Source organism: Watersipora subatra, chromosome 10, assembly GCF_963576615.1.
Source record: "Watersipora subatra chromosome 10, tzWatSuba1.1, whole genome shotgun sequence".
Lineage (NCBI taxonomy): Eukaryota > Metazoa > Bryozoa > Gymnolaemata > Cheilostomatida > Watersiporidae > Watersipora > Watersipora subatra.
Window position 1 is genome coordinate 35,850,093 of NC_088717.1, and position 72,089 is coordinate 35,922,181.

General features: G+C 37.1%; 2 protein-coding genes and 1 long non-coding RNA gene across 3 annotated transcripts; all 3 read right to left on the reverse strand.

Annotated features, from left to right (window-relative positions):
• Window positions 1-32,551: 32,551 nt before the first annotated feature.
• Window positions 32,552-35,338, reverse strand: LOC137406468 (uncharacterized). The gene is made up of 3 exons (XR_010979877.1): window positions 35,091-35,338; window positions 34,798-34,916; window positions 32,552-32,920 (listed from the first exon to the last, which is right to left on the reverse strand). It is a non-coding gene; the product is annotated as an uncharacterized lncRNA (long non-coding RNA).
• An 11,412-nt stretch (window positions 35,339-46,750) lies between these two features.
• On the reverse strand, window positions 46,751-47,062 carry LOC137407005 (piggyBac transposable element-derived protein 2-like). The gene has a single exon (XM_068093607.1). The coding sequence runs from the start codon at window positions 47,060-47,062 to the stop codon at window positions 46,751-46,753; it is 312 nt and encodes a 103-aa protein (XP_067949708.1).
• Window positions 47,063-54,930: 7,868 nt separating this feature from the next.
• On the reverse strand, window positions 54,931-56,739 carry LOC137407006 (general transcription factor II-I repeat domain-containing protein 2-like). The gene has a single exon (XM_068093608.1). It carries the CDS (start codon window positions 56,737-56,739, stop codon window positions 54,931-54,933), a length of 1,809 nt encoding a protein of 602 aa, XP_067949709.1.
• Window positions 56,740-72,089: the final 15,350 nt, after the last annotated feature.

Here is a 72,089-nt window from a genome sequence, read left to right on the forward strand (position 1 = left end):
GCGTTGAAGGCGATCTGTTCCCCTTCCGTTCATCTCCAGGGCTTTTTTGTTCAGTCAGTCGGTGCAAGGGATGCGCTATAGTGGCAAACTCCGGGATATATTGTCGGTAGTAGCCGACCGTCCCGAGGACTCCTTGAAGTTTTTTCACTCCTCGCGAACTCGGCCATTCCGTGAGTGCCTTCACATTCTCGGGGTCTGTAGAGACTTCGTCCTGGCTTACTATGTGGTCCAGGTAGCGAACCTGGGATTGCCATAGTTTGCACTTAGACAGCTTTAGCTTCAGTCCGGCCTTGCATAGTCTCTGGAAGACTTCCTCCAGCCGATGCAGATGCGTATCAAAGTACGGGGCGATGACTATAATATCATCCAGATATAGTAGCAGCGTTCTTCAGTGGAGGCCATGTAGCACACGTTCCATGAGTCTTTGGAAGGTGGCGGGGGCGGACGTCAGTCTGAAAGGCAAAACTTTCCATTTCCATAATCCGGACCGTGTCGAGAAGGCCGACTTCTCCTGCGCCTCTGCATCCAGGGGTACCTGCCAGTACCCGCTCACCAGGTCGAGCGTGCTGAAATAGCGGCTGCCGGACAAGGCGTCCAGGCTGTCGTCGATTCTGGGTAGAGAGTAGGCGTCCTGCTCAGGGATGGTGTTTAGACGCCGGTAGTCGATGCAGAAGCGCCACTTTCCATCCTTCTTCCGGACCAACACCACGGGGAGCTCGTGGGACCTCGATAAGTCCTTGCTTGAGCAGTTCCTGGACTTGTCTTTCGGCCTCAGCCTCCTTCTCTGGTTCAAGTCTGTGGGGGGTTGCCTGATTAGCCAGGTGCCCTCCTTAAGTGGAATGGAATGTTTCACCTCGTTGGTCCTTCCTACGTCGTCGTCACCCGTACTGAACACGGTGGCATATCGACTCAGCAAGGAAGCCAACCTCGCCGTTTGACCCGTCTCCTCACAGTTCGGCCGGGCTGCCTGGAACAATTCCTCAAGGTGAGCCAGCACTCCATTGATTGAAGTTGGACCGGTGTCACACAGTAAGGGATCGTCCTCTTCGACCTGCGGGGTCTCCGCTCCCGTGTAAGTGCCGATAGTGACTCTGGACTGGAATGCCAATGGCCGCTCCGTAGCATTCATGCAGCGGGTGATGACCTGTTCTTTGGGTCCCGGCTGATTCAGGCTACTTGCTACCGGAGGTCCATCAGGAAATCCTTCGATCAGTCCCATGGGGCAGTAATTTTGTGTGGTGATGCGACAGTGTATTGCCATCTCTGGCTGGGCGGGAACCACTACCCCCCTTATCACCTGTACCTTGCTCTGTAGCAGCCGCCTATGTCAATCCGTGCAGACTAGCTGTCTGTCATCCACTCGGACCACCGGCTGCTCAAATTCGAGATAGCACTGATGGGCCATGAAGAATGGCATTTCGAGTATGGCATCCTCACTCAGACAGCTAACCACAAAGACTTCCTCTGTCTTTACATCCCTCAGGCGGATGGCCAGACGAATTATCCCGTAGAAGGGGAGCCGTGTTCCATCAGCCAATAGTCCATGGCTGTCACTCTCCTCGAGTTGGTCCCGTACGGCTCCTGGTAATTGGTCAAAGACCTGCTTATTGCTCAGGTTTGTGGTGCATCCTGTGTCTAAAAGAAACTGGATGGGCCGCTCCTCCACTCTTCCTGGAAGGAAGTAGCTGGTGGAGTGAGGTCGGCTGAGGGCTTGCACCTTAGTGGTGTCTTCCAAGACATCTTTTGGGAGCCTTCCTTTTTGCAGTGGGGCGGGGTCGCTCTTTCGGGCCGTCCCCCATCCGAGGTAGACCCGCGGCTGCTGTTATTGCCATCCCCAAGGCAGAGAAGGGGGTCGGCCTTGCCGCCTTTAAGGCAGACTACCAACCATCCGGTCCAGTGGGGGTGGTTTTTGCTGTCTGGTGTAGAGGGGACTTAGGAATCACCCTCCTTCATTTCGGGCTATGTCCTTGCCATTCGCACGGAAGGGCATAGGCGGTATCCGGGACAGTGGGAATGTCCAGATTGGCCTCATTCAAAGACTGGTAGTAGTTTCGTGTCTCCACAGGCCTTTCCTGTGCACGAGTTTTCCTCGGCCTAGTCCTTGCTAGTTGAGACTAACAGCCGGCTGTCACTGAATCCCGTGTAGTCCTATTGTGTTTTTGGAGTTGTTTGGCCTTGGTACAGCCAGTACTCGGAACTACTGCTGTGGCTGTTTTTCGTTTCCTGAAGCCGGTTTGTGTAGCGAAGGCAATTTTTCCGTACATGCCCTGGTTGCCCACATCCTCAGCAACAGGTAGCTGGCTGGCTCCTCCTCTCGGTTGGAGTGTGAACCTGCGCCTGGAGCCGTTCCACCTTGTTCGTGAGAGTTTGGACCAGCCAGGCTAGTCATCCTATAACATCGGTTTCGGCCGAGTTCACCTGGTCGGAGCTTCCTCCTTTCAGGGTTTGTACCAAAGATCCAGGGATTTACACTCACCTCCTTGGATCTGGAGGTAGTCGTTTCCGGCCCGTACAGCGTCAACCAGCGTGGGCATATGTAGAGCCAACATATGTCACTGCAGGGCAGGGTCCCTTAGTGAGCTGCAGAAGGTCTCCATAGCCATACTATTTTGGTGTCGATTCGGCAGGTCCCCGTACGCAATGCGTACCAACCTCTCGACCTCCATAGCATGCTCCTGAAGTGTTGTCTTTTCTTCTCGCCTAAGGGCGTTGAGCTGGCTTCGCGCCTGCCTGGCGGATAGCTCGAATCTTGCCCGGAGGGCATTGAAAGTAGCCTCCCGGTCCTCGGCTCGTCCGCAGTCCTCAACCTGTTCGCCCAGTGCTTCCTGGTGGTGCAATAGGGTTGCGTCTTCCGTCCACTGGTTGGCGTCGGCTACCTCCGTGAAGAGAGTAATGAAGTACTCCACATCTCCCTTTCCAGTGTACTGGGGAGTCCTAAAATGTGGTGCTGGTTCCTTAGCCCTTGGCGTCAGTAATACCCATTCTAGTGCCTCGACTAGTTGGTCGGGTTCCGGGTCAGCACTTCTTGCTCTCCTATTGGCAATGTCTGGCTTTCAGTAGGTTTCTGCTCTCTTCCCAGAGCAGTGCCTCTACTGTGTCTGTGGCTGTCGGCTCCTTTCCGGGTTTTTTCCTGTAGGAAGTTCTTCCGGTAGGAGCTCGCTGCCTCCTCAGGCAAGTCCTGTCAGAGCCTTTAGTGGATGTACTGCTCCCGGAGCAGTACATCCACTGGGTTCGATACCGCAGGGATTTCTGCAGCTCTCTCTGGGTTTCTTCCTGTTGTCAGGAAGTTCTTCCAGTAGAAGCAGTGTCGCCGTTTTTTAGGCAGCCCAGTTCATCCAGAGTCCAGTAATCCTCCCAGTGTCCAGTGATCCTGATGCGAGTCTTGTGGTTCTTGGGATCGTCAGCGATTCCACTGCTGCCACCAGTGTAAAGGTTTTGTGCGACCTTCACTTTCCTCCACTAGTACAAGACTCGGTGCATAAGGTTAGACATATATTTTTTGCTTAGTTCATAATTTATACAAGAATGCTCAAGTAACAGGCAATGATTAGGCCCAGAACAGCTCTGCTCTTCTACACAAGTGTTCGAGCTTATATAGCTAGTAAGCTCCGCCTCCGTTCTACTTGGCTGGACCCGGCACGGCTTGGCTCGGTCTTGACCCGGCTCTGGCTTAGCTTGGCTCAGGTCGGTGTGGCTTGGCTTGGCTAAACTCTGACATCATTATTCTGCCTGACTGAGCACGGCCCGGCTCGGCTTAGCTCAGCCCTAGGCTCAGCTCTCAGTGGATCACATTCCACAACAATACCACAATTATGATCAAGACAACTTTAATTATTATTAAACACTTTATGAATATAAAGGTTATCTTACCACTGTTGTCGTAATTACCAAACATCATTAAGAAAATTAGTTAATATAAATAGAAGTTACCGAGTCACCGTAAAAAGTGAAATTGCATGTCCTGTCAAATAGAAAATTTTTTCTCAACTGACAAGCTCTTCATAAATATAATTCAATCCTAATAATAACAAATCAGGCCTAGGTTTTTCGAGACTCTCAGAAAGCTAGTCTTAGTGTAACAGCAGACTATTGCGGGGACAGGGTAACCAACCAGTAGTTGAAGGTTCACGACCAGCAAGCTACAAACTGAATCTCATTGACTCCCTAAATCCAGAAATCCATAACAATACAATACATCCAGTTATCCTACTAAAATCCCTATTAATAAATATTCGAACAAGTAAAATGTAAATCCTTTTATTATTTGCCCTCATGGTAACAATGAACTATTACAATCATGAGAGAGCAGAGATTTAACAGATCTGCTGACATTCGCTGACCTCAATGCAGTAGCTGTACTATACCTGGTAGTGTGTAGCAGTATGGCTGAGTGTAGCAAGAGCATGGGTCAAGGCACGTCTTTCTCGGTCGCTAGCAGTAGAGATGCCCCGATTCTAATTTCACCAGCCGATTCAGATACCGATTCGATATACCGATTCTCGTTGACAAATAATCCGATTCAGATACCGGTTCAGATCTTTTGGGGTGCATAGATAATTGTTAATTTTATTATGTAAATATAATGCAAAGAAAATATAAATATTGATGTATTATTTGTTTGTATTTATGGAAAAAAAGACATACATGTATATACATATCACATACTGCCATACCGTGAATCCAGTAACAAAACAGTCCATGGTTCTTGAAATCTGTTATTAATAATGGTAATTACTGTAAGTGGTACAGCTTTATCTGTGATAATTAAGTCTTTCTTCTACTGCTGAATGAACTGCTGCGCCTGTACTGTTTAGAGCAAATAAATGTTTCGTTTAATTACCATTAGTGATTCAATTATCTCAGTGAGACGTCTTTATCTTCTATCACTATCGATGTAGCCAGTAGTACTGAAGAAGGACTCACTTGCCACAGATGATGGAGGACAGGCTAAATACCGATAAGCCACTGAGGTTATTTTATGCGATACAAATGATACATCATATAGTTAGAATTAAGAGAGAGATAAATAACTTTATGCATCAGCTGCTCAAATTACTTTTGTAATGCTAGTAAATAGAAACATTACACCGCATTCTTGTTTCTCATGATTGTTCTTTTGCTCGTGATTGGCTGCAATAAATCATATCGCTGTAATTGGGAAATACCGCACTTTGTGATTACGTCCTGACTAAAGCCAAAATATTCCTCAGCTGTGTGGATGTTTATTAGGCTATAGACATGAAATAGATTGTGTGACAGGCTCGGAATTCATTAGGTAAAAAGAAGGAACTTGCAGCTGATGATTTGTTATTAGTGTAGCAGGCTAAAATACGGTTTTCTGCTAAATAGTTGACCTGTAAAAAGTATCTGAAGTTTCCGATTTTTTAAGAAAAGATCGGCCGATACCGATTCAGATACGTAACACCCATATCGGCACCGATACCGATTCCGAAATTAGCATCGGGGCAACTCTAGCTAGCAGATTAAAGAGAGCGAGCTTGAGTGTCTTAAATCATCTTGTCTCGCTGTGTCACACTTCTGGGACTACCACAGCAGCTATCAGTTTCTTTGGCTGTTTCTGACAGCTGTATGCTACCATTAGCACTGATACCATCTTCTACTACAGACTGCAATAGCAAAAAGGTACTACATTTGTCTGTGAAACGTACACAGCGTGCAAGTGGGTTTAAGCCTTTTTCAGCCATGCCACTGTTTTGTTCTTGTGGTATAGTCTGTCGAAATCATTGTCAATAGCTTCGTGTTAATGTTTAGCTCTGTTCTTAACCGAAACTTTATAGTCATTTTGTGACGGTGAAACAGTATTATATTCTGTCTAGGACAACTGCATGTGTGTGGAATCTATGTTAGCGACTGAACTTAACATAATGAGCACATAGCCAAGCGCTTATATTGTTTGCAGGTGACCTGTCTGTGTGGCCTGCAAGCCAAGTCATTAGTGGTAATTCTCTTGTTGGCGGAAACTCGCTCTGTTTCAATGAAGTGGATAATCCACATTTGGAGTTGTGCACGTGTTACGTTATCGTGTGATGAGTGTTTAAATGAACATTGGCTTATTACAGATTAATGCAGGCGTCTTTTAAAAAAGATAATGATTTTATGCCACGTCATAGCGGCTCACTCATAACTAATCAAATTATGACAACTGACAACTATGACTAAAGATCTGATGATTCACTTGAATCAGACACACTATCCTCTAGTTGATAGGAATTCTGGATAACGATTTTACTCAAAAGCATAAGTGTAATAAAGTAGAGTTGGGTCTCAGTGAAATGTTAAGCTTATGGGTGTACCTTTGCATGGCTCTAACATATAACAAAATAGACTTAGATATTGAAAAAAGTGAAGATGTTGACGAGCATTACCGTAATGATAATCTTACAGCATAGTCTGTCTGTCTGTCGGACTATCGGTCTAGCACTCAGTCTCATGGTAGAAAGTATTGTTATCATTTTATGTCATCACCTTTTATTAACGTTTAGTACTTACTTGAGAGTAAGTCTTATAACATCTGCTCCTGACACTTACCTAGAGCTCCTTGAACTAGTGGTGAGGTGAGAAAGTTGTGGAGTTGTAATATTATATCGGAATCATTGCAACATTTCTGAGAACTTACGCTGCAAGTTTTGTCAAGATGGCTGGTTTTGTTTAGACTGACTGATATGATACGAGTAGAATAACTCATATCCATTTATTCATTACTATTCCCAGCAGTGCCGGGTTGCTTATCACATAATTAGTGAGATTCGGAGTTGCCGCTCCATGATTATATTGTTGGCCTAGTGACAGACAACTCACCCTTGACAAGACAGTATAATAACAAGTGCATTTCTTTTCCTTGGGCAGTCTATACCGAGCTACTGAACAGACTACCCCTCAGAAAACATTATACCTTTACTTACTGTTAACGACAACCAGGAACATGTAATTCTATAGTATACTAACCTAATATTAGCACTTACCCTAGTTATATAGAGGGAAGTGTTAAGGAGCGGAGAGTGAGATATCTAGTGGTGAGCTAGAAGATAGTTTCCAAGAAAGACAGACACTTGGCCACATGAAACCACAACTATTATAGAAAAGGACATTAACTATATGCAGTAGTAGTCTTCCAAGCCACACAGACACTCGCCACAGAGAGAGACATATATTCGTCAAACCATATTCACGGCAAGGACAAAGGACATCGCTGGGTCGTGTTCTACACATAATACAAGAGGTATGACTATTAGTTAAATAGAAACTGAACATTTGAGTTATATCATGACTTCAGAAAAAAGCCTCACTGCCTGTATTATGGGCTTAAACTTATAGTAAAATGGTGGTCATTTGATAACTTACAGTGTATTTTCAGAATATTGCTACAGAATTATGATATAGCAAGCATCATTTGCACAAATTTTATACAAAATCATTCCTGGATACTCCAAGAATGGGGCCAAAGAATAACAACTTCAACTCAAATGATCCAAAGATAGGCCTAAAAAAGTTCATTAATGCACATTTTTGTATTACTAACAGCAATATATTTATACTGCACTTACTCATTATCCTCTCATTCAAAAACAAACTACGATACCCTAGCACAATGGCTCCTTCGAACAATGTAAAAGAGGCATTCAATAAAGTGTGGTGCTGTATTTTGGAACCTACAGTAGCGCTCTATTAGAGGTGGCATTCAAAGAGAGGAGGCATTCAAGTAGAGGCGGGGTTCATGTACAGGTTTTACGGTGTGTTCGTTCATCAATTGTATTATCTACTATATAAACGGCAATCGTTGTCTGTCTGTGTGCGTGTTTGATTGAGTGTTTGCCTTATAGAGTACCGTACTTTTCGAACTATTACCCGTGACTAGGTATCTAGAGCGCATTAACGGGAATCTCCGGTAGTACGCGCCATAGAGTTATCTCCCCCTAGAGTGATAAATGTGCATTCAACAACACGAGCGTTTCCGGTGCCAACAAGGAGCGTTTAGGCCACGCCCCTTTTTTGTGCTAGTCACTCGTAGTGATTGACAGAACAATAACATCAGCCATGAGAATGATCATGAATTTGCACAGTTAAGATAGTAATTATTGCTCATATTAAAGAAATGATGATTATCCCACGACCACACGAGCGGAAGTGTGGGAGTTTTTATGATAAATGCATGTGCACACAACTTACGAAAATTATTCATCAACAATGAGACGAACCCTCGTCAAGAAATTTCATCAAAAAATTTAAGCATCGGAATTTAAAGTCGTTAAAGTATAATAACGATACAAAACACATTTAAACCTATTTAAATATGTTACCAAGTCTTTGTAAACCTACGATAATATCTTAAAACTTACCCATCTGATCGGATTATACACAAATAGACAGATTAATTTGAACGAAAATTGCCACAAAAAGCTTGAAAAGCTCGGTTTAATAAAAGTTAAGACCGAAAATTGAAACGCCAATAAAGCCGTGCGACCGATTGTAGAACTATTTAGCAGTGCGCATTTCACGAGTATACCGTGCTCATTTCATCAGTCTATGGCATTTTTTACTTGTAATCAAATTTATTCGAAGGTTTCTGTAATAAACGTAGACCGTTTGAGGGGTAGACCGATTTACAGGTACGAAATTGTGGTACACAGTTTATCAGCCAGTGTTTTTTGTCCAATCACCGAAGGTTTCATTATTTGAAACGTTAGCCGAAATTCTTTACAACTTATGTACAAGCTAGGGCCGAACTACAATGCCTCTTCATGACGAGAACATTTTTTATTTTGCTACAGTTTTATACGCGTGAATGCTCTTATTCGCTTTCTGTTAAAGATCGCTTATCAAAACCATTCTACATTCAACGCAACCAACTTTCAAACTGTGTATAGTACACAGTAGCTTGCCATTTTACTTCTAATTTTGCATTTCAGAGTTATAATAAACATATTTCTTTATTGTTGTTGAATTACATACATTACAGTAAATTAGGCCTACAGCTTTATAACACTTTTATAACAGCTTTTATTTTGCTGCAGTTTGCAGAAATCTTCGAGACGCATGAATGCTCATAGGTTTTCTATTATTGCTGTATTACTATATTAACAATATTGGTTATTTTAATAATATCAGTGCATTTTACTTATAATATTGGCCAAAATTGCATTTCTCCTATTGCAAGGGAGAGATATAAACGTGTAATTTTTTTTTTTCATTGTTGTTGTTTGTCATGACCAAACACTTTTTAAATAAATTTTCTGAAAACCTATATAAATACCACAACTTCTCGATATTGCTACCTATTACGTTTTGAATTGTAAACAAAATTGTGTATTGTTTTTCTATTATTACTATATTAATAAAATTGATTATTCTAAGAATATCAGTGCATTTTACTTCTAATATTGGCCAATATTGCATTTCTCCTATTGCAGGGGGAAAATATAAACATCTTTTCCATTCATTATTGCTTATTGTTGTATATAATAACACCCACACCCAGTACATTACAGCTACCATTGCAGTTATCCTATTGCACTGCAGAGCCATTTGATTGCTAATATTGCATTTCTCAACCATCAGTACCCTTTATTTTTTTGCCAATATCTCTGGCCATCTCTTTGGTCGTGGGCTGTATGACACTGGAATTTCTAGTAGTTTATTACTCTAATATATGCTTATTATTCAAAGCAATTCAATACCTACATGCCTTGCAAAGACACTGAATAGACAGTGTTAAGTAAGTGAGTTAATGCAATCAGTAGATAGATACTCAGATACTGCATCCCAATACATATATATATACATTTATATATATATATATATATATATTACTGGTGTTTATAAATTATCAGTCGTGAGAGAACTGATCTTTCCTTTCCCTTCCCCCCTCTACAATCAGCCTGTTGTGCTTTGTGATGTAGTGCTTTATCCTGATGTCAAGATATTTGCTGGCTACCATTCTCACAAGCTGGAGCCTATGTTCCAACTCCATCTCAACCAGCTCACATTGATGTGTAAAAAGCCTGGCTGGTTGATCCTCCATCAGGCTTTTGAACACCAATGCTTCTAGCTTAGCGACTACACACTTTTGAGTCAAAAACATAGGGTCCAGGAATGTGAGAATGACCTGCTCTAATATTTCACATATATAAAGATGTTGAAAGAGATACAGAATCAGTTATGAAATATTTGTGTCATCGACGCGTTGACAGAACTAGAGCTATTGCAATAAATAAGTAATAGCTCTTGTTCTGTCAATGTCCTTTACAGAAACCTGTAGTGTCATGAGTTTTATATTGGTCGTTGAATAAAGAAAACGTTTTGCCTACTATGAACCATAAACAATATATTTATATAGATTTTGATGCTTACAATTGATTGCCTTGATGCATACTTTGAGGGTTGTTGATGCTTAAAAGGTCTAGAGCTTCGGGGCGCTACCCCGAACCCCGTTGGGGCTGCCACCGCCCCCCAAGCCCCCAGGTGTTCATAACGAGTTGCCTAACATTTACAGTTCCAATTTGCAACCAGGGAATACAGTTTAAAAGTTAGAATGGTAAATGTTGTATACAGTATGTTATAATATGTAAAAATAAATTTTCTGTCCAAAGACTTCTTTATTACTTGGGCAACGCCGGGTAGTACAGCTCATGGTTGATAGCAGTCAATTAGCTTTCCATCACACTAATGTAATACAACCCCAGTATGACCATCTATCTTATCTATGAGTAACTGATTGCATTAACTCACTTACTTAACACTGTCTATTCAGTGTCTTTGCAAGTCATGTAAGTATTGAATTGCTTTAAATAATAAGCATATATTAGGGTAATAAACTATAATCATCATTTCTTTAATATGAGCAATAATTACTATCTTAACTGTGCAAATTCATGATCATTCTCATGGCTGATGTTATTGGCCGTTATGGTTCTGTCAATCACTACGAGTGACTAGCACAAAAAATGGGCATGGCCTAAACGCTCCTTGATGGCACCGGAAACTCTAGGGTAGTTATTACTCTAGGGGGAGATCACTCTATGGTACGCGCCTCTATACATAACCTATTCATCGTTTGCCCACAAAAATGACATAATAACTAGAAATTCCAGTGTCATACAGCCCACGACCAAAGAGATGGCCAGAGATATTGGCAAAAAAATAAAGGGTACTGATGGTTGAGAAATGCAATATTAGCAATCAAATGGCTCTGCAGTGCAATAGGATAACTGCAATGGTAGCTGTAATGTACTGGGTGTGGGTGTTATTATATACAACAATAAGCAATAATGAATGAAAAAGATGTTTATATTTTCCCCCTGCAATAGGAGAAATGCAATATTGGCCAATATTAGAAGTAAAATGCACTGATATTCTTAGAATAATCAATTTTATTAATATAGTAATAATAGAAAAACGATACACAATTTTGTTTACAATTCAAAACGTAATAGGTAGCAATATCGAGAAGTTGTGGTATTTATATAGGTTTTTAGAAAATTTATTTAAAAAGTGTTTGGTCATGACAAACAACAACAATGAAAGGAAAATATTACACGTTTATATCTCTCCCTTGCAATAGGAGAAATGCAATTTTGACCAATATTATAAGTAAAATGCACTGATATTATTAAAATAACCAATATTGTTAATATAGTAATACAGCAATAATAGAAAACCTATGAGCGTTCATGCGTCTCGAAGATTTCTGCAAACTGCAGCAAAATAAAAGCTGTTATAAAAGTGTTATAAAGCTGTAGGCCTAATTTACTGTAATGTATGTAATTCAACAACAATAAAGAAATATGTTTATTATAACTCTGAAATGCAAAATTAGAAGTAAAATGGCAAGCTACTGTGTACTATACACAGTTTGAAAGTTGGTTGCGTTTAATGTAGAATGGTTTTGATCAGAGCCGTATAGTTTCACAGAGTCCCGCGACTAACAGAAGCGTATACGGGATCTCGCTCGATTCCAAACAAACAGGCCACGCCTACTATTTTTATATAAGATATAATGGAGAGGTCGCAACATTAATCAACAAAAACTACTCCCATTAGCAGTCACTTTGAAATTGATTGTTGTATCATGAACCATTTGAAAGAAAACAAAATTTCCTACAAAAAGGTGCTAATAACGTTTTTGTAAAAACGTAAAGTAAATGCAAAAAAGAGCGGTATTGAGAGCGAGGTATGAATATTCCATTATATATCAGTATGTCGATCGGGTTTGTTTGGAATCAGACGTTTTTGTTTCCGGTTTTGGTGGCGAGACTTTTTAAAGCTATATAACTCTGACAGTGCAGAGCTGTATAACTTCACAGAGTTTTGCTGCTAACGGATGCGCATATCGAAGCTCGCACGGCTCCAAGCAAACAAGCCGCGCCCACTATTGTTTTATATAAATTATAATGGAGATGCCGCAACACTAACCAACAAAAATTACTCCCATTGGCAGTCCCTTTGAAATTGATTATTGTATCATACACCATTTGAAAAAGGACAAAATTCTATACAAGAAACGACCAATGATTTTTTGTAATAAAGTAAAGTAAATGCAAAAGAGTGAGATGTTGAGAGCGAGGTAAGAATATTCCATTAGAGATCAGTATGTGAGTTATATAAGGTAACCATTTTTGTGCTGATCCTTGGTAAGATCCTTCTAGAGTTATCTCGATGTACGCGGTTTCGAATTATAGATATATATATATATATATATATATATAACTCTAGCACAATAATAAAACTCAATTCGATTTCTTAATGAACAAAGTAGTAAACTTATAATTAAAATTTATATTGATTAAAAAAGAACTAAATATTTTACTGATTTCTTCTCAAAAACAGTACTTTTTACCCAAAAACAAAAACCGTTTACTACCCGTTGCCTAGCAACATCTGTACAGCGACTCAAAGTAAAATTATTTATTTGCATTTTGTGCATGCACGGATTTTGAGCATTTTTTTTTTATTAATTTCGTATCTTTTCTTTCATCACTGTGATTTTCCACACTTGTGATTCCTTGCTTTTAGTAAATTTTTACTTTGCCAATTAACACAGATGATTATTAGTTGGCAGCCGGAACGGCCACGGTCGGGGTATGCTTGTCAGTCCGACCGTTGGCGTTCCGGCTGCCAACTAATAACCCTCTGTGCCAATTAGCAAATTGTTTTATGATAACATTGTTCTATTATATGGCCATATATGACATGAGTCATGCAATTGGAAACATTGTGAAAAATATACGTTTTTAAATTTAGAATTTTATTATCGGTTTAACATTATAATATTGCCAGGATATTCTCGCTAGTTTGGTATCCAGCAGTTCTTGAAATGGAATGGGTATTCTCCTAGACACGGGCACTCAATAGTTACTCCTTCTCTTGCCGGGGATAACTGCCGGATGCCCGTGGTTATAGCATAATAATGGTCTAGTAACTAACAAGGTAAGCCTACTACGTAGCTAGACACTCAGGATCCACTCCCTTGGTCCAAGCAGTTGTCGCACAGCAGTTGTTGGTACCACAGTCAACTAAGCGCAACAACTAGTAGTAATTAGGGCTCTCAAATAATTAGTTGCGCTTAGGTGTCAGTGGCTAGCTGTTACCTTCGTCTCATCGTAAGGGCCGTAGGCCTGTTGTTATGTTATCATATCAGTCTTGTTCTCGGGTTGTTAGGCCTACGTTTTAGTGTTTAACTTTTCCTCAATATGGAGCTTATACTCTCATCTCAGGATTTTAGCACTTATTTGGTTCTGTTTTAGTGTTTAAATCCTTCTCTATATGGCGCTTATACTCATCAGGATCTTGGGACATATTTGGTACTTTTCTGGTTGGCAGAGTCTTTCGCTATGTGCAGTTTATGTTTTTTAGGATTTTAGCACTTATTTGGTTCAGTTTTAGTGTTTAAATCCTTTTCCAAATGGAGATTATACTCATCAGGATCTTGGGACATATTTGGTACTTTTCTAGTTGTAAAGTCCTTGGCTATGTGCAGTTAATATTTATAAGGATTTTAGCACTTATTTGGTTCAGTTTTAGTGTTTAAATCCTTTTCCATATGGAGATTATAATCATCAGGATCTTGGGACATATTTGGTACTTTTCTGGTTGTAAAGTCCTTGGCTATGTGCAGTTAATATTTATAAGGATTTTAGCACATATTTGGTTCAGTTGTAGTGTTTAAATCCTTTTCCATATGGAGATTATAATCATCAGGATCTTGGGACATATTTGGTACCTTTCTGGTTGTAAAGTCCTTGGCTGTGTGCAGTTAATATTTATAAGGATTTTAGCACTTATTTGGTTCTGTTTTAGTGTTTAAATCCTTTTCCATATGGAGATTATAATCATCAGGATCTTGGGACATATTTGGTACTTTTCTGGTTGTATGGTCTTTGGCTGTGTGCAGTTAATATTTATAAGGATTTTAGCACTTATTTGGTTCAGTTGTAGTGTTTAAATCCTTTTCCATATGGAGATTATAATCATCAGGATCTTGGGACATATTTGGTACTTTTCTGGTTGTAAAGTCCTTGGCTATGTGCAATTAATATTTATAAGGATTTTAGCACTTATTTGGTTCAGTTTTAGCGTTTAAATCCTTTTTCATATGGAGATTATAATCATCAGGATCTTGGGACATATTTGGTACTTTTCTGGTTGTATGGTCTTTGGCTGTGTGCAGTTAATATTTATAATGATTTTAACACTTATTTGGTTCAGTTTTAGTGTTTAAATCCTTCTCTATATGGCGCTTATACTCATCAGGATCTTGGGACATATTTGGTACTTTTCTGGTTGTAAAGTCCTTGGCTATGTGCAATTAATATTTATAAGGATTTTAGCACTTATTTGGTTCAGTTTTAGTGTTTAAATCCTTTTTCATATGGAGATTATAATCATCAGGATCTTGGGACATATTTGGTACTTTTCTGGTTGTATGGTCTTTGGCTGTGTGCAGTTAATATTTATAATGATTTTAACACTTATTTGGTTCAGTTTTAGTGTTTAAATCCTTCTCTATATGGCGCTTATACTCATCAGGATCTTGGGACATATTTGGTACTTTTCTGGTTGTAAAGTCCTTTGCTATGTGCAATTAATATTTATAAGGATTTTAGCACTTATTTGGTTCAGTTTTAGTGTTTAAATCCTTCTCTATATGGCGCTTATACTCATCAGGATCTTGGGACATATTTGGTACTTTTCTGGTTGTAAAGTCCTTGGCTATGTGCAATTAATATTTATAAGGATTTTAGCACTTATTTGGTTCAGTTTTAGTGTTTAAATCCTTTTCCATATGGAGATTATAATCATCAGGATCTTGGGACATATTTGGTACTTTTCTGGTTGTATGGTCTTTGGCTGTGTGCAGTTAATATTTATAAGGATTTTAACACTTATTTGGTTCAGTTTTAGTGTTTTAATCCTTCTCTATATGGCGCTTATACTCATCAGGATCTTGGGACATATTTGGTACTTTTCTGGTTGTAAAGACATTGGCTATGTGCAATTAATATTTATAAGGATTTTAGCACTTATTTGGTTCAGTTTTAGTGTTTAAATCCTTTTCCATATGGAGATTATAATCATCAGGATCTTGGGACATATTTGGTACTTTTCTGGTTGTATGGTCTTTGGCTGTGTGCAGTTAATATTTATAAGGATTTTAACACTTATTTGGTTCAGTTTTAGTGTTTTAATCCTTCTCTATATGGCGCTTATACTCATCAGGATCTTGGGAAATATTTGGTACTTTTCTGGTTGTAAAGTCCTTTGCTATGTGCAATTAATATTTATAAGGATTTTAGCACTTATTTGGTTCAGTTTTAGTGTTTAAATCCTTCTCTATATGGCGCTTATACTCATCAGGATCTTGGGACATATTTGGTACTTTTCTGGTTGTAAAGTCCTTGGCTATGTGCAATTAATATTTATAAGGATTTTAGCACTTATTTGGTTCAGTTTTAGTGTTTAAATCCTTTTTCATATGGAGATTATAATCATCAGGATCTTGGGACATATTTGGTACTTTTCTGGTTGTATGGTCTTTGGCTGTGTGCAGTTAATATTTATAATGATTTTAACACTTATTTGGTTCAGTTTTAGTGTTTAAATCCTTTTCCATATGGAGATTATAATCATCAGGATCTTGGGACATATTTGGTACTTTTCTGGTTGTAAAGACCTTGGCTATGTGCAGTTAATATTTATAAGGATTTTAGCACTTAGTTGGTTCAGTTTTAGTGTTTAAATCCTTTTCCATATGGAGATTATAATCATCAGGATCTTGGGACATATTTGGTACTTTTCTGGTTGTAAAGACATTGGCTATGTGCAGTTAATATTTATAAGGATTTTAGCACTTATTTGGTTCAGTTTTAGTGTTTAAATCCTTTTCCATATGTGAAATCCTTTTTTATTGTTAACTGTGGCAAACTTTTTTTGACAGAAATATGGCTACTGAAAATAGGTACCGCAAGAGATTGGCTGCCTCTTCTGCATCTATTGGCACCCAGGTATGTTAACAGTATATTGACCTCACTGTTAATCTTCTTTGTTTATTACAAATAAATATGAATATAGCTGGAAGCATTGCTAGTTTGTGATGTATATTTGTAGTCACGAGGTTATTATATTAAAAGACTAATATTTTGACCAACACCCTGCTGGTCAAAATATAGGTCATTTGATATAACATTTTTCACAGTAACATAATCGAATAAATGGAAATCTTACAAGTATGTATTTCTTTTTTTTCATGGTAGAACAAGCAGTCAAAGAAAGAAAAACGGACATTGAAAGCTGTTTTAGAGCGGGTATGTATGGAAATGCAATTATCTTGACCTTCTTTCTAGGACTATGTTTCTCACAGGCCGGAACATGCCCAGTTAGGAGCATAAACCAGAATGCTATATAGACATGTTTCCACCATTCCGGAATGGTCTCCGGAATATTCGCCCCAATTTTTTATTCTGCGTAAAAAGTGAAGATAGTTTTCGGAGGCTACGGTATGTGCATTGGAAACAGCATAGTAACGGTCTAACATTTGGTCTTAACATGGTTCAAGTGGAAAAATTGAAGTTAATAAAGTGATTAGTGTAAGTTTTTTGTAACTATGTGGTTTTCCAATGACGATTTTCACTTTGGAGCACACCACTTGCAGCAATGATCTCCTAGAAAATGTTTCATATTCATTGAAAACTGCACAGGTAATAATAATAATAGAAAAGTTCATTCTGCGCACCATTAATCATCAATCATTAATCATATTACAAAAATATGGCAAGCCACATAACGTCTTTTTGCTGTATAAAATGGCAAAATGAAATTATATATTCAGCTTTTCCATGGGCAGCAGAAGATTAGAACTGTCAGTGGTATTTCACAGTACTTTGCCCTGGTGGGCTATTCGTTACACCATTGGTGCCATCTAATGGAAACCTATTATACATGTATTTTTGTTTCAGATTTTATAGGCCCCTATTAGGGCTGCAACAATTCACCAAATTTGAAAATGATTCAATCTGATTCGATAAAGAGAAAATTTTATTGATTCGATTCAAAAACCAATTTGATTTTATAACAAAAATTGCATTATGTATGTCATGTGTGGCAGTTTGTTGTAGATAACATAAAATATATAGCCCATTTTTCAATAACTATACAAAAACAGTTGTGTTATTGAGGTTTGTTAATTCGATTCGGTTCTCTATTTCTAGTGGACAAATATCGAATTGAATCGTATCGAATCAGAGCTGTTTGTCAAAAAATCGTTGCAGGCCTAGCCCTTATAGGCTACGCCATTATGATTTTAACGATAACTATGTATGATAAATTTGCTGTACAATTTAGTAACAGGTAATATTTTTCATATGCATGTAAATGTTATTGTAACTGTTCATTTCTCCCCTGTAGAGAGTTGAAAAGTAAAATACATTTCTTGATCTTATTGCTATTATAGTTTCAGGTGCTAGGGAGGAACTTGCCTTGTCTAGCTATTGTCAGAATAGGCGGCCAAATTATGATGTCTGGTAAGAGTTTATCTATTAGATATTAGATTATCTTCTGAAGATTATTCAAGGCTATTTTCTTATTAAACTACGGTTACTCTTTGAGAAGCAGTTTTGGTACCTCAAGCATTTTTGTTGCTTTATATCTGCCTAACCACTTAGAAAGAATACTGACACAAATACAACATTGTAGCTAAGTGGTTAGGCAGATACATAGCAACAAAAATGCTTTTCTTTTTATTTCATAAAACGTTCGCCTCTTGTTGAGTAATAATAACCTAAGTCTGCCATGCTTGCAGTCTGCCATGCTTGCTTGCTATTAGCAGCTTAAAAAATATAGTTTGTATGAAACATCATTTGGAAAAAATATTAAACCATTTTAAAATAATTGATTTATTCACAAATCAAGCTGATGGTGTTTTACGTCCAAATCAACTCACCAAATCAATCAAATCGTGATTTGATTTGAAAATAATCCAATTACATTTATTTTGGGCCAATTCTGGCAATTGGTAATGGGTTTTAGAAAGGGTCTGGCTCTCTGGCTCCGGAGAGCCAGACCCTGGCTAAATGGGTTTGCCACTGAAGTTAAAAGTTTGGCATTCAATCCTTGGTATTGTCATATTTTCTTTCTCATGGCTCTCAATTTTGTTGTGAAAAAATATCTTTTTAAATTTCGCATGATTTTCTTGTCAATTAAATTTTTCATTATCAGCAATCATTTTATTTTTTTCTAGGAATTAATCCGGAAGCCAATCATATCTAGTTTACATTGTGTTTGGCCAATTACGAGTTCTTCAAAATATCACTCTAATCTTTGTATAAGCTAACTGTTTTGTACTGTTTTACAGGCAGTGAGGAGTTTCTCACACAAAGTGATATGCTGATGCAGGTTCTGTCAAAACCTCCATCAGCATATCAGGTACATCTGTCAGAACCTGCATCAGCTGTTTTAACCTGTGGTGATGATGGAGCGGGCAGAGCCGAGCAGCATCCACACATATATTCTGATCATGAGATTGATGTTTTATCCCTGGACACAAAGAGGCGTTTGGTCAGCCAGGCAGTAAATCCAAGTATGGCCACATTGTTATATTTTACAATCCATTATGTCTCTTTTCTATATATTGAATATAATTATTATTTTATTTTCTAATTATTTTATAACAATGGATACATTACGATCAGTACACACACGTATATAATTATGCAAGGTGATCAATTTGTAAAGCTTCGGCCTTTCATTAAGATGGTAGTAATTTTTTTCTGTTCACTTTACAGAGAAAACTAAGAGCATCTGGGGAATGGAGGAGTGTAGGCCATTTTGGTGGCCTGCTATCATTCCCTTTGTTCAACCTAAAGAGAAGATAGGTAAACAAATTCTATTACCTGAAATAATGTTTTTAGTTAAAAAGTTACTAGCCTTTTAAGATTTTCTGAAAGAATATTGTGTTTCAAACAAATACTTTTCTTATTTCTTAGCTTACAATGGTCAACAAATGATATTTTCAACAAATAATGCATTTGAATTGACATGTTTCTAGATGGTAAATATGTGCATAATGCAGAAACTCTGGCCATGGTGCTCAAAGCTTACTTCACTTACAGAAAGGTTCGTATCAAATGGATAACAAGTTTAATTAGAAGCATTTTTTTTGTATTTATACATGTATATATACTCTATGCTAATATTTTGACTAGTGAGATACTACTAGTCATCAAGAGAATCCAAATGATGATGATGATGACTAGTACAGTTACAGTCAATAGTCGAAATATTAGTATATAATATAGGACCTTTGCAAAGGTTTTCTATGTTCCATAACGAATTACAAAATCAGCGAGTTACAAGACTTTCATATATTTAGTCTAACTAAGGTGAAATCCGACAATTTACCTCCACATGACATTTGACATTAAAGGAAACAAGTTGTATATATATAAATATATATTTGATATGTATATACTAATAATATATTTTACTTGATACTAATAAAATATATTATTAGTACAGTATATAGCTTGCCCCAGTATTATTAATATTGTTGAGCACTCTAATTTTAGTAATACAAATCCATAGTTATTTATAGTTAATTTTATATATCTAGATATAAGTAATTCCTAATAGGCCTACATGTGATATATAATGTTGTAGTCTGAATACAGATACATGCATGCAGGGGACAATTAATGGTATTGTTTTGTCTGTCATATTTATAGAAGTTAAAAACTCCTAAAGTTGTTTTGGATGAGCCAATTGAGGTTATTGCTGATACTGACCAGGAGGATCTAATGGTACGACACTTTTGTAATTAATGCCATATTTTCTTGTTTTTGTTCTTTGTTGACAGGTGGTGGGCACTGTGCATTGATTTTCAGGCTTCAGACTTTGGGACACTTGTACACTTGATGTCTTCAGCTGTATTTGATTCCTGTAACCTGTTAATTTTGATGGCGTGTGTCTAATTAGCACACTTTGGTGATAATTGGCAGCTTTATTGGAATGTGTGTTGCAACTGAAAGTTTTGATATTTGAAACTATGTCATGCTACGTCAATCAATCCGAAATTTAGTCAAGTTTCGTTGCGATTATTTTTATTTAACTACAAGAATTATGGAAACAGTTCTAGTTAACCAATCACCAAGAATAATACGAAAATGAAATTGGACCAAAGAGTTACGATGTTTTGTCTTATACTCCGAATAGAATTGTATGGTAAGATGTACTACTTATGCTTTTGTCTGTTTTAAGCCCACAACATCTAGTACTAGTTATGTAAGGTATGTATGCATGCATTACCTAAGTTGCTATTGCTTGTACTGAGTATCATTTCGGAGTTTAGAATATTTGAATGTTAACATTCTCATTATGCTACTTCATATAGTTGCTTTACATTTTTATTGATGTTTACTGTTCTTGTTACTGTCCTTGCACGACTTATGATACAATCCACTAGTTTAGTGCCATTATCCCGATGACCTCGATATCCTTTAGTGCATGATCATAGAGATCCTTAGGTATAGCTTATCATTCTATGGTCGCATTGGACGTACACTACTTTTCTAATCCAATAATATCAGGTTTCCCAGAAGCTTCTCCATTCCTAGCAAGTCACTGGCTTTGCTGGACACTGATGAGTGGCTTGACAGTGACCTCATGGATCTGACATCAAGGTAAGACTGAATAAACAAAGCTTATTGCTATCCTAAATTGCAACAATGACAGTCAGTATCTTATGACATTAGAGTTTCTATTTCGGTAAAATGACGAAAACTATCTTGAATGATTTACTAAATTATTATAGAGAATGTAGGAATCTCTGTGACACATAGGTGATGTTCGCTGTTATTTGCAATCAAAGTTTTGTGTTTGTATTTACTTGTTGTATATGACTTTACGATGACAAAATAACCTCTTTTTTCACTTTGGTAAATTATCATAAATAGCTGTGTGACTTGTGAGTATGGGTTGTAGTCTGCTGCAAGGTCAAAGGAGTTGCCAGTGGAAATTTCTATCGCCCTATATATATAACTATGAGAAGTAAGTAATCAAACCAAAGTTGACATTGTAGTAACCTTTGTGGCTATCTTATTGTAGTGGTGTGATGACGTTGTTTTCTCCTTTTGTAGTCAATGCAATTATATGGAAGGAATACAGCAGTATGGTGTATAATCATTTACCATATGTGCTACTAGACTGGTACATCATTATTAGCCATGGGTCAGGATTTGGTCCTGTTCCTGAATTTCGGTTTTAGTCTCTCGGGTATGGGTGAGGTCGAGTATGAGGCTTTAATAGTCCTAAATACACAATAAAATAAACCTATATGTTAGTATCTTGACAATGTTTCCTCAGACGCATAGGATAGCTGTATGTTTGTGTTTGCAGCAGTGATGCAATTCCAGATCTGACCTGTGAAGGAGTAGGAGCAGTGATAATCTGCAATCCAGGGTAAAGATGAATATACTAAAAAATTTGTTTATCGTTTTTCATTAACTAACTTCTGATCTGCAAAAATAATTTTAAATTCAGGTGCGTCCATCAGGCTTGTGCCACGTATAGTAAACTAAACAAAACTCCGCTTGGCGCAGGACTGCTAGTCTGCTAGTCCGTACCTAGACCACTGCCGCATTGTGCCAAGTGCATTCCTCTTGTAGCATTTTGGTCAGGCTTAGACACTCACACTCCAGTGTGAGCTATGCTACTGTGAGCCGTTATAGTGATTGCTTCTTGCTTATAAAAGTGAAACAGTCACTATTTAGTATTTACAGATTGACCTATTTGTTTGTTTTAAGTTATGGCTTTAGTGTATTATTTTGCTGTAAACTAGGTAAACATGATTTAAAGCAATTACATGCTACGATTTTAGGTTTCACTGGTTTGTTGCTGTTCTCATGGAAGGCACAGTAGTCATTTTCGATAGCTTAAATCCTAAATGGGAGATGTCTACCAAACTAATGAGGTGAGAGTTTAAATGTTTGTTTGTGAACTGTTACTGCAGTTATTATATATTGAAGTATTTGTGTATGTCTAGTGGCTCCAAATTATGTATGGCTAGTCTTCTTTGTTTTGAAAATGCCTCAATTCGGCAGGAGCATCTTTTTAACTTTTCTCATCTAGTCTGCCATGATTTGAGATTGGTGGCATTCCTGTCATCTATTGCCGTCTTATTCTGTCAGTGTCTTCCTCTTTCAGGCTACACTTCGCCTTTTCTCTAAACTGTATCACAACATTTTTGCCTGGGTATCCTTCTATTTTCCTCCTGCACCCTCATCTCCTCTACCGCTCTAATATTTTCTTTTTCATCTCTTCTGCGACAAGTTCATGCCATTAGTATTCGTCTCCGATCATTGAACTTTTTGCTTTCTATTTTTGGAACCGATAACTGCAATGAAATTGAGAACTTTTTAGGATAGTATAAACACATTGTTCAAAGTGTGCCGTCTCTTTCTATTTTGTCTCTTTCTCTATTTATCAAATGTATATTTTATAATTATTTCAGTATATACACTAAACTTGGCTATGAAGCAAGGCCTTCACTGATCAATAAGAAGGTAATAATTAGTTATTTTTATATTATACTAGCTGTATGAATAACTCAAGTTAGCACTCTACAAATACATTTTACAAGTTGATAAATGAAAAATGCAATGTTTCTAATGCATTAATATTAACTGAGTGTTTTTTGGTTGTCTCGCTTAATGTTATCATTACTATGCTTGCCTTAATTTTCTACCGTATATCATTCACAATATACCTTTAGACAATAGAATAATATTTTGTGTCCATCCCTCAACATATCACTTTTTCCTATTCAATCTATCAAGTGGAAAATATTGCATTTATTACTTTCAGGTACCAACACAGCCAAACGGGTTTGACTGTGGGGTGTATGCCATGGCATTTAGTAAATGGATCTCCCATGTAAGTAAGATGAGCCTGTCTTGACAACATGTTATGTTACCAAATCCTGTATTATGATGAACATGTTTAATCTAATTTATTTTGTAACATTTGCTGCTGCTCTTACATGTACTTCTTCCGAATATTGATTACATTATTAAGTATTATTAATATTTATGTTGCCCGCGCGACATGGAATCCAGAGCTTTAGAGTATTATTGGTTTGAAGCGACAATTGGAGACATCCTTGTGTGGCATTTCGCGAGCCAAGAATGGTAAGCTAGATGACTTACCACCATTAATTTAATAGTTCATTCTATTGCAGCCACAGGCACTAATTATAATGCATATGTATTTGTAGAGGGCCCCAAAAGATGTGTTATGCACAAAAGAAATAGCTGCCAGCAGCTTAAACGTAATTTTATCCAGGAAATGCTGGCTTCATTGGCTGCAATCTCGTGCAGTTATAGAGTAGGTTGGACGTGGAACTGAACTCTGGACTGTAAACACATCTTACTCATTAGGTTGATTTTTAATATAGTTTTTATATGGTTTTATATCGTGAGATCTTTAGCTATTATACATTACATAGTACAAGGACTATATGTACATATTTTTGGTATTAGTTTTATATTTTTAAGTGGTAAAATACTCATGCCAATTCAGTCAATTTAAAATATTTTTTTGTTAGTGCTGTCTTCTAATCGAAGATTATTCTTTGAAGGGATTAAAATCATGTTTGTAATATGATATACTAGTTTCGTAATGGTTATTCATTTCTTTCTCTAATTTTATACATGCTGTTAACAGTTCAGTCAGTTGGCTAAATGTTCAATTTGATTAGCTGATTATAATATAACTCATTTGGGCATAAAAACATTGTGGATTTTATCATATTTACTTACACATCGCATGTTGAAGATTAGCTTTATTAATATCAGAGCTGCATTTGACTGCAAATTTCCCGAAACAGGTACAAGTCTATAAGGAGTGTTAGTATTTTGAGAACCGAGTAGGCATACATGACTTCTTTTCAGATCAAAGCTGCCAAGAGTAGCTGTTACATTTATTGTGACAAGAAAGCAAGTGTATTAGCCCAAGCAGTTAAATACGAGAACTCATTGATTAGCCTGTTAGGCAACTGTACCAGCTTTCTCTGCTTAACAATTGCAATGCTGCTAAGAGCACGAATAGGAAGTGATAAAAAGCTGGACACGAAGCAAGGCACTGTTTTATTTAATAAATTTTTATTTCGTAAAATTAATCAGGCTTAACTGCTTACAGTACAGATTATATATATATTATAATATATACATGTATATATTATAACATACATGTATATATACAGATTATAATCGTCTTGATGTCAACGGAAAATAATGTGTAAGTGTTAATGTAGATCAACATCATTATGATATATTAATTAAATACATACATGGAGAAATTTGGCCTATCGTGAAAAGCTTTGTTTCTTGGGTAAGAAACAAAGCTTCTCAGGATAAGTTAGTGAAATATTATATCCATGAGTAAAGTCGATAGGACAATATTGACTTTCTCATACCAACCATTAATACACATCAAGAAAACTTGGGGAGAGCTCAGAAGCTGATGATCCTGTATTAACTAGCTAAAGGTTCAACTGATAAATAATTCATTATTCAACACAATAACAAACTAAACAAATTATCTTATACTTCTCTGGAATGGTAAGACCAAGAAACTAGATCATGAATTTACTTCTTTTATTAAAGTCATACAAGTAGACATGATACATAAAAACAAACTCACTGGGAATTTTTCACTAGGCTTGTACCATCGACATACATTAGTATAAAGCACAGTGTAAATAGAACACAAAATTAAGGTTTCATTTTATGCATTTACTGCTTCCGATGTGTATTTTTCTGCATTTAAAATGTACAGCACACTGATATGCACCGTTTAAAGGAAGACTGTTACTTGATAACAACTGGATGTTGGGTGCACGTACGGCATAGTAGTACATGTGTATTGCTCGCAAATATCTGCTGTGTGATCATTGTGCTGTACAATTCAATCATAAAAATATATCAAAAGGAAGAGAGAATTTGATTAAATATGATTGGCCATGATTTGTCATGATTTGTAACAGAAAAGTTTAAAAAATTCTGCGAATCATATTTAACCAATTTCACAATCTCTTCTGTTAACATCATTTTTTAACCAGATTCACGCTTTCTTCTTCAATCACAACGTTGCAGTAAATTTATTTTACCTAAGATATAACTAGCTTACTGTAGTATATATCTCCATGTAATAAATGTCTTTGCAAAAAATATTAGCATAGGTGAGGGCCAGTGAGAAATATAGAACTGAATTTGGTTAACAAATGATTTGTAAAAAGTAAAGCTTGAAACTTTGCTTATTCTAAATGTTACATGTATATTATATTCAAATAGTGTATTTTAAGCAGCTGACTGCAGGCAGTATACATGTGCATTGTTTTTATCTTAGTATAAGAGTGTGGAAATAGGTAGGCTATATTATAATTATATGGTAGCTCTAGCTGATACCAATGGCAGTATGCATGCCACACTATTATATGCAGTATGCATGCCACACTATTGTATGCAGTATGCATACCACACTATTATATGCAGTATGCATACCACACTATTATATGCAGTATGCATGCCACACTATTATATGCAGTATACATGCCAATGGCACTCTCATGTGTATAGAAAGCAAACATGTTTAGGAGGCAAATGTGGTTACAGCTCATTATTGTACAATATCCTTTCTTTTTTATGCGAATTTTCACTTTAGCTGAGACGCTTAATAAAAAAGTCACACCCCTTGTAAATTTGTGACTCGGTAGATGCTTTATCATGATAAATCATTGAATTTGGACCAATTTATGATTAAAATGTTCAACATTTCAACCCATTAGCTCCTAGAAATTTTCTTAAAGATCAAACATACCTCTGCCTTTTTATTTATAAAACATGATTCACTGTAAGTGGGACATAAATCTAAAAATGTATCTTGTAGAATAGAGATTTGCCTACAAACTGAGCTAGCTTTCAAAATTGTAACTCAAATATTGTGAGAGCTACAAAGCTTGGAAAATTGCCTATGTCAGGGTGGCTGAGGGCGTTTTAGGAGCTATCGGGTTAATGAAAAAGGATGTGTAAATTGCCAAATAAAATACCAATAAAATAAAGAGTTTGTTATATTAATCCGAGTAATTTGAAAGGCACTCATAGTAACAAGTTGACATGTGAAAGTGTTTGTTTTTAACACAAGTAATAAAGATTAAGCGATTATTTCAAATTAATGTTGAATTAATCGAGTTAATCTCATAACTAACTCCAAGGTTAAGTTAATGGTAAGTACTTGGCGAACCTGTCCAGAAAACAATATCATTTATTGTTTATTTGTATGATTTTAGAGTATCAGAAGTGTATAATAATATATGAATAACTGATTAGTATTATTAGCTCACCGTGAAGATTAATCAGATTAATCTAAAAGCAAAGTGACAAACAGTACTAATTTTGTATCATATAGCTATTTATATTATAGTAGTATGATACAAATAAAAGCAGTAAAGCTGAAGTGGGATATTATAGGGTGAACACACATGAAAATGCAACATAAGCATTTGTGACTACCAATGCAAAGCAAAGCATATACTACTACATAATGAAAAGTGTATGCTTTGTTTGTGACAAAAATATGAAGACCTCATTTCCACAATTCAACAAGGGATACAAAAAGTAAGCTTAAAGATATGGGAAAAAAATGGAAGTAGGTTTGATTCCACTACTTCCGCCATAAATATGAATTTACAAAAAAATTGACAGACGCTCCATATAAAAGCTTAATACTACATGTACAACACTTAAGCTTTCATCAACAGCAATACATAAAATATATGTAGGTATCTCAATAAACCATATCATTAAAAATTATCTACCAACAGTCAGTCACCTCTCCGCAACTCCTTCCCACCATGAAAGTAGCTGGGTAATTTTTTATTTGATACTATTCTTTGAACAGACTGCAGAAAGTTTCTCATAAGCATTGCAACAGTCATTGGTTTCACACCACCAGAATCTGGAGTTATCACAAACTTTTAAGCCTTCTTATAAGACTTTCATCAGCATTGCAAGGATCTCTCATATTAGTTATAGCAATAGCATTGTGAAATGACAGAAAGACTCTGAGATGTTCAAAGAAATTCTCTTCATGCATGTAGCTGAGTGAACTTTTAAGTTTTTTTAGTGTAGCATTGCGTTGCTCTGCAACCTGAGTGTTGAGGTCCTTGTACTGAATGTAGCATCCTGAGTTGTATCCTGTGGTACATCCTGTACAAAAAGTAATCATATCCTCATGTAACAGTTATGAATATATATATTATTTATATTACCTACACCTGATTGTTATTACTGTTAAATAAACGTAGCCTACTACTTACAGCACCGCTAACATGCAACGAATAATGTAATCTTTCTCTTTGGCCAAAAAATTTTGCAATTTACTTGGGAATACACTTCGTTTGAAACAGAAAGTGGGCGGTCAATAAGTATAATTTCGCAATGCAAAACTAGATATAACTGATCTCCCTACGCAAAAATCAAAAGGCTTCCAGATACCACTGAATTTAATCAACGAGTAAAAGCTGCATTTATTGCAATAACATTGAGAGCATTACGAAAGGGAATATATGTGTAGGCAAAATGAATACTCTGAGGATTGAACTCGACTTTCCACTTGGAGACAAAGCCAATACCCATTGCACCACAGTAGAGACTCTACTTTCCAATAATATAATATCCAACAAGAAGTCTAGGTTCCAGGCTGGTTTTCTGTGCAGTTTAACAAGCCATTACTCAAGCGATGCAACATCGAGATGAACTCTTATCCAGTAATGGAATTACAACTGAAACTTTGAGGCCATCTTCGAAAAAAGGATTGATGACACAGTTTATTCCCAAATAATGATTCCTGATACTTAATTTCTGATAATTTTCGGCTGCCGATACTGCTGCAGAGACCCCTTCCGTCTCTGCTAAAAAATAATCAATTATCAAGGGGAGAGGTTCATGTACTAGCCCAAGGGTCTGGCTAGTTCTGAGATCACTGAGGCTAAAGTTTTATGAAATAAAAATAAAGATGTAAGACTGACAAAAACAATAGTCTTCCAGATATAATCTGGAACCATAATTAATTATTCAGTGACATGTTTTAAATCTTACAGAATGAGAATACTAACCTGTGTGATTACCCCAATGAAACCCATCCACTAAAAATTTTGTCTTTGCAAAGAACCCAGGATCTCTGTTTATGGCATATTTATGCAAGTTGCAGGCATTGTCATAGACTACTACCTCAGGAGCTGAAATAAATGATAAGTATATATGCTTAGATGTAAAATCATTTGTTGTTTCAAATCATCAATAAACAAATGAAATGCAAAATTGAAGAATTGACCAATATGGTTTAATGATTCATACCATGCTATAATAGTCCCTGCATACTAGTCAAGTGTGATTTTGTTTACACACTTTTCAAGATTGACAGTGTGATAATATTGTTAACCTTACTAGTTTGATAAGGCCTTCACATGGCACACTTATGTCTTTCAGGGCAACACCATTGCCTAAGAACCACATGTAGAACTAATATAACCTACCTGCTGTGAATCTAGTTCGAATAGCGGTAAATGGGGTGTTGGGCGACTCGTGATTATCCATGATTTCAAAGCCATAGCACACAGGTAAAATTTAATGACACAAAATTAATGGTCACAAAGTACGGTTTATTTAAACAAAAAAGACAATATTTTGCCGAAAGTAGAGTATATTGTTTCCTCTATGAAAATAAATCACTCATCTCACAGTTACCAATATTACACCAAAGTCTAGAGGAGATTTTTTAGCTATCAGCTGATATGCAAAATACTAAGATACTAAACATATCATGAACTTCATTCACCCTCTCTGGTTCACCATTTGAGTAGAAATCTGAAGATGATGAGACAGCAGAGTACAAAGTAGCCTGTCTTGACAAACTGTTGTTTTTGCGGAGTTGTTCCCCCGTCGAGCAAGCAAGCAACACAACTGTTATGTTGCTCGCCCGGTCGATGGGGGAACAACTCCGCAAAAACAACAGTTTGTCAAGACAGGCTAAGTGCAAAGAAGCAAACAAATTACAATTTTTATCTTGCGCATAATAATATGTATTGGTAAATCATGGCCTGAACATAGTTGGATACCATACCGTGTGGACAGTGTACAAGAAACACCCCAGGAAGTAGATTCTTCTGCTGCTTTCCAATCTTGGAGCAGATTGACTCCCTCTTCCTATCTAAAGCATAGGTTCCCCTTACTGTTAACTTGGGTAAGTCGGGAAAACTTCCTTCACGATCTTTGTGCTGAGGAGGTAAGACTTCTAGGTCATGAGGCGGATAATTCTGCATATACTGTAATCTTTGTATGATGATATCTGTAATGGGTCTAATTAGCTTAAACTCCTTGACGGTAGCTTCTTTCAAGAGATCATACAGCAGTGGGCTAAGGAATCTGATAGCTGAAAGACTCTTGGAATCTAGAAATAACAAACAAATCATCTGAACATTGCGAGAAACACTAAATGGAGGTCAAATAATCAAGTTTAAGCGAAGACACAAAATTAACAAAAAAAATTACCCAAGTAGACATTAGTGTGAACTAAATCATGAACAATAATAATAGTAAATAATAGTAATTAATTTTATTTGTAAAGCGCTTAATAAAGCAGTAGGCCTATGCTTTTTTAAGTGTGACACGTGACAAGCGTGAGATGTGACATCAACTAAATGGCTAGGGTTTAGGGCAGCAGCCATGACTCTGCTGAGCATTGAACCGCAAACCTTACAATTTATAATACGATATACTAGTGCTGAACCATGACAATTGAATCGCAAAACAGAGATTGACAGCGCAAAATCAACATTGGGTGGCTGTCCTGTTTTCTTGATTCTAATCATTCAGTCATACCTCTAAGTTCAAAGAATGTTTCCAAGGATGTATCCAGTTCTTCTGCTGCACATTGTATGCCCACGGCTGGAGAGTCTTTACACAGTTCTTTTAAGAAAATTCGCCAATGATCATAAAGTCTTTCTTTGGCCTCTAAGAAGATGGCTACGTGAATGAGTGGTGGAAAGTGGGCTACAGATAGTCTTTTTAGCTGCAAGAAATTTTTAGTTTATGGCACTTTCCATTTTTTCTATCTGATAGTTTTAAAGATAGAACATGCTTTGGTGAGTAATAATTAAAATTTAAATTTCCATATTGTGCTAGAGTATTGTTAAGTTTACGGATCTAATCATAATGGGTAATGCCCCGGTTACACAAGTGTCATTTGGTATATGATAATATGCTCGTGTAACCAAATAAGTGGGCAAGCTGCAGTGAAGCTACAAATGGTTATCTTAATCAGACATATTTACCTCCTGTACATTTTCAGCATCAAAGTCCTTTTTCTTTATTACAGACATTATTGCTGCCCGAGCCACCTTACTTGGAATTACATGTGTGCTTGCAGAACTGTAGTAAAACCAGAGTCTAACAGATAAGAAATGAATATAGACTTTTTTACAACTACCACCCATTCTAATCTATGTGAAAGAAACCGATGCTTGGTCTTTATCAAGGAAAAGCTACTCTAATTTAATTAGCCTTACCCGCAGCCATCTAAAAGTTCTCCTTCCATTTCTGTCCTCTCCACAGGAATTCGGTGCAGCTTTTTAAATCCAAGAGTGAGGCCATCACAAATTATTATGTTGGGAGAAGTAGTAAAAAGAGGACAGGAAAAGTACTTGTTTGATGGCAAAAGACGAATGAAGGAGTCCCAAGACATTCTCAGCTGATGATACTTTGGAGATACTGATTGTCCCAATTCCCAGCAACTCCATGTGGCAAATTTATAAAAGCCATGTAATGTCATTCTAAAAACGTAGTCATAAAAACTGCCTAACATAATGTATGTATCAGTGATGTAGAGGTGAGTATTCTCAGTTAGTCAGTGACTAACCAAGAGACTAACTGAGTTAAAATTTACCATTGGTATGTATTCAACATAATTCGTGTTTTAATGTCTTCATAATTCTACCCTTTAAAATCATAAGAAAAGCTTAGAAATTGAAATATATGAAAAAAAGAGAACGCACCTGGAATTAAACACATACACAAAGGATTCAACTTACCCTGCTGTAATAAACAGTTTTAGATAGTGACGTAGCAGCTTATGGGTGATAACAAAATCTCCCATATTCAGAACTCCTACATCTCCACCATCAGGTTGAACCAGATTGTGGCACTTTGGACACACAAAAGTTTGCACTGTAAACCAATGTACTATGTAATGTAATGTTTACAATCAAGGATCTAACTATAAAACTAGTACCAAATATGTACCTATAATTGGAATGATCCTATGTTTTAAGGATTATTAACTGTAAGTGCTGGATTGGTGGTTCAAGTAGTTGGTTTATGATTTGCGAATTTAGAGGACTGTATACGAGGTGTAGATTTAATGCTGAGAATTAGACTGGTTTGTTTTAGCTGAAAACTTAAAAACAGATTATATTTATTAAAAATTCAAACTTTCAATAGAAAAGGCAATAAAACATAAAATATATGAAGGCTAATCAAATCAATGGCTGATGCTAATTGCGCAAGTCTAAAAATATAAAAAGTAATACAAGAGCAGAGTGATACCTAGAGCGTGAGTAAAATATGGAATTCGAATTGTTTCTGATCTACACAGGCTCATATACGTTTGCCTAATCAGTCAGGCAACCGTCAAATCCGTAGATCACAGACGATTGGGCGCTGCAAAACTTCCTAGGCAGTAAGCGAGTAAGTACAAAGAAGCAGATAACATTTATGCTGTGCAGTAAAATAGCAGGTGCTAGGAAGGTGGAATAACAAATCGGTGTGTCAGGCTACCAAGAGTCCAGAAAGCTGTTTCTTAATCATATCAAAAATGGTTAAATAAAAGGGTATGAGTGGCTCCGTAAGAGGTGTATAATACTCTTAGGACAGGATGCATAAATGCTAATATAGAAATTGAATAACATGAGTTCCTTTGTCTCATAATGACAGGTATTCATGGGCTGTGTAACTGAAGATTACAAATGCTGGGCGCTTCACATCTCCCCAGCCAACGAGTCTCTAGCTCTACATATAGCTTAGAGACCCATTCTGTCCCAGAATAGTAAAGAATAAAAAAGGTATATATGTATATATAGACAGGTAGAGTATAATAATTTGTGGTACACATTCCGTGTGGTGATGTCAGTGTAATCTGGCTTCCATAGTCGGATTGAAAATAATTGTATAAGAATCATTGTTCGTTCTTGGTAGTTGAGGTTTAAAGTGGTAGTATCTGGACTATTGGTAGTTTCTGGACTATTGGTAATTGACACGTCGGATTTGTCCTTCCTTTACAATAATGGTACTGTGTCCAGACGGATCTACAATAATAGTCAAGCAGCAGAAAGTATGCAACTAATTAATATAATGTTATAATTGACCTTACAGAAGTAAACCTTATAATCCATATTTTTGCACTACCTCTGTATCAAAAATATTTTATTACTACTTCAAAACGGGGTAGGCTATCAAATAGGAATTATAAAGCTTTTACAAATCAATTCTAAATAAAGGGGTTGTCTACTCGACTCAATGAAATATACTCGACTTTATGCATGTCTAAAACTAGTACCAAATATGTACCTATAATCCTTGTAATATGTAATGTGTATAGCCAAGGGTCTAACCATAGAGTTATCTCCCCCTAGAGTGATAACTATAGAGCGTTTCCGGTGCCAACAAGGAGCGTTTCGGCCACGCCCCCTTTTTGTGCTAGTCAGTCGTAGTGATTGACTAGATCAATAACATCAGCCATGAGAATGGTTAAACAAGGATCATGAATTTCCAGTTAAGATAGTAATTAATGCTCATATTAAAGAAATGATGATTATAGTTTATTACTATAATATATGCTTATTATTTAAAGCAATTCAATACCTACCAGGGATCGCTAAACATATTATGGAAATGTTTACTTTTCCATATCCATTTCCATAAACAAATATTTCCATAATTTTAGGGAAATGGATATGAAAATTTTATTTTAGAAATATGGAAATAGAAATAATATGGAAATGAATTATGGAAATGTTATGGAATTGGAAATAATATAGAAATGAATTATGGAAATGTTATGGAAATGGAATTATTATGGGAATTAATAATGCAACTTTTTTTTGAAAGTGGAAATAATATGGAAATGAATTGTGGAAATGTTATGGAAATGAAAATAATATAGAAATGAATGATGGAAATGGAAATAATATGGAAATGAATTATGGAAATTTTATGGAAATAGAAATAATATGGAAATGAATTATATAATTTTAATTAATTAATTAAATTAATTAATTTTAAGTAATGGCTAAATATAATCTGTTTAGCTATGATTACAATAAATTATTTAATAAATAAAGTAATAAAAAAGTCTATTTTATTTTTAAATAATTATAATTTAGAATAATTTATTTTTATTTAACATATAACAACATTGACAATAACACATTGACACAATAACTCTAACTTTCAAACTTTTTGCTTGCTTACATCAAGCAAAGATGTCCACTAACTAGTGGACATCTTTGCTTCAAGCTAGTCTATGTGTTTGATTGATATGTATTGAAATCTAATATTACATGCAAGGGCCGTTTGTGAACTGTGGTGTCAATGAATCACTCTATCACCATACAATGTCAATACTTTCAGTTGATGGCAGTCGATTAGCTTTCCATCACACCAATGTAATACAACCCCAGTATGACTATCTATCTTATCTATGAGCAACCAATGATATACAGCCCCCATGTGTGGGGGCTGTATATTATTGGAGTAACTGATTGCATTAACTCACTTACTTAACACTATCTATTCAGTGCCTTTGCAAGGCATCTAGGTATTGAATTGCTTTAAATAAAAAGCATATATAAGAGTAATAAACTTTTAATCATCATTTCTTTTATATGAGCAATAATTACTATCCTAACTGTGGAAATTCATGATCATTCTCATGGCTGATGTTATTGTTCTGGCAAACACTACGACTGACTAGCACAAAAAAGGGGCGTGGCCTAAACGCTCCTTGTTGGCACCGGAAACGCTCGTGTTGTTGAAGGCGCAGTTATCACTCTAGGGGAGATAACTCTATGGATTTAACTATAAAACTAGTACCTATTATGTATGCTAAATTTTTAACTGCTAAATCAACACTAATCCGCCAACATAAATACAAATAAAAATAGACGAAGGCCTACACACTCACCAGTCACATTATAAGCTTCTAGTAAATCAAAGCATACTACGGTAGTCTTGAGAAAGTCTTCAGACATAAAGCCACAATTGCATGGAGAAGGTGGTATTTCTCTTAAGTTTGTTGAAGATCTAAAATGAGTGAAAAAATATCATTTTCACATAGAAGAATAATTCCAAGTTGTATCCCCTAAAGCTAAAAGGCATACTATGTAAAACTTAATCAGAGATGAAAAGTAATTGATAAATGCAAATATTTCCTGTATTAGTTTTATGTAACACTGGGTAGTAATAAAACAAACAAACCCAGTTAAGGTGAATGTGAGAGGTTTGGTTGATATTGCCATACGGTCCCATCTATATTTCAACTGGGTTTCCAGTGCCAATATCTCTTTCATCATCAACAATCCAGGTGACAGATCAACAGATGTTAAAGCTCTTTTAACAGCATGCAGTGCAGGACAGCTAGACGTCAAGTTGCAACAAGAACATTTTAGAGAATTCTGAGCTGATACAGCTACTGTTGAAAACTTGTTCTTGAGCAGAACCAGGACCACACTGTCAGTGATTGAAAAGATCTACAATTATTGATATAGCTAGTAAATAATAATACACTAACACACCTAGCTATACGTTTTAGAGGGTAATGAAATCTACGCAGTACCAAGGTAATAAAATTGAAAAATTTAAATTGCTAAAAATAAAGCAAATGGAAATTAAGTGGAAGTTAATATGGAAATTAATATTTCTTTAATAGTGTTAAGAAATTAAATAAAAAAAAGAGCAAGCAAATAGGTTAGAACTAGTAGATTGAATAGCGTACCATGAAAAACTAAGAAACTCATAATAATTATAATACCTTAACACCGGAGTCATCATTTTGTGGGTAAGCATGGTCATTTTCATCACTATTAACTGCACACCATTCAGCTGCAAAAAAGGTTGCAAATATATAGTGTGAAGTTAGTTAGTATTAAGCACCAAAATACACTAAAATGCCCGCAAAAAGACACTATTTTTGTCTATTCACATTGTCAATTTACTAAGCCAATGTGAGTGACAAAAAACACAACCAATTTTCTGTTATTGGCACTTGAGCCAGCAAAATGCCCACCAGCCAAAAATTAAATTCTGAAGTTGGCTATTATCTTGCAGCATACAGACTTGCTTGCCTAACATCTATCAATAGCAAAACAACCATAGAAAAGCAAATTAATATAAAACCGAACATGTTCAATGCTAATCAGTGCAAGCTTCTTTCAGAAATACCTCCAACTCCCTTAGAGTATGCGTCAGAGCAGCTAATACTGAATATTAGATAAAATTACAAGATACGTACATATGTTGCCAATAAGCTGAGAGTCGCTAACATACTCTAGATGGCAACATATTTTCTGGTCTTCAGGCTGACTAGCATAAGCTGGATTGCGGATTGCTATTTCAACAGCACTGTCACACGAACAAAATAACAGTCCATTGACTTTGGTAATAGCCCTGTAGCAATTCTACAACATATCACATCACCACCTTCAAGTCGATCTTTCATGTTGAATGAAGTTACAACAAATTTCTCATTTAATTAGTTGGTGATTTACTACTGTTAATTTGAGAATTCACAGTTTGACCTATAGCCTACAATAAAATCCAAATGCATCAACAATGAAAATAAAATTATATTTCTGTATACTAATCACATAAATTATTCGTGTTCCTTATCCAACTTATGATAGAACTCACTGTAAGCCTTTTGCTTTTGTCATCTAATTCTGGTAGTGCTAACACTCTGGACTCCACCAAGACTATATTTTCACTGTTATTTAGCAGTTTAAAATATAAAGTCTTTATAGGAATCTCAAAAGTCTCTCTAAAACAAAACATAATATGAGATTAACACAGTAAAGTAATGTGTATTTCAATGCATAAGAGTAAACAGATCTTTAAAACATAATACAATACACACATAATGCAACAGACATACTATGAGGTAGCGGCAACTTAGCACATCTTAGATAACAGTAGGCTAAAATAACATGACCAACAGCAATAAGAGGTATATATATATATATATATATATATATATATATATATACGGATGCTTGCTGTATATATATATATATATATATATATATATATATATATATATACAGCAAGCATCCGTAACCCTAAAGCCCAAAAACAACCTTTGTTGCCGACCTAGATCTATATTAGATACAGTGATTTTGCCATATTGCTCAAGCCTTTTGCAAAAGCAATTATTCTCTAAGTAAAGTAAGTAAGTATATATCAAGTCATCTGATGTATGTTCTCAAATATCTTTAATGATAGTAGGTAGCAATGGGCTATGTAACGGAAACTATAGATTCGTATTCTATAACACAAACTTCTCCATGATTAAACCTGATTAAACATACATTAACTTGGGAGTTGATGTTGAAGACTCCTCATCCTCATGATGAATAACCCCATCATGTTCATCATGGACTTCACCATGTTCATTCACACTTCTAGCTTTGTCCCCAATGCCTGTAACTACAGTGATGTTTATGTTATTTTGTAGGCCACTTCCAACAATGAATATCAACTAACAATATAATATATATATAAAAATAAAAGTTTAAGCATAATCTGGTTATCAGTAGGGGGAAGTAGGTTATCAGTAGTTATCAGTAGGTTAACATGTAGAGCTCCTTGTTACAACTTTATAAATATTACGATCAAACAACGCTAGCACAATAGCATCTTTAGAATACCAGTATGCTATATATACCTGCACTATCGGACTGTAATTCTTTAGACTCTTTTACTCTTTTAAACGATGATCCTGGTGATCCTGTCTTATTATCCCGTGGTTAAGGACAGTGACGAAATGTAATAGTACCATCTGTTGATATTACTTGTCGCAAGGAACGGCGCTTTGATCTCACCTACAAGGCTTGTCAGTTTATAATCATTTAGGATAAAAAATCAAAAGCACGTTAACATTAACATTAACAAAGAAACATCATTCCCTTCCATATAGAAATTTTATTAACACCGTTATTTTACTTACCAGCTTGTTGTAATCAGACTCTGACATCATCAGCAGCCAGAATACCTGAACTGCAATAAACATGTTCATAATTATTGTAGTAAAACGTACTCATTTTTACATTACCCTACAACTACTAGTTTTTATTTCATCAATAAGTTGGCGGTCACACAAAAATGTTATATCTACTGGATTTTAATTTTGCTGCATTGAATGCCAGTTAGCAATACAGTGCTAGCAGCAGTAAAATGAAACTGGGCTATAAGATCAAACTGCCATACGCACAACTCCTAATATAATAAGCAAGCGTGTAATAAGGACTCTATAAGACTGTATTTACTACCAATTTATTAAAGCTGTAAAACAACCAAATCTTTCTATTATTATAGCGTTTTGAGCACCAAACTCGCCTAATGAATTGATAAAACTGGTAGTATATTACAAATGAATGAAAATGATTTGGTAGTCTTTGGTAGAATAAAATTATTTTGGATAAATGGGTGGAAACCAGGGAAGCAAAGAGAACCAGGGAGGTTGCATCCAAAACCAGGAGTCTCCAAAATGATCAAGAAAGGTTGTCAATGACAAGTTGTGTTGTAGGCTAAGTATGAAGATTTATTACACTGTAATTACTAATTAGGCCAAGCTGAACAAATAAATAAATACTGTTGTTATAAAAAATGTTGAAGTAGCTTATTACGTAAAAAGCCTGACCTGCTTGCTGCTGCTACAAATGCTGCAGAGTAGTTGTGCAAAAGTAGTAGTGGCAGTAGTAGTAGTAGCCTAGTAGTAGTGAAGTACACCAAACCCTGTGCTGTGGCCGTTGGTGGTGCCACTTAGTAGATACATACCAACTGAACTGAAGTTGACCTCCAATGTGAAACTGCATGTGGTAATCTAGATCTATTAGTAGATAGTAGAAGTACTCAGTTTTAGCAAAGAGTTATCATTAGCTTTTTTGAAAGTTTTTGAAAAAACGACAAAAATTTAAAAATGAAGCGCATGTGTGAGAATATAAAGATGAAATTAATGGAATCACTAAACTAAAATCGCACATTAGTGCAATCATACAGAGCTATCGATCGCGCAGTCTAGTATTGCCCAGAGAAATAGCAATGTTTTACACCTTTATATTATTATTTAATATATTTTTGGCTGCTATTATCTCCACACACGCACCCTTGCAGCGCCTTCGGCGCCGCAGGCGCCGAAGGCGCCTTTTAATATGGTTTTATGTATTGGGGATCTTAGGACGGATTCTGTACCGATCTATTCCTCCTGTAGCGTAAGACGTCTCGTACGCCGCTGCGCGTTGGTGATTCAGTCCAACGCAGTGCTCCCTGAGGTAGGGATTGTTGCTACCTGTAGTGTAAGACGTTTTGTACGCCGCTACGTGTTGGTGGCTCAATCCAACACACTACTTATGTTTTTCTTTAGCGTTGTTATAACACTTACTACGTGTGTTATATTGTGTCGAAAAACCGAAGGATAACGGATGTAGTATTTTCTACTCTATTTACTATTTTATACAGTGCAATCATGAAATTGAATTATGGACGGTTGGGCGACAGTCAATAGGGCGACAGACACTTAGGCGACACTTTCGGTTCGAAAGGCGACAACTTCAGACGGAAAGGCGACACAGCGGACAAACAGGCGACAATTCTGGACATTGAGGCGACAATTCTGAGGGCAGGATTAATTCAAATTATTAAGTCCTGCTATGGCCTGTTATGTTGTTGTGAATTAGTAGTGAACATTAACAAGACACCAACTTTATTGATGCCCAGATCGGAAATCTTGCATTAGAATACTTTTTACGCATTGCTCCACCTTACTTCCTTGGCATCTATTACCTGCTTATATCCTCATTAATGCCATTAATCTGATTACACTATTCTTTTGCACACAGTAGAATTTCATATTGTATTAATGAATGTACCAAATATTTATTTAATTGAGATAGTTGTTATTTAAAAAAACTGCTGAGATTAATCTGTCTTTGATCGCCCAACTATTCTTCTGTTCATCCTTTTCTACAAATTTAACTTTAGAGTCTGTCAACACGCTCAGAAGTCATTTAGCCAGTCACTATTTTCTTTTTCACTTCCTTCCTTGAATGCTTGGAAAAACTGGCAAGATGCTTATCAGTGTGGCAAGAGTCTGAGATTCCTTACCGCCTAATTTATGACATCATAGAGGTACCAACTTTTTCAACCCCTTTGAAGCGATGCATTCTTGAGTCACTAGCATACCGCTGTTGATGAGTCATTATACTACCTTTGGCTCATGTATCATATATTAGGACCCTCAGTAGTAGATCTCAAATTAATGTATATTCTTGTTCTGATTGCAGTATGAAAATAAATACATACATATGAGTTTAGCTTTATACATTTTAATAAATTTGCTTTTTGGTATATTTATACAAATAGTAAAGCTGATTTTTATCATATAGAACTTTCAAAAATATGTATATCAATAGTTTGCAGCATTAATTTTTTTTACAATGACTTTATTCTGATTGATAGTATGTAGATAAACCCATCTAGCGATAGAACTTCTCTTTCCTATCTAGAATGACGAGATCAGGTTCACGGTTATAAATTGGCAACTGAATATTACTTTCTACTAATTCTAAAACTTACATGAAAAGATAATTTGAATTACAGGAGTATAATTGTACACAGTGACTCGCAGGTGCTCGAATGCACTTGCACTTCCAATCATACACAAAAATAATTGCAGGAAATTCCCTACACCACTATTTAATAAAGTTGTTATTAAAGTTCAAGCCAATGGCTGTCTATGTAATATCTTCCCATCTTTTCTGAAGTCTGTCTTTTGTTAAAATAGTCGCATATAAAAAAGATTCATAGTGCGTGTTAAAATGCAAAGTATAGTATATGATGTGGTACATGGCAGCATTAACCTGCAACTGAGTATATATCACAAAGGTCTTTAAGGTGTTGATCACTCCTCATTGTCTCAAACTACAGGTTGTGTGTGCCATCGGGATCTGTGACAAGGGTAATTCGGTCAAACATCTCAAGTGACTCTAGGGTAACATGGCATCAGGACCAGTTAATTTCTATGCTTTGGAGTGGATCATTTCTCCATAAGCTTTCTGTGATGCTGTTTAGTCTTCTTGCAACAAGCTGCAGAAGTTAGTAAAATATGGATATATCTTAGACACCTATGTCAGAAAAAGCCTTCACTCTTCATACTCAAATAAAATCTCAACAAAAATAGATCCGTGTGAACCGCAATTTAGCCTATTGAGTCTGCATTATAATGACATTGAATTATTATCATAATTGTAAAGAAACAAGATAAGGAAATCATTATTTCCACAAGTAAATGATAAATTACAATAATAGGGAATTGTCTTTTCATCTCACACAAAGAGCAAACTCTTCTCCCAGCTACGGTGAATTTTGACGATCGAAACCATAAAACTATTTCTTTTCGAGGTAAGATAACTCTAAAGTTTCAACAATCAGAGAAGGGATAACTCTAAAGTTTCAATAATCAGAGACAAGATTGTCGACAATTCAGCCGAGAACGTGACTTTTCGAACTATTTTGAACAAACATGCTGATACAAAAACAAGTTTTGGTGTTTTAATTGAATAAGCTAGATGCATTTTTAGAAAAAAACCTTAATATTTTGTTAATTGTCTGGGCTAGCATAATTAGAGAAATCCCAATCCCACCAATGGCGTTTAAAAATACATGTTGCAATTTCGATTTATAAAAAAGTCTGTAAAAAAACAATAACACTTTCAAGGCTACGTTTCAAAAATATACGTAAGCATAGCACACAACGACAGCATCTCATAGTTTGTCAGTACATTACCTTGCCTTCAACCAAACAGCAAACCAATTTGTCGCCTTTTAGTCTAGAATTGTCGCCGGTTTGTCTGCCGTGTCGCCTTTCCGTCTGAAGTTGTCGCCTTTCGAACCGAAAGTGTCGCCTAAGTGTCTGTCGCCCTAATGACTGTCGCCCAAAAGTCCAGTTACCCATGAAATTTATGAAGAATGTGTATTATTATATTATATATTGGGAAGGTATTGCGAATCTATGGACAAAAAATATCGAATAAAACTTACAAATCATCCGTGACTTCCAACAGCCGGCTTGAATGACTGACTTGCTGGACTCAGGGTCTAAACATTAAATTTGTCTCATTGAGAGCATCTTAAAACATTGCGAGATCGTCGCTGAGTGTGTTTTGATCCAAGGCCCATCGGACAACAAGCTGAAATTCACACTTCTCTCTATGCTCAGGACCAGACCTGCCAACCCAAGAGTGGGGCAATGCGTGAGATTTGGTTTTGAGGCAATTGATGTATCAATGATAGTATATATAAAATTGTGGAAATTAGGGCAAAAATCTCATGCATTTTATTTTTTCTTTCAGGTGATTGCGTGAGTCTCACGCCCAATGCGTGAGAGTTGGCAGGTGTGCTCAGGACAGCTGCTCATAAGTTTGCCATTTTTTGCATTTACTGTGCCCATACCTGCCAACTCTCACGCATTGGGCGTGAGACTCACGAAATCACCCCAAAGAAAAAATGAAAATGCGTGAGATATTTGCCCCAATTTCCACAATTTTATATATACTATCATTGACACATCGATTGCCCCAAAACCAAATCTCACGCATTGCCCCACTCTTGGGTTGGCAGGTCTGACTGTGCCAAACTTTCCATTTTTATATACAGTAACCGTATTAGCTCTAATTGTAAATGTCTGAAAGAATAAGATAATATTTGATGCAAAGGACAAATCAATAGATCAGAGATGTAGATTGCACTGCTTGAAATAAATAAGCTCCTTTCTTATTGATTACACCATAGATATGCATTAGGCCTACACACTTGATGTGAAAAACGAAGACTCAAATATTTTCAATCAGAAACAGAGAATGCAATTCTGTTTTATGATAAAATAGTTTATTTTTGTATTTTTTGTAAACTGTTTTGAGGATGAGAATCAAGGTTGAGTTGTCTGATCACTGCCTTCACCTGTATGTGTGTTATATTTTTATCCAACATCAAATTTGTGAGTAGTGCCGTTAATTAACATGATGTCATTCTTATTCAAATCTTACACACCGGGCCCTAATAGACATTATGCTGTCTATACGTGTATTTCCAATGGGCCGTGTATGAGTGCCCCATGAGCATAGCACTACTGGGGTACATGTATGTGTCTATACAGTCAAACATGGATAACTCGAACTTCACGGGACCGAGCGAAAGTGTTCGAGTTATCAGAGCGTTCAAGTTATCAGAGCACTGTCACAAGTCCATGTATTTATTTATTTATTTATTAGTAGATACATGTACATATACAAACTATAATATAAATCAAAAGCACAAACGGCTTGTTTCAAATTAAATGCTTCTAATGTAAAGTTTAAAACGTTTTTATCAAAAAGTATAGAGATTTTTCTATCACTAGAGAATGGTTTGTTGTTTGAGGTGATGTTATTGCCAGGACGTTTTTTAGATTGACATTGGCAAAACTTGATCGTTGTTGAAATGCTCAGAAGAAAAGACATCTTTTTCTTTTGAGCGTTTTAAGCAAGATCAATTTTGCCGATTTTTCTTGAAGTTTATGCGAAGGTTACCTCACTTTTCCTTGCTTTCGAAGGGCAATCGCTAAGTGGATGTTTGGTAAAAATCAAATTTTACCAAACCTTTAGAAAAGTCATTGACAAAAATATTTTGCTGATGGTGGTAATAACGATGCCTATGAATTACGAAATGCTGAAGTTCACCTCTATGGCTTAGAATAAAGTGATTTTCTAAAGCGATATCAACCGTTTCGGTAGCCGTTAGGCAAAAAATTGTTCGAGTTAACAGAGTTGAGGTCGAGTTATCTAAAGGATTTTATCATTACATGGAAACGGACCAAAGAAATCGTTCGAGTTAACCATGTGTTTGAGCTATCCGAGGGCGAGTTATCCATGTTTGACTGTATATTACAACATGAGTTGAAGATACCTCTGTTTCTGCCATAACTCCATAACTGTGCTCAGTGTCTTCCTTCAATGCAGCAGTCCTTTTCAACCAGCACACTACAAAAGGTGGTAGGAACAAAGAGCATGAAGTTCAATAGAGGTGTATGTAATACATGTTTAATTCAAGTAAACATATATGAGTGCTCTTCAAACTAAATTGTATCACTTGTTTTTCATTATACTACAGCCCTTGGATACTTACACATTTCTTCTGCCGCACATGAATTCTCCAAGACTGACAGGTGACTGCAGCTTTCGGTATCTCTTACTTCTTGAGACGACAGCTCGAGAGAGTCAGCCGCAATCATTAGTCTTAATAGGTCAGACTGACAGCTGGCACACACCAAGCGCTCACCTATTTTTATAACGTATGCGTAATCCATCGTCTGTAATAAAGAAAGTTAAAAGGCCTTAGTCTTACATATTGAGCTTTTTTGGTATATAGCAAAAAGTTAAATAATGCAGATTGTTTATGTGACAACATTTTTGATGAAGCCTTGTGGTAAGACACAAATGTAGTCATAGAATGTACATGTATATAACCTTGTGGTAAGACACAAACGTAGTCATAGAATATATATAACGAGTAGCACACCTTCAGTTTTTGATTTTGAATTTTCATCACTGCCAGAAAACATCCATCCATAAACAACGTATTGTCTTCAAGGGTGGGGAGCAGGTTTGTGTAGAGATCATGCTGTGACGTCTGCAAATATGCAAAAAGGCAATAGTTACTATGAGGACACACACATATTTGAACAATAAAATCTAGTTTCAGTAAGGGATTGGCTGATAGTAAATATCACTGCCCATGACATGGGTTGTGTTGTGTAAAAAACAATGTGAATGATATGACAGGAAACACCTGTCAGCATAAGACTATGCCAAAGTGCCCATGGCTGCTCAATCTGTCTCTGATAATTTGATGGAGATGAATTCAGTTACAAACAAAGAAATCTCATCATAAATACGACATTCACACATTTCTTAAAATCTGTGACTGTCTTAGTCCTCCCTATGACTGGGCTAGTCCTCCCTTTAAGTTTTAAACTGGACCCGTTTTTTAAAAAGAATACTTTTTCTGAGCTGTACCAAATCTACTGAGATCGATATGGGGGAGGGGGATTGTGCGTGCAAAAACTGGTGAATAGGAAGTAGTCCCAAAAACTTACAAACAGCATATCATAATTGACTGTAGTGTTGCATCGCAGGTTATGACCCAGTAATACAAGTTCACCCTCCTCCGGCCGCTGTGGATTTCGTACAAGCAGTTATTTTCAGAGTACCTTTCATGGTGAGGGTACTTTTTTTGAATTACTGGGGTGATAATAGCATCTTTGCAAAGCAGTCATTGTTCCTCATAGTTGGTTGTGTCCAGGTATTGCTCTGAAAGTTGTGTCTTATTGGTATCATGTTCATCCACTGGCCATTCTTCCACAGCTATTGGGTTTTTGTGCTGTTTGATGGTAGTGTTCATACTCTTGCAGGAACTGTCTCTGCTGGTACTGGCAGATTCTAGAGAGAAAAAGTCACACTCAAGTTCCACTTTTTAACAAAAATGGCTCATATAGATGGGTTTAAGCTGATCAAATCGTCAATCATCTTACTGACAAATGTTTCAAACTTCAGCATTTTCACTATGACATAACATCGTCTTTTTCTGAAAAATACCTTGAATTGTATTTTAAATGGCGTGATAGATGCGAGAAAAATCTATTATTTATCAAAGCAGAGGTTGTCAACATACGGGTATCAAAGTACATAGGGAGTTTTCGTGCCACATGAATCTGTCCATCTTCTTTTACAGTGAGTTCAAGTCTTTTTCTCTTCAGTCGAACCTGGTAGACAAGGAACAATGCATCAATAACAAAAAAATCAATAAGTCCTAATAATACCTATTTGATAACATAATTTAGAGATGTGAGCCATGCTTGGAGAGCAGTCATTAGGAATAAATTCATTACGTGTTTCATGAAATCTTTTGCATCTTGAGACATTCTTAAAGGTTGAGAATCTTATGTTATAAATTGAGAAAGGAAACCTAGAAAAAAAGTGAAAGTATGATTTTACAGACTTCATACACGTCTCCAAGAATGGACAATAACAGACTTCATACACGTCTCCAAGAATGGACAATAACAGACTTCATACACGTCTCCAAGAATGGACAATAACAGACTTTAACCTGGAAAGCCCAAATATAGAAAACCATCAGTATATTTTTTTCTTTTGGTTGTAGGTTGCTATTTTAGGCCTACTGATGGTAATTCATTTATTATTTTTCGCATTTTGTTTTGATGAAAATAATTTTTGTAACATTTATGTACCATTGGGTAATTATGTCTTGGTTGGTCAGCATTAAAAGCATGTAACAATGGGTTTTACTAACCTTTATTGAACATGACAATAATCTTTATACAAAACTTGACTCAGCATGAAATATTGTAACATTGGGTAAAACAATTCTGGTTAGGACAGTGTTACAAATGCAAAACATCAACAGTTCTCAATGGTGATAGTCAAAAAAGCAATTTCGTCCTTCAGTGAAGCACAACTTCACTGCACACTTGGAGCATTGTGTATTAGTGAGATTGATAGAGCAGAGCTTACATCTTCCTCTCTTACTGTCTTTTAGTGGCCAGTGATCATGATTATCATGACTGGTGTCATAGGAAGGCCGGGTTTGCCGTTTTGGAGTTACCACAGTTGAATTACAAGATGCTTCTGAGGGCCGAACCCTTCTACGTTGAGCAACAATGTGCACTAGACTGTTTGCACTGTTGACTGGAAGTGAGGCTGAAGTAGAAGATCATCTTTTGGCAGTTTCAATAGTGAATGCTCTCTACGATACATATTCTATGCATTTACCAAAGCAATATTGACGAAGTGCCAAAATATATGCATATATCACCGCCTAGATCGCATTTTGTACCTGTACTTGGCCAAGTAGGAATCAAGCAGATCAATTCCCCCCATATTACGGTTATAGTCACCTATAACTGATGGCATGGTAACATCTTTTTGTTGTTTAGTAGTTTTGTCCCAGCGTTTAGCAGAGACAACTGTCTCACAGCCAGTCAGGGTGGAAAGCATAGCGACAGCACGATTATCAAACCAGCGTACAGCACTGATGTTGTGCGTTCTTTCAACTCTTTCATCACTAGCTCCGCGGCCTTGTTTTCTAATTTCTTTTTCAGATTTTAGCTCACATTTTCCCATTCTGTTTTGTCTCACTGTCCCGGTGTAAAACATACATTTTTATTTAGCTCAACTATCAATGGCATGCTTGTGAATAAATTGTCGGCATATATTTTGTAATTTCTGCCAGTTTCCAGTGTTGAAGTAAGCATCATCACAACATTCCCTCCTTGCCCAAGTTTGGTTCTTGTACCACTTCCTCCTTGGTAAACATCAAAGTCATATAGCATTCCAGCTGGATCTGCTCGACCCCAAATTTAGAGCCCCCATGGATGAGGCTTGCCTTTGATGTATAGCCGTATGGAGCTAGTTTTTCCCCTGTAAGCACACATCATTTCATCAATGCTGCAGTGCTCGGATGGAGTGAGCTTGAGACAGTTTTCACGCATCTTATGTAACCAAGGCCTCAGCTTCCACAACCTGTCTTTCTTTTTAGTACAATCAGACACAGCCATGTTGTCCACAAAGTGTAATGTTTGAAGAATTTGCTGAAACCAGTTGCGACTCATTACACTAGCTACCGGATCATACCGAGTGTTAGTTGCCCAATATTGCCGAACTCAATCCATGCGAACTAGGCCCATGTAAAAGTACATGCCCAAGACTTGCTCAATTTCTTTAGACGTAGTATTGATTGAAACTCCATTCTTCTGGACGCTGTACACATTTGTTTGATTCACTATGTTTTCAATCATTTCTTCCGTCACAAACCTTTGAAAGTAACCAAGGGGATTGTCGGTTTTTTGGTTATCAGTAGCAGCAACTTTGGTTCCAGTAAATTGACTATCAGGAGGTTTGAACTTTTTGTTTACCCATGTAAAAACTGGCGTTTCCATGTTCTTGGTAGACAATTTCGTCAATATTTTAGCAAGCGGTACATCATCATCATCACACTCTGAATCTTCCTAAAAAGCATGATAATGTTTTAATAGTAAAGATATTGTAGTGTGATAACTATTACAAAGCCTAGGTATAGTGCCTGTCATTTTGTTACTGCTTTTTACAAGTTATTGTACAACAAACTGCAAGAAAATTGATACTAGTGAACTACTAAGCTTCAAACTCACCTCTTCATTCAGTTCATCTGGTCTAAAGTCTTCATCAATTTCACTGTCATCACCTTCGCCATCTTCACTTTCATTACAATCAATACTTTCCAAAATGTCAAGAACTTTGTGATGATCAAAAAGATGCTTTGAGTTGGCCATAGCTGAAAAATAGCATTTGGCAACTCTAGTCAAAATTTCAGCCACTAAAGCCCATCGTTACACTGGTGTAACATGGTATTGGAGTATCATTACAACATGCTCAGCAAAATTATTATTTTCACAAATTGAATTTTTTAGGTGTATCTACATCAACTGTACACAAAATAATTAATTATTATCAAACTGGTACTCACCTTGTGTACAGTTTTGGGAATAAAGAAGAAGCTGTACTATTGTTCAAAAGCCATGCTGGAAGCCATGTTGGTTTCTGCAATAGGATCATTGGAAGTTATTGTCCAATCAGATTGCAGTAAGTTTGTTGTTTAACTAGCACATGGCACTTTATGAAAACAAGCATTAGCTGATGGAAAGCATTGCTAAGTCCTGATTTAAAGGTACAAAGTTCATGTTACATATATGTTACAAAGGGCTTTCCAGGGTTATACAGCTAACCAATAATGGAGAATAACAGACTTTATACAGCGAACCAATAATGGAGAATAACAGACTTCATACGACTAACCAATAATGGAGAATAACAGACTTCATACGACTAACCAATAATGGAGAATAACAGACTTCATACAACTAACCAATAATGGAGAATAACAGACTTTATACACCTCACCAATAATGGTGAGGTAACTTTAGCAGAATAGCATTTACGACAAGCAAACTTCATTATTTCTTAATAAATACCTATTTCAGCTATTCACAATTGACTTACATGTATCTAACCATTGAATATTAAAAATTAGCAAAATATACTAATATAAATAGAGCTCATACAATAGTCTGTTAAAAAGTCTGTAAGCCAATTTCGGTGCGGAAACATATCTGATATTTGGCTGCGATAAAAAACTTTATTTGTTCGTTAAGTTTTACTCATGTGTGAAATTATGATGCTTTATACATTTTTGCGGGTGAAAGTTTGGCGTTGTCGCTACTTGTCTGACTACTACTTTTTCTTTAGTGTTGTTAATTGACCTCACGTTACTACGTGTGTTATATTGTGCTTAGGAAGAAAAAGATAGAGGCATACCTGCCAACTCTCATGTATTGGGCGTGAGACTCACACAATCACCCCAAAGAAAAAATGAAAATGATTTTTGCACCAATTTCCACAATTTTATGTATCCTATCATTGATACTCAAAAGAAAATCTCAAGCATTGCCCCACTCTTGGGTTGGCAGGCCTGGATAGAGGGTGAAGTTTTTTCTACTCTATTCACTATTTTATACAGTGTAATCATGCAAATTATGAAGAAAGTGTGTCAAACATTTAACTTGTCATAGACTTCATATAAATTTTCATTAACCCTTTCCAGTCAAATTTTTGATTCTTAGTACATTTTGTATAAAACTATTTCTTCCCTTTCCCAGGGTTCCTTTTCATTTCAATGCGTGCCATATGAGACCACACAATATCACAGTTGTCATCATCACAGGCTATCATTCTACGACCATCATCTACTCCACCACAAAGGCTATATGTAGGTGATTTTTTTTGCGGTTTGTTCTGGGGAAAAACCACATCCTAGCTCAAGCGCAATTACATTTCTAGAAATTCCATTCTTGCAACAGATGATAGACAACTGTTTTTTATCCTGGTGAATTTGTTCCATGTGAGTGGTGAAAAGGCTACATGCCAAAAATTGCATAAAACAAGTTATAGAGTGACTAATTTATTGCACTACAATATTGTTTCGTATGGTTTAGAGTAAAATCAAAAGCACAGCATCATCAAATCTGAGCAAACTACGCTTGTCAAGTGCTAAAACCATACTAAGTGAATGCAGTTGTACAAATCAGCTACCAAGATTAAAGCCCAATGTTTAAACTAATTATGTGTTATTGCGCAATAACAGTTTTCTTCTGTGTCTGCAAACACTGATCTACTTTTTTCTGGTGTTAAGAGTGCCAAGATTGTTGTTGCAGATGATGATATGCTTCTCAGTCAGGCAAAGATTGCATCGCTTGCTAGTTGTGGAGTATGGTCTTGCCTTTCTAATCACTTTCCAGGTTACATCCTATTTCTCTCCTGCATCTTTCAGGTTCTATATAAATGATATCCTAACGATGTAACAGTCCTTTGATTCTCATTGATAAAAGAGCTCATATTATTTCATGTATCTATTTTTTAATGTACCAGCTGTTATACTTACATCCAGTTTTTGTGCATTAAGCTCTGTTTTTAGGGAGGTCTGGTATATAATTGATTTGGCTGGACATTCTTCTTTAAAGGGGACGCTGGTTTTCACCTGCTTCACAGTTGCATCTTCTCTCATTTTCATTGTTCAAGTATCTGGTTGGGATATATGGATGGGGACAAACGGATAGATGTTTTCGTCAGTTGATTTGGTTTATTCGTTTAATTCATTTGATGGGGCCAATAGTTAGGAGATATCTTCCAAACACTGGTAAGACTGTAATGTGCCCTAGTTGAAATAATATGATATATTTTAAATTGTATAAATATTTTGTTGTTATAATGTATTTCTAAATTAGTCGTGATGTGGTGCAAAGCTACAGCTTTGTCACTGGAGAAAATTTAATAATATTTTATAAATATATAAATAATTATTTAAACTTTAAATGGTTAAAGTTTAATAAAATGTAATTTATAAATGCACTCGTGTTTTTGTGTGGTTTTATATAGTGTTGTGTAAGGTAGCACTCCTGACTAATTTTCTCATGTAATAAATAAATTTTTCGAACTGGCAAAGTGGCTCTTCCTGCCAGGTAAAGAAATGTTCTCTATATCAATCAACTGTCAAATCAATCCTGCGAATTTGAGTATGATCTGTTATATAATTATATCGTATTTGCAATTCTGACACAAGTTGTCTTCTCCTGAATGTTTTATACTTATCTGCCAGTTCAATAGTTGTTTTGCCTCGCTTGGGCACCTATGTTTGTTCCTCTGTAGAATGAGTGTTAGCTACTGTTGTATTACCAGTATATAGCCTCTCTCGGGTGTCAATTTCAAATGCTGGTTGCAAACTCAAATATCGTTGTCGTATCAATAATAGATTGGCCTATTTCAGGCTTCGATATAAGGTATATTTATCAATAACAAGCCTCACTTGGGCATAAAACGAATGAAGAAAATCGTTCAAATAGTTCGTAATATAATAAATGTGTATCTCGTCAAAAATGAGCGATACAAAGGTGTCTTCAGAATCGTACAAGCATTATTGTAGTGTCCAGCCAAATGGCCTTATCTCCTCGAGGTAAAGCAGTAGTAAAAGGGGTATATAATTTTACCCACTTGGCCTCCATGGCCTGCTCTCTCTCTGGCCTGTCCTGGCCTATCCTCTCTTCCCTGTTCTCTCTCTAATCGCTTTCAGAGACTCCTTATATACAAGCCATCTGAGAATAACAACTTTTAATTGGCTTCTAGTCAGCATTTTGCAAACTTTGTGCAATTGCAGACTGGGCATATCGCAACTGATCAGCTGCTGTGGAGCATCTGAGCTCATCTTTCTGAGAAGCCCATGATGTTTGAAAAACTTAGCCAATTTTCTTAGTCATATTTTTAAAAAATTTATTCTAGCTGGGAAAATTATTAAAGCTTATTTTTTTAGAGGCTCTGCTTGGTGCTAGAAGCCAGCTCTTTTGGAAATTTCATGATAAAATGTAATCCCATGGAGACCTAGTTGAAAGGATTGTTTTTCATGAGTTCGATAGTTTCGGAGGACTGCTTTGAGGTTATATAAATTATTGTTTGCTATTATTAGTGCTAAGCGCCTATACACATGAATTTTAGTGCAATGGAGGTATATGCATTGCATTTATCATATAAATATACAAGCTTTAGTAAAGATAATCCGGGGCCTAAAATATGGTGGGAAACAGATCTAGAGATTGTTCCAGACTCTAAATAGTGGATGCTCTGAATGATATTTTCTTTGAAAGGTAGTTCATGTCCTAACCCCTATGATTACTTTTTTGTATTCAAGATCTCACATATGGCTCATTCATGAACAGTTTTAGTTATGGTGGCATAGCGTACAAAATTGCTAAATTATTCAGCCTTTGAACTGACTAAGATTTTCTTGAAGTGCTAATATTTTGTTCACTGCACTAAACCATCTTGCTGCTTGCACAGGAATCACTCTCTGCTGTTTGAACTGAAATCAATTGAATTGCCTGAAACAACTGACCAACCATGCCCAATGTATCTTGGTTTCCATCTCTGAACAAATACGCTCTAAATTCACGTATCAAACGCTTTTTGTCAACTCTAAAATCCTTTGCAGAGTTCTTCAAGCCCACTTTTGGCAAATCCAAGATTCACCGTGTGTTCTGGAAATCTATTTCATTTTTGAAGAACTTGCATGTTTGACAAAACTGTCATACAAGGATTTATTTTCTTAGCATACATCTTCTTTATGGGTTGCTTTGTTGGACATGCTTTGTCGGACATCAAGGAAGTGACTCAAGAGTTGTAACACCTCGATTCTGTCAATCTTCTTTACTCTTTGCACAACATTAGCTAGTCGAATGCCCTGGCTTACTTGCCCATGTTGACTTTCACATTCATAATTTCTTTTTTGCCTTTAGGCTAACTAATAGCTGACTAGTGAGCAACAACTTTGAATTTTTGACAGAGACTTTTTGCAACTCTTGAGATGTTTCTAAAAGTTCTTTAACCCTTTGAACCTTGACCATCCTCATCAATGCGTGTCAGTATCCCTGGGCAATTTCACAAAAGGCAGGACATTTTTAATTTTTGATTAAATATACCTAAATTTGCTCATAATCAAGTTATATTTGGTGAACATTGGAAAACAAGTCTAAAAACCAACTGCAAGTATTTAAAAAAAGACAATTTTTCGGCAAAAACCATCAAAATTTACACAATTTTGCAAAAAATAATAAAAAATATTTGAAAACTTGTATTAAAACCTTTTTAGATGACTAATAGTGAAAGTAAAACAAAGATTCATTTTCTTAATTTATCTCAAATCTATTATTGGTAGGGTAATCTTGAAACAGTTGGTGTCTTCTAAACCGACACAGAAGAAAACGTTGCATGATGAGCACTTTCATCTAAAGAAAGTCGCTGCTCTGGAACATAAAATCGTCTAAATTTTTCCAGCAGCTGAACAGAAATCAGTCCGTTTTTGTAAATTTTCTCATTTTTGTCAAGGCTGGGGTCACGTTCAACAACACAAAGCAGCGTAGACCAGGTAGCAAGAAAACGATTGCGAGAAATTATTTTACCAAAGCCAGGGGTGCAGGTTATTTCGGGATGTTGCTCAAAATGAAAATAGGACTCATACCTATCCTTGTGCACAATCATCTCCATTAGTGTTCTTATTCCAAAGAAAGCCTTGAGCTCAGAAAGAGACAACTTTTTGAATTGTTCAGCTACATAATTAGTCTTTGCTACTCGGACAGCTACAGCTTGTCGGTTAGTCATTACGACAGCTGAATTCCACAAATCCTCAGTCTATAAAATCTCAAAGCATTTTAAAAATGTGACAACATTGAGAAAGTCAGCGGGTAAGCTCCTCATGCCAGGGTTTGCATTGGGAGTAAATGGTAACTGTTGAAAAGTAGCAGGATCCACTTGCTGCTAAAATTTGGTTTGAGCTTCTGTTCCTTTTTGTACATATAGCATGACTGTTATGGGAATTGGGCAGCATTTTTAAGGCTTCAATAATTCTAGGTATAAATGTGTAATGCAAAGCAAATCTGTCTTTTTCACATGTTTCATCCAACAGGCCATCATTCTCAAAGCTGTAGAATATATTGACAAACTTATCACGAATGTTGTGATTTATATCCCTATCGAATCGCTCAACACGCTGGTTATGTACCGATGCTTCAAGTAATATTTGTAGTCCACTATTACAACTAACTTCTATAATCTGTCATAATAACACTTTCTCTGTCCAATAATATGTCCTAATCCTTTTTGGGAGAATCCCAAAGAGATTTGCTGCTTTATTAGACAGCTCAAGAACAGTTTGGGATGCATCATCAACTAGCTGTGCCTGCCGGTGTTGCCCGGGTATTAAAAATCAGCTTGTAAACAATGAAAAGTGATGAGAGTTGCCTACCACTTGCTATTAGCCTGGCACATTGCCAGCAACACCTTTTAATTTTGACAGTTTGCTTGCAACTCTTGAGATGTTCTTTAAGAGAATCGCACATCAGTTCTAAATTTGTAACAAATGCTTAGCTAGACCTTCAAAAGTTTCTTGTTTTGATTGGGAACACCTAGTGCAGGGGTGTCAAACTCAAATTCACAGTGGGCCAAAATCAAGCAGAGAAGTAAAGTCATGGGCCAAAGTCAATATTTATTGAAAAATTAACTGCAACTGATATGTAATGTTTAACCTTTTCATATGGAAACAAACTTTAGTTTTGCTTAAACACAGAATTTGGAACAACCAAAGCTTTATATTACAAAAATGTGAGAAATTAAATTTGAAATAAAAGACACGGTGAAATCCATTTCATATTTAAATAAATAAAGTAGTATGTCTCTCCCCTTATCCTTTCCAGTTCCTTTTTCAAGTAAATCTTTTTCAAAGCCAACAACAGAACCAAAAATAATAATGTCATTCGATAAAAATCCAACATTTCAACTATTGACAGACCATGCCTTGCAGTAGAAAAAGTGCATAAGAAACAGATATATTCAAGCTCAGTTTGCTACGCTCTGATTTACTCTACACATTGGTCTAAGCCAGATACCTGGCATCTTTTCTTAGATGCAAGTTCGTCAAAGTCTGGAGTCAGGCTCTGAGCTGAGGAAAGCCTCAGGACGGAGTGAAGGTGCTCATCAGTGAGTCGACTTCTGTGAGGTGTTTTGTTCACCTTCATCATAGAGAACAGTTGCTCACATGGATATGTGCTGCCGAACATTGAGAGCATCTGAGCAACTTGGGTGCGTAATTGAGGCATTGTGTCGGGGAGGAAACATGGAAACTGCGCAGCACCAACAGAGTCATATTTTGATTTGAGCATGTCATTACATTGGAGTTCAATTAGCTCCATTTGGAGGCTGGTTGGTGCGCTTTCCACATCGATCGCAAACGGGTTACTGAGCAGTTCAAATCTTCCTTTCTGAGCCTCGAAGTCGGCAAATCGCCGGGAAAACTCGGCGCTGAGCGCGTTGATTTTTTCAGCGAACTGTGCGCTAGGCAGCACGGCAGGAGAAATTTCCGCTGCCATGTTTTGGCAGCACGGAAAATGACCAAAGTTTCCTTGCACCATCTGTGTCTTCCACAGATGCAACTTAGTTTTGAAGGCCCTCACAGCTGCGTACATGTCTGTGATGACGTGGCCCCGTCCCTGAAGCTGCAGGTTAAGCACATTGAGATGGCTCACAATGTCAGAGAGAAATGCCAGCTCACACAGAAACTTTTCATCTCTCAGCTCTGTTGTGTCCTTCCCTTTGTTCTCCATAAACTGACAGATTTCCTCGCGCAGCTCAAAACATCTGTTCAGTACTTTCCCTCTGCTTAGCCATCTCACCTCTGTGTGATAAGGCACATCTCTGTATTCTGAATCCAACTCCTCCAGAAAAGACTTGAACTGCCGGTGCTTCAAACCCTTGGCTCTTATGAAGTTGACCACTCCTTTTATAGAGCTCATAACATGTTCCATTTGCAGAGCTTTGCCACAGAGCGCTTCCTGATGAATGATACAGTGATAAACTGTAAGCTTACCTGCATTTTCCTCCCGCATCTTCTCCTGAATCCTGCCGACCAATCCACTCTTTTGACCGCACATTGCGGGCGCACCATCTGTTGTCAGTCCCACAAGTTTATCCCAAGGCAGGCTCATTTCAGTCATACATTTGGATACTTCTTCAAAGATATATTTTCCTGTGGTCGTTCCATGTATTGATTTTAATCCTAAAAGTTCCTCTGTGACGCACAGGCTCGAGTCTACTCCACGGATGAAGATTGACAGCTGGGCAGTATCAGACGTGTCGCTGCTCTCATCCACAGCAAGGGAGTATGCAATAAAATCTTTTCCCTTTTTTATTAGTTGTTCATGTAGATTAGTGGAAAGCTCACACACGCGCTCAGCCACGGTATTTCTGCTCAGGCTCACGTTTAAAAATTCTTGCTTATCTGGGCACACGATGTCGCAAACTTTGACCATGCACTTTTTGACAAACTCTCCCTCACTGAAGGGCCAGGCTGATTTTGCGATCTCTGCTGCCACAATAAAGCTGGCCTTTACAGCAGCTTCACTTTTTGATTTTGCTTTCGTGAACAAGGTCTGCCTGCAAGCCAGACTTCTTTTCATCTCCTCCACCTTTTGCAGCTTCTGCTTTAGGTCCAGGTCCTTGTACTTTTCATAATGTTTCGTTTCATAGTGTCTTCTTATGTTACATTCTTTTATTACAGCCACGCTAGCTCCGCACACAAGACAAACAGGTTTGTCCTTTATAGTCGTGAACAAATAATTTGCCTCCCACCTGTCTTGGAAGGTCCTGTTGTCTATCTTTCGTTTGACCATTTTTGTGGAGGGTGAAATTATTAATTTGTCCGATGCGACCGGGGCATGGATGACTGACTGTAAACGGAAGTAAGGAGCGCTTGCCGGGTTTTACTGCGCGGCAAAATACTAGCAAAGCATTATGGGATTTGTAGTATTAGCGGCACAGTATATACCGCGGGCCAGCTCTAATGCACATTTGATATGATCTCGCGGGCCAATTATAATCACACTGCGGGCCAAATTTGGCCCGCGGGCCTGAGTTTGACACATATGACCTAGTGTTAGTGGCACCTTTGGCAAAGTGACAAAAAGTGTTTGAAACTCTGCCAAACAGCCTTCACAGTTTGTACACTATAGGTGAGCCATTGAATATTAAATGTTTTATCTATTTTCAGTAAGTCGATGTCAGCTATTTTTGTTTGTTTTTTTTTGAGACGGAATACATTGAGTATAAGTTCTCCAAAAAGATCTTGGTTGCAATACAAGAAGAAACATCCTTCAGAGCATTCTCTACTGCATATTCTAGTCTGCGAGTCTCGCATAATGCGCCACATCTTGTGCTGCACTATTTGACAACAATGTCTGCGTTCATCATATTCTTCTCATTTGTACAAGCCTCAAGCGCAATGTTACTGTCTGACACCGGAGCATTAGTCTTGTCAACTTCACTACTCTTCTTCCTTCCGGGTCAACACTCTTCCATGATTTCTCTTTTTGTTTATTCTATCTGCCAAAACATGACAAATTTTGGTATAGTCTAACATGAACCACTTTGGTGAAATCATTTTTATACAGGAATTTTTAAACGGTAATAAAGACTATTTCAGGTAAACCTACCTGTCTTTGTAGTAAATCCTCAGTCATCAGTTGATCTTTTACTGGTTTATCAGTATGTACCAAGGACTTGCTTCGTTGTGATCTGCCTCGGGATTTTTTTTGTCCAGGCTTTCAGAGGTTGTTTTATTTCTTTTAAATAAAGAATAGTAGGACTGGCAGCTGTAACTGGTTTAGCTGAGGCAGAGATTCAATTTGCTGTACTGTCACTCAACTCAGCAGTCAACATTTTAGTTGCTTTTATCATTAGGGTCAGCTCTATCTGTGACAATTGCTCCTAAAAAATCTTCATCTGTGAATGAGTCTGAGCTCACTGGCCATATCCCAGCTTTTCTAATGCACGGTGTCCGTAAATCCTCATGCTCAAGCCGCGCGGCTTGTCGTTAGGCGCGGCTTTTGGTTCAAGGTCACAGACCGCAACTAAAGGCCAAACTTTTAAAACTTACGTTGGGCTCAGGGCGGCTTCTCGATAAATGTAGTCTCTGCTATAACCATAGAACCGAACTTATGATATGTAGTCATGTGGGGTAAGTGCACCATTGGGGCAAGTGCACCAGCTGTTGATATTTTATCAGCCAATCACTGCATAGCTGTCTCCGAGTTGCAGGACTATTACCCATGATCCACCACGGGAAGCTATTATAGTCCCTGCATGCTTGATTTCAAATTTTTTGTGAAGTGAGCAACAAAAACGTGAATGCACTATTTAAGTAGTTGGCTTTAAATCTAGAGCTGTGTACTGATAATTTTATAACTTTCATTTTAGTGGATATTCGTTTTGGCTATCTATTGAGTGTAACTGGTTTTTATCCATAGAATACTTTTTTTATTGTTTAAATCCAAACAAATAATTTTGTATTATTTTAACTGGGGTGGTGCACTTGTCCCTGATAATTTTAGAGACAGGGGCAAGTGCACCTATGTAGTGCACATTAACCTATGTGCACCTTAACATATAGCAGAGGCAGGGCAAGTGCACCACCCAGCACACATGTAGTTCCCCATCAAAAATGACAGTTCAGTTTCATTGCAAGTTCTCCCAATCTCTATAGTCTTTCTTGTTATACTTTTGAGTTAGTTTATGTCAAATTTGTGGTTCACTTGAGGGAAACTGGTCACTTGCATTGCAATGGTATAGAATTGCTAATTTTTAAAATTTTAATGTTCAATACGATCAATATTTCAATGGTGTGGTACAAGCTCAAAAATAATTTTTTTTCCTATTTCCATTGAATTTTATATAATTTCAATATCAGCAATTTGGTGCATTTGCTTCTGTTTATCAACCAATGCATAACAATGGCGAAGAGAGCTAGGTGGTGCACTTACCCCTGTATACGTGGTAAATGCACCACCTAAACATACATTTTTAGCGCTTCATATAAAGCAATGATATTTAATTAACAGTCTTCTAGTGCTGATATTATTGCTCAGAACATTCTGGAGTTTCACAATGACCATTATGAGACTCAAGTGTTTAGTTAAAGCAAAGCAGTAAGACTGTGAAATTGAATTACCCTTTTTCGATGGTGTACTTACCCCACTTGACCCTGCTTCTATGTACGGGGTTTTGGCGACCTACTCGTTTATTTTCAGAGATGAATTCGTGACACACGAGTGAGAGACAAGTGGTTGGAAGCGTGGTAATACCTGCTGACATCAAAGCAGAGACTATGGACTAAACTGAGTGCAAAACTCACCACATTAAACAAATTGCAGCAAGCCACAGGCGTTCAGTTATTTAACATCGTTAGTAGCAGCAAGACTGAACTCATTAACTTGATACAACCATGTCCACTAGTGCTAAACCTTCACGAAAAACCTACAGTGCAACCTATAAACCATCTAACAGCGCAATAAAAATTTAGCTGAGACATGTCAAGTAAGTTCTTGATGCAAGGGTTCAGGGTTTTTAGTTCGAACTTGGAAATAAAAGAAAATTCTTGTCACACGTACTGATGTAGCCTGTTTTCTTATTCAAGAAGACGGGGTAGAGCAAAACCCGTCTCGACACTCGTTCCCAAAGGGGTCAAGGACGACACAACCTCAGTTGTTAGCCGCGGTCTGTGGGCATATGCGGCTTGTTGGTAAGGGCGGCTAAATACCACAGGATTATTTTTTCCTTCGTGAGTCATCTGTTTGCGAGCACAAGCCGCGCGGCTTGAGCATGAGGACTTACGGTAGCAGTTTGAATCCATATCCCTTTTGCAAGGGTTTAGGATGAGCTTTTCCAAGTAATCCACCATGTTGTGTGGAAACATGTCTGCCTGGGTGATTCAATACTGGGTGGTTGCTTGCTATGCCCACTTTCTTTCTTACACATGAAATGAATGAAGTGATATATGGATGGAAATTTGTGGGTTGTTGATTCTATTTGAGTAGCTGTCTCAACCCAGCGTTTGCTGACTAAGAGAGACAACGTCAAGAGCATTCTTTCATTTTTACACCAGCCATTTAAGAAGTATAGTTCAAGAAGTCGTCTTAGCTGTTTCGCATGACTCAATAAAATTTACCAGCTGGCTCGGTGCCTTATGGTCATGTTTTTGATAAGGGGGCCACTGCTTTAGCTGATTTCCATATGCTCTGGTGAGTATATGGAGTCTGCCATACTTATTGTCTAGTCTATGTTTGGTTTCTTGAAAGGCCCATTGTTTACCAATTTGGGAAGCTTTGCATCTGCATACTTTGCTTTATCTCCTATTTATTGTTGAAAGAGCACCAACTGATGTAGCGGGTGTGGCTACCACTCTCAAGCAGGTCGTCTGATGTCACCTTATAATCTAAAGGCTCAAGAGGATCACCAAAAAATACTGACACTTGGATAGGCTAAAGTTCAGTTGTATGAAAAGCCTGTCTGAGCGAAATAGGCTAACAGTAAGTAGATATCACACAGATGCTTGGAAGGAGGTATCAGGGAACAAACAGATGAGCAGTTTGTGGTTGTAAGACATTGGTGTTGTAAGTCTGATGTGGTTGTTGCGGCATTGAAGGTGCAGCAATAATTGCGATCACAGGTATGTTATGTATTTGTAAGCATTGGGTATTATGTATTTGGTACGTTCACATTTATATCATAGTTGGAAGGTATATTGGCAGGTACAGCTATACCGTTTGATGACATTGTTGTTCCGATTGAATTCACATGAATTGAGGGCAAATTAATCAGGGAGACAGCATCTTTCCTCCAGTCCATGGGCAAAAACTTGCCTCTATCTGAGCTACAATAGCTTCATATTTGACCTGAAGCATGCGATACTCTGCATTTTTACCAAAATTGTTTTTGCTGTTAAAACTATCGCGGTTGTAGTTTTGGCTCTGCGTTTGCATATCTGGTGCCTGGAGCTTCCTCTGAAGCTTTGAGTTTTATTTGGTAAGCGGCCATGAGAGCTTTGGTTTCTAATTGCTTGAGTGGTTGATTTGCAATGAGATGAAGCTAATACAGAAGATTTACAGCAATATTTTGAGTTGATTGGTTTAGCTGTAAGAGTAAATGCTCTGGTTCTTAGGTCGATGGTCTTGCTACAGTCATTTTGTTCGTGTGAGTCATTACGTTCTCCGTGTGCTATGCATTTTCTGCTGCTATGTGGTGGAGTTTTTCATGTTTTCCAAATTAGATTCTATCTCACCTCATTTTGCACAATAATTTTCAAAGGTTTTGTCGATATGTCGGAATGGGGGTCGCTTGTTTAACATGTCTGTAGCTAGGTTCCATATGTACATGTACACAGAGAGAAATTTTGATTGGATTTTAAATTATTAGTAAATCTAAATTCAGGGTGACAAAACTACTCAAAATTTGATTTAATTGCATTTAATAATGATTTACCAATGCCAACGCATACTGTGGCTATTGAACCATATAATGATTGATAGTTAAGTTGTTGTACAGGTATGCTAGTGCCTCTTAAATGATATAATGATTGATAGTTGAGTTGTTGTGCAGTATGCTAGTGCCTCTTAAATCATATATTGATTGCTAGTTGAGTTGTTGTACAGGTATGCCTTTTGTGGAAATAACCAAAACTAAATCATTTTGTGATTTCTTGCTGTGTCACTATGGATGCTCCCTGTTCACTCATGGTACTATCATTTTTAAATCACAATAAAATTGTAATTTTATACCAGGAGAAGACAATTACACACTTGGATGAGTTAGTTACTCTGAATGTCTTATTTGTATTTCCATGAAATACTAATGTTGATTAAATGTATAAGCATAATATAATATGGTAACATTAAAGCTATAATATGAATAGAAAAGGTTTAAAAATGAACTGTTTTGCGATGATGTGTTTACATGTAAATGTTTTTAAATATAAAAGAGAAAATCTATTAATTGAGTACTAGCGATACCAACCAAGACACCATCAGTTGGAGTTCTAGAGAAACTGTTACTGACTATCCCCCATCATTTGAAGAAGTCTCCTCTGCGATGCAGAGATTGTTGTCATCTATGATGAGGGCAGCCGTAACAGATGTTCCACCAGAACCCCAACTGATGAATGGGCTTGGGTGTGGTACCTCTGGTTAAACACAAGCAAACACTTAACATAGGCCAGAAATGCATCTACCTCAGTTGCCATCGGTAACACTGCTTCCGTTGGCAGAACCAGGTAGATGCATCCCTATGCCTTTGTCAATACAATTGCTCCAATGCTGGTATCATCCAAGATACTTTGCGGAAGTCTCTCCATTAACAGGCTGGTGGCTGCCGACTTGCCCCTCAAAACACATTTCTTTATATCCTCAAGCTTGTCACCTATAAGATCACAAAGGTAAATTCTTAGTTTTATGGATAAATAAAACTGTAGTTTTTATATGTGCTGTTGTAGTCATCTAACATGATGATGGAAGATGATGTAAACCTCTAGCTCATGTAAACTAAGCTACAACTAGTAATACAATTATGTGGGTAGGTGGGGTTTATGATTAGGAGTTATCTAACTCTATGTTTACGGTCAGGAGTTATCTAGCTCTGTGTTAAGGTTTGGGTGATGATAATAATACAAGTCATAACCAATAGCTCATGCAAACTATGCTAAAACTATTAATATAGTGATCTGGGTAGGTAGGGTTAATGATTAGGAGTTATCCAACTATGTGTTAAGGGTTGGGAGATGATAATAATACAAGTCATAACTAATAGCTCATGTAAACTAAGCTACAACTAGTAATATAGGGATGTGAGTAGGTAGGGTTAATGATTAGGAGTTATCTAGCTCTGTGTTAAGGTTTGGGTGATGATAATAATACAAGTCATAATCAATAGCTCATGTAAACTATGCTAAAACTATTAATATAGTGATATGGGTAGGTAGGGTTAATGATTAGGAGTTGTCTAATTCTGTGTTAAGGGTTGGGTAATGATAATAAAACAAGTCATAACTTATAGCTCATGTAAACTAAGCTACAACTAGTAATATAGTGATGTGGGTAGGTGGGGTTAATGATTAGGAGTTATCTAACTCTGTGTTAAATGTTGGGTGATTATTATAATACAATTCTTAAGTAAACTATGCTACAACTAGTAATATAGTGATGTGGGTAGGTAGGGTTGGGTGATGATTATAGTCTATGTAACAGATTAAAACTAATTTAGGATATCGCTTGTAGGAGTGAGTATAGAGTTATAACCGTGGATGCCATGATTCTCAACATACCTTTCTTCTTTGTCATGATCATAACCATATCCGTAAAGTCATCTGCATTGGCAACATCAGTCTCCAAACCAATGATTAGTCTAAACTCGTACTCAATCTGTTTAATCAAATGACAATTATTAATTCAAGGCTACTGGCAAATAGTTGGGCTGGTATGTATGGTGCGACTATATATGGTCGCACCATACGATATGTATGGTGAAGCTGTCTTTGAATTGATTATCTATATCATTAGTATGAATACTACAATTGCACCCATAAAACAATCAGAAGGTTGGTGCATCAGATTGAGTCCATTTGAAAGGAGTGGGAATTGCCTCCTCCTCGTGCCATCGAACAGTACATCATTAGAAACAATGGGCAGTCCATTCAAACAGACTACAACATAATAAGACAAAAACCTAAAGTACCAACCATTGCAAAGCCTCTTGTCAGGTGTGTCCATGCCTCAACGAATTTGGTTATGTCCATGTTCTCCTTTAGAAGTTGAGTTCTCTCGGTAAATGTTTCCCCAGTAGTTTCTTGCTCTCTTCATTGAGTGAATCCAGATCTTTCATGTTTGTTGCTGCTGAAATTTATATATCTCAAAATATTGTTGTGATTTTCTGTGTTGTATCAATGTGTGTTTCAATGAGCTACATGCAAATATGCAATCCGGAAGAAATAATCAATATATGCATATGTATGATAGGCTAATCGAGTGAAACCCATAACTTCCATATTTGACAACAAATTTGAATTCAAGGAGCATACCAGTTCAGTTTTGCCTTTTTGGGTGGCAGAGTATTCACACCTGCTCTCTTTTTCTTCATCGTCACCATAGCTCTCTTAATATTTTTGATAAAATAATCAATGGCCCCCTCCTTGAGTAGGCCTTGTGTGGAATAAGTGGCCCTGTGAAGGAAAATATGAAAACTGTCTAGTCTTGGGAATCTAGTCTTAAGAATCTCAATACAGCCACCTTTGCTTTTGCTCCAAGGAATGTGCCTGTGTTCTATGACTTTTTGTAATATCCAATAATGTAGTTCTCAGGAGTTTTACATTGCTTGGTTGCAAAAACATTAGTATGACATTTACGATAGATTTTTGGCTAAATATTGCCATGTTGTATGTTATACAAACTCACGATGGCAGGCTTTCACAATTGATTCTCCAAATGACTGCAGAAAGTGTGATGGCATGGATGGTGCAAGCTCTTCATAGTTACTTGCTTGAATATTGTCTATGTCGTCACTACGATATGTTTGGGAATTATCTGAATAGTTGTCCATTGTGTTGTGTATCCTACTAGGTGATCGCTTTAACAGCGTCAAGTTCAAAATAACCATTGCCAGCTTTAATTCTACAATGATTATTTGAAAATGTCTCCCTTGTTTTCATTAGTCAATGCCATGAATAGGCTGCCCAGTGCCTGACCCGCTTATTGTCATCATAGATATTGGGCATTCATAACTGTAAAGCAAGACATGGCCAATTTGTTTTATTGAGCGAAAATACTGTAAATAATAGTTCACCGTGGAATGCAATGATTTGGTTTTGTATTTTTAAACTAGGAATACAGAGAACTTAAAAAACCCCAAGATGGCAACATAGGTAGAAAATAGGCATAATGGCTGTGCGTTAGTCTGGGCGGGCTCTGTTGGAGGGGGAGAAAACCGTGCTTCCACCCCACCACGCAATATGTGTAGTGTAGCTATTTGATTTGACTTGAAAACAAATAGCTTATCTCATACTGAATATTGTATTATGGATAAATTTATCGTTTTAGTTGGGTTGAGTATCAGATAGATGGCGCAACAGTAGCAAAGATGTGCAGTGTCAGGAATGCATTACTATCAGGGTTTCTTCTTATTACCACGTAAATTAAATTTTGTGTATACATAGCACCAATAAGCAGCAAAATCGACATTTATATGATACTGTGTACCAATGTCAGGTCATGGCAGACCATGGCCACCGCCTTGGCTTACATATCACCACCTTAACTCCATGTTTTACCCAACACTTAAAAAGTCAAATAAACATACAGATTACAGATCTTCTGAGCACTACAAATGGCGATGCAACTTTATAAGGGGAATCAATCTTCACCCAGTAAAATAAAAGACACTAAAGGTTTCTATGCATCAGATTAAGTGAACACAATTGCCAGATCATTGCTCCCAACCAAATGTTTTGCTGGTATTAAGTGTATTTTATCGATATCAGGCAAGGCAAAAATTCCTAAATAAATGTAATGCAGTAATTTAATATAGTATCTCATCCTATTAGCTCTGGTAGAAAGCTTACAGATGGTTTCACCAATACTATACTATTCACTTATCTTCGACTCCAAAAAGAATGTGTATCAAAAGAAGTAGAAAATAAAGGTTTATAAATCATAATATCTCATAAAACCATGGGGGCAGTTGTACATGTATTTGCAAATGTCTAGATGGATGAACTATAGTTTTTCTTAGTGTGCCTTAATTTAAAACAAAATGCTGGGCACAATGGGATGTGGCTACACTCTATACAACGATGTTTGGTTTCTTTTTGCTTTCTGCTAATTGGCTCCGATCGCTTGTAGTTGCTCTGCTACGCATTTTGCATGTTCTGAATTTCACCCTCCCAGGCTGTTCGGAACATTTGTTCAAGGATGGATAGCGGTCAGTACTATTCAGTTTAGCTAAACTATTGATGGAGCAAGGGGGGTCAACTGCATCTCCTCGACAATTAGTATTGTAACCTGCGTGATGCAGTAAGTAGCTGCTCAACTTACTCCAAGCAATATTTCAGGCTGGTTATACCTGATCTTGTGAGGTTCCGATAGATTACCGGTGAATTGTGAATCGATATGTCCAACAGAGAAAAAAAAGTTTTTTATGCCACTTTATTGATCTTTCAATGTGGTAATACGTTAACATCTGGTCTGCCAAGTCAACACCTCCCATTTTTTGTTGTTATTGAGTATTGGAGCTGGCTTCCTAAATAGCCTGTCATTATACGTTTGTCGATCCAACTCCATGACCTCAAAGTCGTGATAATTTTAACAGAAGAGAATGAAATTTCGATTTTAGGTCACTTATCCCCTGTCCATATACCCCCGTTCATTTACCCATACCCCCCCTAGGCTATATACCCCCAGGTCAATTACTCCCAGGTCAATTACTCCCACATAATACAGTTTAACTTAAATCAGTTGTTTTTTGGTTTAAATCACATGAACCACTTGCTAATTTGTCATGGTTTAATTAGTAGTTAATAATGAATAATTAACAATCCACCTAAAAATAAATGCATTTATTTACAAACTAATCACAAAATTGTATTTTAATACAAACACAGTAATTTACATGTATTTGCAAAACGTGTACATATATGGGCATTTATTTTTAGACAATCATGAAGTTACATTTGAATATTGTGTGCTATACTACGTAAGAATTCATTAATTGGTCTATTATCATAGTCAGCAACATTGTCTGTAGTCTTTGCGATATAGCTCGATATTTTGGCCTTTGTGTTGGTGCTGGCTCACCAGCTATCATTTGATTGATGGCGACTTCATTTAGTGCTTGCTCTCTACAAAGTTTGAGCAAGAAATGCCAGAAGTTGGGATGGTAGGCACTGATGTTTGCTTGCATGTGTCTGTGCCATCCTTCAACATTATTGTTTGTGCGAGGCAAGTTGTTAACAACTCTTTCATGAATACTCCACATTGTGTGAGAAAATCTCGGTTCACATCAACCTCAACGTTGTTGTCGCCCAAAGTACGTGTCTTCAAAATAGTCCACAACTGGTTAGGTGACTTCAAGTATGTTATCTGAAAATGTCTCAAATGATTCCACAATGTCATTCACAGGCACGAATGTGAGAGCTGCCATAGAACGGATACACATATTTATATCTACATCATTCTGATATTGGACATGGAGGCCTTCATTTTAAACTTCCCTGTAGATTGCCTGTGATAGATGATAAAAGCATCCTTGTATTGTAGTATCGGGGAATACAATGTGAAGTGCATTTCTAATAGCATTTTCAAAGTCTATCATTATAGACGTGAGAGATAATTCCAGGTTCAATGCGTTCATCTGTCAAAAGAGATTCTCGTATGTTGTTTGCTGTTGTAGTGTAGTAGAGCATACACACAGGGTAGAATGCGATCTGCAGTAAGTGCATGAATTGTGAATAGCTCATAGAAGACACGTTAGACAACCTTGAATATACCATCACAGAACCAGTGAGATGAAGTTTGGAAAACCTGGAGATTTCTTCGTGTCGAAAAGAGTAGTATACGGTTTTCATTATCACCTCCATCATACAATAGAAAATCTTCTCCATGTGATGTTACTTTGTATTCTTCAGGAATGACAATCTCCTCAGGGGTCTGGGAAACTGGGTGTGAGTTGCCCGCATGCTGGCAATATCTGCGTATTCCTCTGCGTATAGTGTGAATGGCTGGGATGTGTAGAAGCTTGCTCGGATATACATGTGTTTTCAAATTCTTGAGTGATAATTTGTTGGGCAGTTTCCTCAGTGTTAAGAGCACGTCTTTTAACTGACTGACACAGTTTCAGAGCCTCTGGACTACCAATAGAAACGGTGTGTGTTCATTGGTCTTCCCAATAACTTCTTTACCTTTCACTTTCAATTTAGCTTTGCATTGTTTATTATTCCGTCTCATTTCACACTCATATGACACAACTCCATTTGCTAAATTTTTCTGCTTCACATATATGAATCTTTCATACACGAACTTCGAACCTCTTTTAGTACTAGTGATGAACTCCATGATAAATTTATGATACTGAAGGTACAACACATTTTTCAACTTATATATGCATGCATTAACTGTCTTAGTTCTTTACAAGTTCTGCTTCAAAAAATCTATCCACCTCGGCATCAAGGGTATTGAGCAACTTTGATATGTACTATGAGCTGGTCTATTATGCAACCCATTCTTGGTTGACATCTGTACTCATTGAATCAAAAGAATAAAAAACTGTCTAAATTCCTTACAAGTTCAATTTCAAAGAATCTAATCTATGATCAATGATATTGCACTTATAATTAGTGCTTAGTGGACACTCTTCAAAGATATCATGGGGAGGGGGTAATTGACCTGGGGGGGTAATTGACCTGGTGGTATATAGCCTAGTGGGGTATATGACCAGGGAGTGAATGATCGGGGTTATATGGCCGGGGGGTAAGCGGCCAGGGGGTAAATGACCTGATACCAAAATTTCTATATACCCAACATCCAATCAAAACTGGTGGACATGTAAAGTATTGCGCTTCACCTTTTTTGAGTGGCTGATACGGATGCTTTTTTTATGTCTTTGGCACATTTCTAATAGAGCCCAATGTCCCGTCTGCATACATGCTTTTTTCATACAATTCTTTCATAAGGGCTGGGCTGGAATACCAGTTGTCCATAACAAAATAGTGACCTAGGTTCAGCATACCCTGCATCATGTCAACCACAACAGTGTGCGCAACACCCTGGTTGATATTGGAATTCCCCCATGTTTACCAATATAGAGGGAGTATTTGCAAATGTAGCCTGTGCTGTTCTCAGCCAGCGCGTAGCCTCTCAACCCAAACCATGCTTGCTTTTTTTTTGGCATGTACTGTTTAAAAATCAGTCTTCCTTTATATTAAAATGTTATATCGATGCAAATTTTTGGACCGGGTTTGTAAACAACAGCAAAGCGACGGTTTAGTTTTTTTAATATTGCTTTTTTGTTGTTGCGTTCTGTAAACAGAATAGAGTCATCTACAAAAGGTAGTGCTTGAAGTTCTAAAAACTTGTCGCATGACATTACTTGGTTGAATAGTGGGCTGGCTTGTTTTGGATCGGTTGACCGATATACGTACCTTTAGAGACGGTTTCCATATGATGCCCATGATCATCACTAGAGCAAAGACTCGTTCGAGATCCTGTTTGGTAATCGCTGTCCAGTTCTCAACTTTTTGTATCACTGAGAACCATCTCCATAATTTCATCATTTATAAAGGCATGGTAGCTGTCAAGAATGGGTGGATTTGTTCCCAATATTACTTTGACACCTGGAGGCAGTCCCGCACTCTGATCGCCAAACAACTTTGTCTTAGTAAAATCTGCAAAAGAACACAAGTGCATCTACTTTGGCCTTCACCGTCTTTTCTATTCTTTCTAAAAAATCTAGCAATTGTACAAGATCTGTTTTAGTGTCAAGTGGTTTCAATTTACAGGCCAATCCTCATTTCCCAACAATTTAATATTCTGACTGATAATACCTTATCCGTTTGCATAATCCACTCACCACAATGAGTCATTTGGTGCTTAGTGTCCTTTTTGAACATTGGTTTTTTTATTGGTCAGTATAATCATGCGTGAAAAATTGAGTGTTTCCTATACTGTAACTTTTCTAGCCATTATCTCATTTGTCGTCATTCTCTTTGTGTTTATAGTGTTACATATTAGCTGTGCAGTCAGCTTTCTTTTAGCTATGCTATAATCGCATAATTGTCTAATAACCCATAGCTATGGGCTTGCTAACTAAGTCAGTTCCTTTATGTGCTTCTTACCTGTTAGCTGTGTTTTCTGTGATACAAGACTTATCGTGATAATACAATACAACAACTACAATACAACAACTGGTGTCAGGAATGAACATTGTGGACTCACAGCCAGCATTTTTCTATTGTCTTGCTATGGATCCTAACATAAAAGCTTTGATCGATGCTATGCAAAAACAGCAACAACAGCTCCAGCAGCAAAACGCTGATCTACAGAAGCGGTTTATCTCCTTGTTTGAAGCTACCAAGAGTGATAGTGCTGCATCAATACCAGTAGCTGTCGCCATACCCAAGTTTGAAGCATACGACAGGGGTAAAGAAAAATGGAACCATTACCTTCAACGTTTCAATCAGCACTTTAATGTGTATCGGGTGGTAGATGACAGTCAGAAACGAGCATGCTTACTATCTTGGGTAGGAGCTGAGACATACGACTTGTTGTCAAACTTATTTGGCGCAGAGGATATTACAAGCAAGTCATTTACTGAGTTGTCGGAGAAACTTAATTAACACTTTGCAGATACCATACATGTTCAGGCAGCAAGATTTGAATTTTCTCAATGTAAGATGAAGACTGGTCAGTCCTATGTTGATTGGGCTGCAGAACTTCGTGGACTCGCACGGCACTGTGCTTTCACGTGCAAAAGCACAGGCTGTGGCACTAGTTATGTTGATGAACAAATTCGTGACATAATCATTAAAGAGACGCCACATGCTGATGTACGTCGCCAGTGTCTACTTGATGCTGATCCCTCTATTAATGATGTTCTTAAGAAGGCTACAGCATTCATCAAGACAACGGAGACCGATAAAATTCTCAAGGGGGAGACAACTTCTCCAGCTATTGAAGACACAGTAAACAAAATGTCAGGCCAGTACAAGCAAAGATCACGCCGAGGTCAACAAACCATTGGAAAGCAACAAGCTAATGCAAAGAACACAGGTATGTTGAAGTCTTGCCCTAGCTGTTACATTAAACATGACAGAAAAAATTGTCCCTGCAGAGCATTTGTCTGCAGGAAATGTGAGGTCAAAGGTCACATTGAGGCTGTCTGTATGGCTAAGACAGCAGCACAAAGTCAGACAGAACAGTCTGCTAGGACAGTTAAAAACTCTGTGTTAAGTGTGCTCACTGATGCAAGTGAACCTTATCATTCAGTACATGTAGTTTCAGATAATCTTTTCCAACGAGTCAATAAAAAGGTTTGGATCAAAACTGTTGTCAATTTTCATGATGCAATGTTTCAATGGGACACAGGGGCTACTTGCTCTATAGTTGATTTGCAAGGCTACCAAAGTCTTGGATCACCCCCCCCCCCCCTCTTACCTGTCAGTACCCATCTTAAAGCATATGGGCAGAGTGAGTTACAGATTAAAGGACAATGTTCAGTTAGTGTGAAGGTAGGAGATGTGGAAAAACAAAATCTCAAACTTCTTGTTGTAAACACAACACAAGGCTCAAACCTTTTTGGTCTAGATGGAAGTGACAAATTTGGTCTCTCTCAGCAGGGGCTAGCTATATTGACACAGGGTAGTTGTGATGTTACCTGTACTGTCACAGGAAGTAACCCTATTGGATTTAGGGACAAAATCGCTGCACTCTCCTCTAAGTACTCTGATGTCTTCAAGACAGGTCTTGGCCGATGTAAAAAGGTAGAAGTACCAGTACGCTTGAAACCAGGAAGCACACCAAGCTTTTCTAAACCTCGTGTAGTGCCATTCTCTAGACGCCAAGCTGTAAAAGAAGAGCTAGATCGATTAGTTAAAGCTGGTGTTTTGGAACATGTGGACTTTAGTGATTATGCTGCTCCAATAGTAGCAGTTTCTAAACCAAATGGAAGAGTGCGTATATGTGGTGATTTCAAGATGTTGAACCAACAAATATCAATTGATCAACACCCATTACCAAGCCTTGAAGAGTTGCTAGAGAAGTTGAGAGGTGGGGTACACTTTTCCAAGATAGACCTGGCAGATGCCTACTTGCAACTAGAGTTAGATGATAATGCAAAGAAGTTGTGTGTCATCAACACTCAATGTGGTTTGTTTCGCTACAACAGGATGTGTTTTGGATTGGCATCAAGCCCTGCACAGTTTCAGCGATGCATGGACTCAATGATTGCTGACTTACCTGGAGTTGCAGCATACTTGGATGATCTGATTGTCACTGGTAGCAGTGAGAGTGAGCACTGGTCTAACTTCGACAAACTCTTAGCTAGACTTCAGGAGTATGGGCTTCGCATACAAAGAGAGAAATGCGAGTTCTTTAAGAATGCTGTTGAATACCTAGGTCACATAATAGACAAGAACGGCAAGACTCTCTCGAATTCT

What these genes read in the sequence shown, in the direction of transcription:
- LOC137407005 (XM_068093607.1), bottom strand. Translation starts at nt 47,062, where the DNA reads ATGGGAAAATGTGAGCTAAAATCTGAAAAAGAAATTAGAAAACAAGGC.
- LOC137407006 (XM_068093608.1), bottom strand. Translation starts at nt 56,739, where the DNA reads ATGGTCAAACGAAAGATAGACAACAGGACCTTCCAAGACAGGTGGGAG.